The following is a 72,089-nucleotide window of genomic DNA, read 5'->3' as shown; positions in this document are numbered from 1 at the left end:
TTCTGTCTATTCGTGTTTGAAGCCCCGAAAGTTAGATGAAATTTCAGTATCTCATGTACAGATTTGAATACTGCCTTATCAAATCTGTTAATCCCAAGAATAAGTTCAAGATCAAACCCTGCTCAGCATACTTTGGTGATGGAGTTGCACAATCACAGACAGACACAGTCACTGTCACAAGTGACTGTCTGCCATCCTCTCATCAAACAACTTCACCGCTGCAGAGTGATGTGGGGGAACATGCATACATGTCTATTTAACTGTCACATCCCCCCAACATCACTTCTCTCAATTTTCGTGTAGACTTGGTTGTGGACCCCATGGGTTGTCACATGTAATTCGTACCTCAACCTCTGTCTTCGTATTCTGATGATCCTCTAAATTGCACTGTCTTGTGTTCTTTCGTTCTGGACTCTACACCTGTTGTGAATGAGGATCAAGCCATTGACAGAGTTGGTGTTGCACAACCAACCTGCGCTGTCATTCATGAAGAGTATGACTGGGAGCTTGAGCATCAATCCTTAGCAAAGGATGATTCCCTTCTGTACGAGCCTCCTCTGTGTTTTCCTCACATCTTTGGTGATTTTTCCATCTGTTATAGACATATTTGGGCACTTCAACCCCAATCACATATGTCGATAAACCAAGGGCTATTTAACCCCTAAAAGTGTTGTTTCATACCTTAAAGGATCATGGTCAACTGATTACATCATCTCCCAGAAGTTCCACTTGAAAAACCACTCAGAACTGGCCAAAATTGGACCATACTGACTGCTCCATGGTCAAGGTGCGATGCATACTAGCTGCCACAGTAGCCAGGTGTGATGCATATTGAAAGAGCCTTTTGTGGGGTGCAATGAGCGAGAATAGACAAATGGAAGAGACAGTTTTCTAAGTGGATGAGTAGGAAATCTTCTAGAAACTTCTCATATGACACTTGCCTCTCTGAATTCGCCTAGGGATGAGTAAGAGATCAAAGAAATCTCCAAGTGGAACCAAGAACTATCATTGGAATGACACTAATCAAAAACCCAGAGTTGACTCACACCCTTGCAAGACATCTATATGTGGATCCCTCATCTGAGAGATCTGGGAGGCTGGAATGTTGTATTTTGTAAGGAAGTGTTGTTGGTTTATCTTTGAGAAGAGACATTGTATTGTTGGGTGATCTTGCTTTTCATGAGGTGAAGAGGGCTTTGATGCTGGGAGGATGATGCTGGATTAGACAGCTGGGTTGTAATCCTCTCTTCTACTATTAATAATGTTATTTGAGTTTTCCTCCATATAATCGTGTATTTGTGAATCTTGTTATTTGTGAATGCAATTGTATGGTCAATGTATTTTTGATTTTGCATTGTTTATGGTATTATAGATCGAGATGCTTTGATGGTGTTTTGTTGCTTTGCCTCTACAAGTACTCTCTAAAGCGGGACAAGTAGGAGAGGAGTGGCAAGCTCTATCAAGGGAGAGAGGAAACAAGCAAGGAGCCAAGCAGAAGATCCAGGTTGGTTCTCTTTGCTTCTCTCTTATCTATCATACATAAAGGAAATCACAATTTGCTTTGATTGTTTGTTTCTAAGATAGCTACCTGTCTTAGTGGGACTAGCAGATTGAAAAGACACTAGTTTTCCCGGAAACAAAATGGCGACTCCACTGGGGACCGATTAGTTAGTTAGTTAGTTATTGTTGTTTGCTTTATAAACTATAGACAGAGCTTGAAGTTAGTCAGCTAGCCTTCGAATTGCTCTTGCTATGCAATTGCAAAGTAGATGAATGTTGCTTCAGTCAATCTCCGGGTTGGTTTATGAACTGAACATCTGACTTACAAGCATTCTAAGTGCCCTTGTGGTAGCTCAATAACCTCCTAAGATCATACCCCTGTACTTTGTTTTTACTGTCCATCATAGCTTAGCTGAAATAACTGAACTTAGCTGCAAATTTTGAGCAAAAACCAAACTCAGTTTTGCTCCCTGGCCCATCGCACTGTCTGTAACTGGCAACCTATATGCATCGCACCTCCTGTGTGTTGTAGGTGAGATGCATCCTTGTTTCCCTGAAGGACAGGTGCGATGATTGAGTGATACTGTTTCTCTCTTTGGAATTTGGTTTTTTCCTCCTTGTTTTCAGCTCTATTCAGTAGTTTTGCTGCTTATGATCAGTATCTCATTGCTGAAGCCTTCTTCCTTCACATTATTCAGCCTCCATTGATTAGGATTTGTAAATGTTTTTATGTATTTTTCATCATTTAAAGTCCTTCTTTGTCAAAAGTAGATTAAATCAAACTGTCGTTTTTTGATGCAAAAAAGTGTCGTAACTATCATTTTTAGTCAAAAAGAAGGGTGTCGTAAAGTCTTCCTCCTCTAGATAGTTGATTGTACTTTTGTCATTGTATTTGATTTGAATTGTCAATATTTGAAGTGTCGAAAGCAGTTTTTCATTCGAAATCGAAAGTGTCGTTTTTGTCTTCCTTTCATTTTGAAAAGAAATTATTGGAATGTCGCTTTGAAGAAAATAGTTCAGATCTGTACTTAGTTTTCCTTTTGGCATTCTCACATTAAGGAAACGAAAAAACAAATACATGCATTTGCATTTGCATTTATACTGTGTGTGAAAGATGATTTAGGAAAAGTGCATTTAGTGTGTGCTCTTTGTTCTCTATTGAAAGAATCATACTCTTCTTTCTTTAGTAGCTAGGATTTTCATTGCTAAAAGAAATAAACGATTGTTTATCATTTTAGATTGCATATTTAGGAAATTTACATCTACATCACGCTGTGAACCTTGAAAGGAAAACTTCTAAACAAGATCAACTCTAAAATAAATCTCAATGAACATAAAAACACTTTGGAACCTAACGCAACACATCTAGAAGTCTAGGCTAGAGACGTGTTCCGGTGTCATAAAACCTAGTAACTATTGTTTTCATCGAAGGTTGGCTGATTCCTCCTCTTTGATATGACAAGTGCCAGTACGAACTTGTGCTCCTTGTACCGTCATGTATATATTGGGAGACCACAATAGGCTGATATCCTTTATCCTTAGGAAGCCGTGTCTGCTGCCCTATTGATTGCAATGCACTAAACACAACGTTCAGGAAGATTGACTATCGTATGTAAAGTCCTTGGTAGTTTCTTTTAATTTTACCACCAAGGTGTATATTGCAGTTTTGCGATTGGTTTGGTAATCCATCTGTCTAGATTTCCAGAGTAGTCACTTTCATTCCTTTTCGACTCCTTAAAAGAAAAGGTCCATCTGAGCACTTGTCACTTCAGGCTCATTAAAAATTGAAGGTGACTAGAGTCATCTTTAGCTTTTTCTCGACTCTTAAAAATTGAAAAAGCAAAGTTGTGTCAAAGCGTCATAAAATTTATTTAATACGGAATAACATCCCTATTCCTTCATTGATCTTAGGTTGAGATAATGGAGTCCACCAATCAAGGAATCCATCTTGGGGGGAATCCTAGTCCCTTCTCTTCTTGGGGAGATATCGGTGCTCCGTATATGGCTACATTGTCCCTTCCCGGAATCACAATTGGCTGGCCGGTATGGCTGTTCTCGACCTCTGTCATTCAAAACACCATAGTTACTCAACAATTGAATCAGCAACCAGATGATACTAAAGTTGTCCCTTCACCTTCTACTTCACTTGTTTCTCCTTCCCCTTCTTCCTCTTCGCTTGGTGAAACTAGTGATACTAAAAACCAAGTAGCTGAGAAGAAGAAGAAAGGGAAAGAGAAGAAGAAGAAGAAGTCAGTCAAGCAAGGGGGCAACCATGCATCATCCGGTGAAAATCTGCACACCAAACTTTCCAAGCCCAGATCTCCATGCATAATTTGCAAAGGAAACCATTTTCATCGAGATTGTACTTACATTCTGTGGATCTTGAGAGAATGGTCTCCCCACTCACACCATCTGGTGTCATCGACCTCTGGCAATCAGGTTGACAGCACACCATCAACTAGTGAAAATGAAGTCAATGAACAGAAAGGAAAGGTTAGATTTCCATGTAGGTTATGTGAAGGTAATCATACCCTTCACCGTTGTCATTTTTTGGACGAAGCCAAAAGTGTCTTGGATAACCATCCTGCTTCACCACAGCGACTCCCACCTGGATACAAGAAACTCTTACCAAGTCCATCGCTAGTTGAAAATCCAACTGACATAACTCAATCGTTGGTCAAAATTCCTATCATTGAAAGTGAACCTTCTAAGCCCATACCGGACCAAAGACAACAGGTCAAGATGGCAGTCGAACCAGTCTTACCGTCAGAAGGTCCACCTTCAGATGATACAACTTCCAAGGAGAATGAGAACGATAATGTTCAAATTATTTTTGTCGACGTAGATTCAGACGAACTTGGGGGCATTCCACCCGTTCCTTTACAACAGGAGGAAAGTCCCCCAGTTCAAGAGGTTCATCCAGCCATCTATCCAGTACCTTCTCCGAGCAGTCTAGTCGTTTCCTTCAATTGGAATCAACTAGCAAGACCCCACCTTCCGTCTAATGTACCATTTCAGATCATAGTACAAGTGTACAAAATGATCGTGTTTGGCACTATCATAAATGAAGGGGCTTCAGTGAGTATCCTTTCCTCAACTGTTTGGAAAGTGCTTGGTTCGCCATCACTTCTGCCTGAGACACAAAATTTGTCAGGCTTTAACAAAGGAACTAGTCGACCATTATGGATCCTTCCGAAGTTTCCAATAACTTTGAAAAGGAAAACCGTTCACTTGAACGTGATGGTAGTCTAAGGGCCACTAGATTACAATCTACTCCTTGGGTGTGACTATGTTTATAGCATGGAAGCTATTGTTTCCACACTCTTTCGAGTGATGTGTTTCCCGCATGAAGGCAAAATGGTACAACTTATCGACCAACTTTCATTTCCTGGTTCAAACACAGCTACAAGTCAAACATCATCCCTAAATGGTCTCTTTGAGTCAAGAATGTCTCTTCAACCTTCATTCCATCCACTTGATTGTGGTGAGTAATCCGGTGAATGTAATGAAGCTTAGGGGGCATGCACCCTGGTCTGCCGTGGCAGGCAAACCAAGCTGAAAAGATAGGTTTCCTTGCAAGTTATATGATTGGTTCGAAACACCATTTCTGTGTAGGTTATGAGATCGGTCTGAAATAGTTATTTCCTCGGAGGTTATGTGATTGGAAGATCACACCATTCACCTTTGTCTATTTCGATGGGTAGAGCCAAGGAAGTGCTTTTGTCTAGCTGCTGACGGAAACAATCTTGCCTAACCATTGGACTTCCATATGGTAACCTGGAAAATCTCCTTTTCTCAATGCCTGGGGGCAAGCAAACCTTTTGATGCAAGTGAAAGACGACCAATTTCATTTTTTTATCTTTTTAGCATTTTCAGATTTTTAGCTTTTTAGTGTTAACTTCTTTGGTTAGGCAGTGGGTCCTGAAAATTATGCACACCAGACGGACCAAAGGAAGTGTTTTGTATAATCTGCTGATGAAACCATCCTACCTAACCTCAGTGGTTCCTTAGCTTTTAGTGTAGTTAGCTCTGTAGTTTGGTCATTCCTAGCCCATATAAAAAGGTGATGAGCATATGTTATCGTAGAGTTCAAGCTCACTAAAAAATGAACCTACCAATGAGAGACATCTTTAAACGACTGGCCTAAGCAATGTTTCCGCAAGGTTCAAGCTCGTTAAAAAATGAACATGCCATTGAGCATAGTTTCTCCTGATTCAAGCTCATTAAAAAATGAATCTACCTTCAGTAAATGACCTCTGTGATTGCCATACTATCAACCTTTAGAACCTTGGTTGTGTTCTTCCATCACCTCCATTCTTTTGGCCGATCATACGCTTCCACTTGATTGTTTACCATTTTGAGGAACAGCTGTGACGAGTGGTTCTATTAGCCACCCTCTTCACACTACCATGTTTTGAGAAGTTCCAAACTTACCTGGAACCAATTGCTACCCGAAAACACCACTCATTCCTAAAAAACGAGTCTCTTTTAAACTCTTTTTAGACTCGTTAATATAAAAAGATTGTCGATTTATTGGCCCTCCCAGCTTGTTAAAGTAAGGGGAAGCACCATCCTTCTTGTACATTTTAATCTTTTGGAACCTGAGGGATTATCAAACAAAAGTTCAAGCGCTTGTCTTTTTCGGCTCACTAAAGCGATCGAATAGTCATCCCTTTCGTATTATTTTATACTTTTTCAGACTTAAGGGATTATGCTACGAAAAAGGACTGTTGGAGTTTCCTTTTCGTCTCTTTTCAAACTCTCTAAACATGAAAAGGACCGAGTTATCCTTGTCGATAAACTCGTTAAAACAATAGCGACAAACTTGTCCATCCAGACAAGAACGAGTTTCATTGTCATTAGGCTCACTAAAACATAGCGACAGGTTTGCCCGAAGGGCAAATTAGAACAAGCATATGTTATCCTCCTCAAGCTTGACAAAAATAAAGAGGTACTGGTCAGCAATGACTGGGGAAAAAGGGAAGAAAACTTGAAGAATTTTATTGGTAACAGGTCGCTCTTGAACATGACACTTTCACTCCATCGCCATGATTGAGTCGGGTTGGGTTATTCCGTTCACAGTCATATCACCATTGGTCCTCCGTACCATCCATATTTTGGGGCTAATGCTACCAATCCATCTCAGTGTTGCCAACATTTTCAAGAGAAGTCATTCAGATAATTCACCATCTAGCTAACACCACATCCACTGCAATACCTTCACCATCAATTTTTCATGACTGCCATTCCTGAACCTTGTATCATCAGATCGTTTTCAACTCCAAAAAATCATTTGCTTCGTTTCGTGTCGTAGATGTGGGATACATCAAGGCCCTCCTTGTTATAGACATTTTTGGGCACTGCAACCCAAATCATATATGTCCATAAACCAAGGACTCCTAAGTCCCTAAAAGTGTTGGTCCATCCCCTAAAAGAACAAGGTCAGTTGATTACATCATCTTCCAGAAGTTCTCCATGAAAAACTACTCAGAATTGGTCAAAACTGGACCATCTCACCTGCTCCATGGTCAAAGTGCGCTGCATCCAACCTAAATGCACACGGGAGGTGCGATGCATATTAAAAAGCCCTTCTATGGGGTGTGATGGGCGAGAGTGGACAAATGGCAGAGTCAATTTGCGAGGTGGATGATAATGGAATCTTCCAGAAACTTCCCCTGTGACACTTGCCTCTCTGCATTCGCCCAGGGATGAGTAAGAGATCATCAATCTCCAAGTGGAATCAAGAACTATCAGAGAGAGGACACTAATCAAATCTCAGAAGTTGACTCACCTCCCTGCAAACATCTATATATGGATCCCTCATCCTAGAGATCGAGAGGCTGGAATTTTGTATCTTGTAAGGAAGTGCTGCTAGTTTCTTGGTGTAATATCATAGTGTTGGGTGATCTAAGCTTTTCATGAGGTGAAGAAGGGCTTTCTTGCTGAGAGGATGATGCTGGGTCAGAACAATTGGTTGTAATCCTCTTTGCTATTCTTGATATTAATAAAGCTATTCAAGTTTTCCTCCACATTCTTGTATGATTGATGATATATGCATTTGTGTGGTCAATATATATCTGGTCCTATATTGTTTATGATAGTAGATCTCTGTTCTTGGATAGTGTTATGTTGCTTTGATTCCACAGGTACTCTTTGAAGCTGGGTAGATGAGGAAGCGAGTGGCAAAGATCTATCAGAAGGGAGAGGAATCAAACAAGGAACCAAGCGCAAGACAGAGGTTGGTCTCCTTTGTTCCCCTCTTATCTACTTCTCATAAAGGAAAACAAAAGTAGTTTTAGTTTGTTTGTTTCTAAGATAGCTACCAGTCTTAGTGGGACTAGCAGCTCTACATAGACACTAGATTTCCTGATAACACTCCTACGATAGGGTCACTTCTTGTCGACATCAGCTCATTATCCAAGAAGTTGACTTAGAAACAACCCTTTCAGTACTTCAAAGCTTGCATGCCTTAATGGCAAGTTTCTCACTTACGGCGACAGGTTTACATCAATGGCCTTCGACCAAAAGATTTTGCGTGGTGTTCAACATCGACTCATATATTCACACCACGTGAATTGTACTGTAGTACCTTGAGGGTCATTATCATTATCAGTGATTCCTCTCGTGCATGTTAATAGCTTACATCATTGGCTAGTAATCAGGCCATGTCTTTCCATGTTTGACTCAAGAACATCTTTTCACATGGATTGACTTGTACATTGAGCGAAGATTGAATGAGTTTGAAGACCCCGGATCTAGTTTCATCCATCCAGGCTACAATATATTCAGGAAAATAAAGACATCAAATGTACACAAAAGCTGCACAGATGATCATCCATGCTAAAGGATGATGACTCTACACATAAAGAATCACCAGTCTGCAACAACAGATGATTATCTGTCCTATGTACATGAAAATTAATTTATAAAGCTGAGCACGGGAATGCCCGCCTCAGCTAGATCATGAAAATATTATGATGATGATGTATTGTATTGTATCTTATACAGGTCACCTTCCAATTTCAAATACCTCAGATCCTCATGATAAATCATTTCACCTGACATCAAAACATTTATGACCTCATGCTTTAGGGGGCAATTGTTATAGACATATTTGGGCACTTCAACCCCAATCACATATGTCGATAAACCAAGGGCTATTTAACCCCTAAAAGTGTTGTTTCATACCCTAAAGGATCATGGTCAACTGATTACATCATCTCCCAGAAGTTCCACTTGAAAAACCACTCATAACTTGTTGAGATTGCAGCAAGATTATGGAGCTTAGTGAAAAGAGTCACCTTCACTAAGTGGGCCTGCAGGCAAATTATGGCGCAAGTTCTATTTTTGGATCCCAGCAGGGATGATCACAGCAGGAGTGACCACAGCAGGGATGATCACAACAGGAGTGACCACAGCAGGAGTGATCATAGTAGGAGTGACCACAGCAGGAGTGATCACAGCAGGGGTGATCAAAGTCTATTTTTAGACTGGCTGTCCAAAATAGAAAGGTCAAATATTATTGTCTCATAATAATATTTGGACTATAAACTTGATCGTATTCTCTTGGAGGACTTCAGTTTGAGCTACAGATGTGACCCATGCAGCTGTCAGAAGGAAGTACACTTTTCTTATGAGTCAGTTGAGTTGTTGCATGCATGACTTCAGTTAGAACTCAATCAGTTGAGTTTGGTGGAGTTGATTGTGGAGTTGATGGAGTTGTGTTCAGTTTGACTTGGTTAAACTAGTTGTAGTTAGTCTAACTACAAATAGACTAATGATGAGTTTTTAAACTAATTATTAACTCATAATACAACTATAGAATACATCAGTTAACTCAGTTGCATGTCAGTGCATGTTCAGTTCAACAGGGACAGGTGTTAGAGAATTAGATTGCTATCAGTTGTGACTATAGTTGTGCATGAGGATTTGCACAATCAAGGGATTGAGTATGCCAATGAGTTTGCTCATGTATTTGCCCAGTATTATAGCCTCTGCTCATGTCTTACACAGTGTGAGTGATTCTTTGGAGGTGAAATATGAGTTTGGTAAACCATCCTCATTCATTCTTGAGCAGGTATTGAGCAGTGGAGGCAGGCAAGCAGTGGAATAGATTTGGAGATCAGATTTTAGCTGTATTATGTGTAACAAATGGAGCTGGTACTGGATTTCTTGTGATAAGAATTGTACTTTGTAATGTTACATGGTCTCAATCATTAATATTTAGATAGTTGGGGTTTTTAGCGAGATGCTTTCCCCGGGTTACATACTGTGCTAATGTGTGAATGCTCTTGATGTTTGATTGTTATTGATGCTTCTATATTGATGATCAACGTAGAGGAGCTTATGTATTGTGTATGTATTCCACAATAGTACATGATCAGGATAATCTCTGTTGAATATGTGTCATATTATTCAAAATTTCTACATGGTATCGGAGCTGCTTGATTTGTAGAAGAGATTTTTACAGGATATCAAACGAGGATTGATCATCAGATCTACTATTCAGGAAGTGTTTACATTCTATTTCTTCAGGCAGAGTCTGTAATCGGGCCAGGTAGCCTCTGGATTCATCCTTCCTTTGGAAGGTGAGATATCCGGTGAATGCCCATATAGTCAATCTCTGTACGAGAAATATTGTGTGCTCACGAATCTTAGATCGGAAGCGGTTGAGTTTGAGCTGGTGGAAATCGAATTTGCAGTAGTGTTGTTGAAATGTCTTTCAATGGATTGCAAATGTTATTCCAAAGCAAGAGCGACCTGGCGCTCAAGGATAAACTCAGAAACAATAAATGTGAGAATGGAGCTTCGTCAAAGGGAGCTGATGAAGAGAATTGCGCTTTGGCTGCCAAAGCAAAGAAAGGGAAGAGAAAGAAAGCTTCTCAGTCTGGTGTGAAAGGCAAGAAGCAGGATATGTCCAAGGTGAAGTGTTTTCACTGTCACCAACACGGACACTATGCCACTAATTGTCTGCAGAAGAAGAAGAACAAGCAGGCTGCTGGATCTTCAGCAGGAGAGGCTCTAGCCTCGCAGTTTGAGCTTGATTTTTCATTGATTACATGCTTGGTTTCAAGTGTGATGGGATCGGTGTGGTTCTTGGACAGTGGTGTGTCTTTTCACATGACGGGAGATAGAGATTTGTTCTCTTATATGGAGGACAAAGATCTTGGAGTGCACATCGAGATGGGCGATGATGGTAGATACAGTTCGACCAATATCAGTACCATTTCCTTTGAGAGGGAGTCTGGTAAACCCTTCGTATTGAAGGAAGTCATGCATGTTCCAGGATTGAAGAAGAATCTTATCTCAGTGGTGATGTTGGAAGACAAGGGGTATGATGTTGTTTTCAGTGAGGGAAAGGCTTTCCTGCGCAACAAGACAACTGGTGAGACCCGGAAAATAGGGGTTCAAGTGAGGAACCTTTATCAGTTGCATGTAGATGGATGCGCAGCAATGGCAGGCAAGGCAGAAGGATTGGTGAGCCGAGATGATGGCGAGTTGTGGCACAGGAGATTGGGTCACCTTCACCATGGAGCCTTGAAGATATTGCAACAGATCACTACAGGGCTTCCTAAAGGCACACTTGCGCAGTCAGATCAGTGCAAGGGGTGTACTTTGGGGAAGTTTGTGAAACCCACCTTTCACGAGAAGGATAGTCATGCCACGACGATCCTTGAGAGAATTCACACAGACGTGTGTGGACCTTTCTCAGTTGCTTCGATAGCAAAACACAGGTATTATGTGATTTTTGTTGATGATTTCTCTCCTAAGTGTTGGATATTCTTCATGCAGAAGAAGAGCGAGACATATTCAAAGTTCTGTGAATTCAAAGCACTGGTCGAGAAGGAGTCAGGGAAGAAGGTGAAGGCTCTTAGGAGCGATAATGGTGGTGAATACATCTCAGACGAGTTCAAGGATTTCTGCAAGGCAGAAGGGATTCGTAGAGAGCTCATAGCTCCCCATAACCCACAACAGAACGGGCTAGCTGAGCGGAAGAATAGAACGATTGTGGGTGTTGCATGGGCAATGTTGCATGATCAGGGCCTACCCCTTCACTTGTGGGCGGAAGCATGCAATATAGCAGTTTATGTGCAGAACCGTTGTCCTCATAGGATACTTGGCATGAGTACACCCGAGGAGGCTTATTCTGGTAAGAAGCCTGATCTTTCTCATTTGAGGATTTTTGGTGCTAATGTTTACATGCATGTGACAAAGGATGCCAGGAAGAAGTTGGAGCCAACCGCAAAGGTTGGGATATTTGTGGGGTACACTGATACGCCCCACAACTATCGTGTGTATTTGCCAGACAGTGGTAAAACTGTTGTGCGATGGGATATAAAATTTCAGGAGGAGAAAGCCATGAAGTGTTCACTTGAGAGGGAGCTACACTTACATGCAGATGAGGATCTATTAGTTCCTAAGGATGAGATTTAGGATGTGGATCAGCCACAGGACGAGGTTCATGGAGTGGAAGAGACCACTCATGCAGCGCCAACCATCAGAGGGCGAAAGCGCTTTACAGAAGCTGAGCGACTGGCTCAAGATGCAGAGAAAGTTGTAGGACCACCTACAGCTCAACGCAGGCAGAGACAGTCACCTGATCGGTACACTGGATACATGGCTCTTATGAGCAAGTGTGTTGTGACTGAGCCATCCTCTTTTGAGGAAGCTGTGGAGGATCCCGCATGGGTAGATGCCATGGTGGAAGAGTATGATTCTATTGTCAGAAACAGTGCATGGGAGATTGTTCCTAGACCAGAAGGGAAATCAGTGGTGGGTTCGAGATGGATCTACAAAGTTAAGAAGGCAGCTGACGGGAGTGTAGAGAAGTACAAGGCAAGATTTGTTGCTCAAGGCTTTTCACAGATAGAGGGGATTGATTATGAGGAGACCTTTGCACCTGTCGCAAGGTATTCTTCCATACGGACGATTCTTGCTCTCTTAGCGCAGATGGGATGGCACATTCATCAGATGGATGTGAAGACTGCGTTCCTCAATAGAGTCATTGAGGAGGAGGTGTACATTGAGCAGCCCGAAGGCTTTGAGGTCTTCAGTAGCGAGTCACATGTGTGCAGGCTCAAGAGAGCACTGTATGGGTTGAAGCAAGCACCACGTGCTTGGTACACATGGATAGACAGCTATTTCACAGGACTTGGATTCTCCAAGAGCGAGGCGGATCCTAACCTATACCAGATTGTGGTGGAGGGTAAGTTGCTTATCATTGTACTGTATGTTGATGATTTGATTCTAATGGGTGATGAGCTGTTGATACTGTCATGCAAGAAGGATGTTGCTACAAAGTTTGAGATGAAGGATTTGGGCCTCCTTCACTATTTCCTAGGATTGGAAATATGGCAGCGCAGTGGTTGACTGTTTGTTTCTCAGGGCAAGTATGCTCGGGAGATACTGGAGAAGTTCAACATGCATGGCTACAAGCCTATTGATACTCCTCTTCCTGGAGGTTGGAGGAAGGAGGATGCCACTTCGGGAGAAGAAGTGGATGCCACTGTTTATCGACAGTTGGTGGGGTCGCTGATGTATTTGGTCAATACACGACCTTATATATGCTATGCAGTTAACCAGCTTTCACAAGCTATGGTTAAGCCTACCAAGCTCTTCTGGAAGGCAGGCAAGCATGTATTGCGCTACTTGAGAGGCACATCGGGATATGGATCTTGGTACAGACAGGAGGATGCAGATTGGGCAGGGAGCTTAGGAGGCTGGGTATATGGCAGCAAGGACATCAGGTACCATCATATCAGAGATTGTGTGCAGCGGAGGATCATGTTGCTTTCATACATTCCAACGGAGGATCAGGATGCTGATATTCTGACGAAGGCTCTCACCAGGAGAAAATTCGAATACCACCGAGGCAGGATAGGGGTTGATGATAATCCATATCTTGTCGAGAGGGAGTGTTGAGATTGCAACAAGATGATGGAGCTTAGTGAAAAGAGTCACCTTCACTAAGTGGGCCTGCAGGCAAATTATGGCGCAAGTTCTATTTTTTGATCCTAGCAGGGATGATCACAGTAGGAGTGACCACAGCAGGGATGATCACAGCAGGAGTGACCACAGCAGGAGTGATCACAGTAGGAGTGACCACAGCAGGAGTGATCACAGCAGGGGTGATCAAAGTCTATTTTTAGACTGGCTGTCCAAAATACAAAGGTCAAATATTATTGTCTCATAATAATATTTGGACTATAAACTTGATCTTATTCTCTTGGAGCACTTCAGTTTGAGCTACAGATGTGGCCCATGAAGCTGTCACAAGGAAGTATGCTTTTCTTATGAGTCAGTTGAGTTGTTGCATGCATGACTTCAGTTAGAACTCAATCAGTTGAGTTTGGTGGAGTTGATTGTGGAGTTGATGGAGTTGTGTTCAGTTTGACTTGGTTAAACTAGTTGTAGTTAGTCTAACTACAAATAGACTAATGATGAGTTGTTAAACTAATTATTAACTCATAATACAACTATAGAATACATCAGTTAACTCAGTTGCATGTCAGTGCATGTTCAGTTCAACAGGGACAGGTGTTAGAGAATCAGATTGCTATCAGTTGTGACTATAGTTGTGCATGAGGATTTTCACAATCAAGGGATTGAGTATGCCAATGAGTTTGCTCATGTATTTGCCCAGTATTATAGCCTCTGCTCACGTCTTACACAGTGTGAGTGATTCCTTGGAGGTGAAATACGAGTTTGGTAAAGCATTCTCATTCATTCTTGAGCAGGTATTGAGCAGTGGAGGTAGGCAAGCAGTGGAATAGATTTGGAGATCAAATCTTAGCTGTATTGTGTGTAACAGGTGGAGCTGGTACTGGATTACTTGTGATAAGCATTGTACTTTGTAATGTTACATGGTATCAATCATTAATGTACAGATAGTTGGGGTTTTTAGCGAGATGCTTTCCTCGGGTTACATACTGTGTTAATGTGTGAATGCTCTTGATGTTTTATTGTTATTGATGCTGCTATATTGATGATCAACGTAGAGGAGCTTATGTATTGTGTATGTATTCCACAATAGTACATGATTAGGACAATCTCTGTTGAATATGTGTCATATTATTCAAAATTTCTACATAACTGGCCAAAATTGGACCATACTGACTGCTCCGTGGTCAAGGTGCGATGTATATTGGCTGCCACACTAGCCAGATGCTATGCATACTGAAAGAGCCTTCTGTGGGGTGCGATGAGCAAGAATAGACAAATGGCAAAGACAGTTTGCTAAGTGGATGAGAAAGGAATCTTCTAGAAACTTCTCATATGACACTTGCCTCTCTGAATTTGCCTAGGGATGAGTAAGAGATCAAAGAAATCTCCAAGTGGAACCAAGAACTATCAGTGGAATGACAGTAATAAAAAACCCAGAGCTGACTCACACCCTTGCAAGACATCTATATATGGATCCCTCATCTGAGAGATCTGGGAGGCTGGAATTTTGTATTTTGTAAGGAAGTGCTATTGGTTTATCTTTGAGAAGAGACATTGTATTGTTGGGTGATCTTGCTTTTCATGAGGTGAAGAGGGCTTTGATGCTGGGAGGATGATGTTGGATTAGACAGCTAGGTTGTAATCCTCTCTTCTACTATTAATAAAGTTATTTGAGTTTTTCTCCATATAATCGTGTATTTGTGAATCTTGTTATTTGTGAATGCAATTGTATGGTCAATGCATTTTTGATTCTGCATTGTTTATGGAATTATAGATCAAGATGCTTTGATGGTGTTTTGTTGCTTTGCCTCTACAGGTACTCTCTAAAGCGGGACAAGTAGGAGAGGAGTGGCAAGCTCTATCAAGGGAGAGAGGAAATAAGAAAGGAGCCAAGCGGAAGATCCAGGTTGGTTCACTTTGCTTCTCTCTTATCTATCATACATAAAGGAAATTGCAATTTGCTTTGATTGTTTGTTTCTAAGATAGCTACCCATCTTAGTGGGACTAGCAGATCGAAAAGACACTAGTTTTCCCAGAAAAACGAGCCTTGATTTTTGTTAGAAAATTATATATTACAGAGAAATGGAACACATAAAATATATTGCATAAATATAAACACAAAAAACACATAAAATAAGAGAGACACAGATATACATGGTTCACCCAATTTGGGATACGTCCACGGAGAAACAACCAGTCCTTCCTTTTATATTATCCAGCAAACTAAAGAGTTACAACCTACAACAGATCCGCTATAATTCCCTCTTCGCTCTCACATAATCTCCTCTCCCTTTCTCACTCAGAATACAGATCTACATAGACGCAATACAATTCCCTCGTATATAGCGAGGGGTTGCCTTCTAGGGAAAAAAACCCTAAATTAAACATAACTTCTACCGTCAGATCTCCACCTAATGAATGGACCAGACCTCTTGCCACCACATTATCTCTGAATAAAGAAGATAATCAAGCTCCACACCCAACAATCTCCCACTTGGAGATTGATTATAGAAACTCCACCGCTGCTTCATTTGTTGGACGATGACTCCACTTTGGACATGGTTGTTTCTCATCTTCTTCATCATACTTGAAGACCAATTGAAACTGAGCAGAATCTTAGTTTCTTCCTGGTTACAACTTTTGTTAACATATCTGCAAGATTCTGGCTAGTGTGTATCTTTTCCAGCTTCAACTATCCATCTTCCAATGCTGACCATATGAAACGGTACTTGAGCTGTATATGTTTAGTCTTGGAATGAAATGCAGAGTTCTTTAGAAGATATATGGCACTCTGGCTGTCACTGTATAACTTGACCAACTCCTGATTCTTACCTAATTCATCCAGAAACCTTTGTAACCAAATAATTTCTTTACTAGCCTCTGTAGCAACAACATACTCTTCTTCCGTTGTTGAGAGTGCAAAAACACTTTGCAATTTTGAAACCCAACTGAAAGTTGTTCCACCTACAGTAATCACATATCTTATTGTGCTCCTCCTATTATCTCTACCACCCACCATGTCTACATCAACATATCCCTGTAGAGCAATGTTTGAACCACCAAAGCATAATGCTTGATTTGTGGTACCTATCAAATACCTGAGAATCCACTTCACTGCCATCCAATGTTCTTTTCCTGGATCGTTCATGTACCTGCTTATAACTCCCACTACATGTGCAATATCAGGCCTTGTGCAGACCATTGCATACATTAAGCTTCCAATTGTTGATGCATATGGAACTTTAGACATATAAGCCATTTCTTCCTGAGTCTTGGGACACAACTCCTTACTTAGTTTGAAATGGCTAGCCAGAGGTATACTAATTGGTTTTTCATTTTGCATATTAAATATTTTCAACACCTTTTCTATGTACTCACTCTGAGACAATGTTAATTTTCAATTCTTCCTGTCTCTAGTTATTCTCATGCCAAGGATTTGTTTTGCAGCACCCAAATCCTTCATTGCAAATGAGTTTGACAATTTTCTTTTGAGCACATTTATTTCCTGCATGTTAGAACCTACAACAAGCATGTCATCTACATACAATAACAATATAATATAGCTGCCATAATTTTGCCTTTTGAGATGAACACAATGATCAACGTGACATCTAGTATAACCTTGTTCAGACATAAACCTATCAAATTTTAGATACCACTGACTTGGAACCTGTTTTAAGCCATACAAGCTCTTCTTCAACCTACACACTAGTTTCTCCTTCCCTTTTACCTTATATCCTTGTGGCTGCTGCATATATATCTCTTCCTCCAAATCCCCATGGAGAAAGGCTGTCTTTACATCTCACTACTCAAGATGCAAATCTTCAGCTGCTACTAGAGTTAAAATAGTTTTGATTGAAGTCATTTTAACAACAGGAGAAAATATCTCATCAAAATCTATACCCTTTTTCTGTGCAAAACCCTTCACCACAAGTCTACATTTATACCTTTTTCTATGTCCATCTTCTTCCTTCAACCTGTAAACCCATTTATTCTACAATGTTGTTTTACTTGCAGGCAACTTGACTAAGTCCCAAGTATGGTTATGTGCTAAGGAGTCCATCTCTTCTTTCATGGCTTGCTCCCACTTCTTCTTGGTTTCCACCTGCACTGCTTCTTCATAACATTCTGGTTCACCAGGATCAGTCAACAATACATAATATAATGAAGGAGAGTATCGTTCAGGGGGTCTACTTATCCTGGTAGATCTTTTAACACCACTTTTAGGTGTTTGAGGTGCTTGTTGCTGTTGTTGTTTTGGCTGTTGATCATTATGATTTTCAAGCACCTTCACTTTTTCTGTGATGTCATCAAGGACTGTGTATTCTCTGTTTTCTTTTTCTTGTTTCTTTTCCTGCATCTGATCCTTATACAAAACCTTTTCATTGAATATGACATCTCCGCTCCTAATGATTTTGTATTTTTCATAATCATAAAAATGATAACCAAAATCATTAACACCATATCCAATAAAAGTACATTTCTTTGATTTTTCCTCAAGCTTTGTTCTATTTTCTTTATTAATGTGGACAAAGGCTTCATAACGAAAAGTCTTTAAAAATGAGTAGTTTACCTTTTTACCTTTCCATGCCTCCTCTGGAATACCACCATCCAAGGAACTTGAAGGCCCTCTATTTATTAGATAAACAAAAGTATCTATAGCATCTGCCCAAAATTGTAAAGGCAATCATGCATGCAATCTCATGCACCTTGCACGCTCTGTGATTGTCCTGTTCATCCTTTCTGACACACTATTTTCTTGTGGTGTTCCTGGAACTGTCTTCTCTCTATGAATTCCATTCTCTGAACAATACCTATCAAACTCTTTGCTGCAATATTCACCTCCATTGTTTGATTTGAGACACTTCAACCTTTTTCCTGTCTCATTTTCAACCAAATCTTTCCATTTCTTGAAAGTATCAAATACATCAGATTTATTTCGAATACAATAAATCCAGGTTTTTCTAGTTGCATCATCAATAAAAGTAACATAATAATGAGAGCCACCGAGAGATGATACCTGAGCAGGTCCCCATACATCTATCTGCACAAGCTCTAATTTTTTTCTCTTCTTTTCTTTCCCAACTCTGAGGAATCTGGCTCTCTTCTGTTTTCCATAAACACAATTCTCACAGGATTTTAAATCAACATGCTTCAAACCTGGCAACAAATTTCTTGAGTGAAGAATCTGCATCCCTTTCTCACTCATGTGCCCAAGCCTATGATGCCACTCCTGTAGAGGTTAAAGCATTAATAGAATTAGAAATACCATTGTATAAATACAATGTACCAACCTTTTCTCCTTTTGCTATTACTAGGGATCCTTTAGTGACCTTCCAATTTTTATCTGTAAAAGTAGTCACACAAACTTCACCTCCCAACTACCCTGTTGAAATTAGATTTTTCTTTAGATCTGGAACATGCCTTACCTCCTTAAATATCCATTGATTTCCATTCTGCTATTTTATGAAAATTGTACCCATTCCAATGATTTTACAAGGTTTATAGTCACCCAATTGAACCTATCTAAAATCTCCTTGAACATAATCATGAAAATATTTCCTATTAGGTGTGGCATGGATGAGGCCCCTGAATCTACCACCCAGGGATCAATAATATTTTCTAATGAAAGAATCAAAGAATCTTGCAACAAATCACCTATCACATTCGCTTCAGGACTATTTTCTTGCTGCGTGTTTCCTTCATTTCCCTTCCGAGACTTGCAGTCTTTCTTCAGGTGTCCTTTCTTCCCACATTTCCAGCACACTATCCCCGATCTCAAATTGGATCTTCTTTTCCTTGACTTACTGTGATATCCTAAGCTCTTTCCTCTTTCCATTTTTCTTCCCCTAGTCTCTGCAGTCAAAGCATTACCTGATGTCTCACTGGAGATTTTCCGTCGCATTTCCTCGCTAAGTATTGCACTGACAACATCATCAAACTTTAAAGTACTAGATCCAGAGACAGAGTTACTTGTTGATCTAAAGATGATTTGAGGTTGTCATTGATGTCAACCCAAGTAGCACCAGGGGCTACCTTGATATTTCAAGGGAATTTTGACTTGAAAAATTACTTTATTTTGAGTCGAGGATCTTGTAGATGGATTCTACTCGTCAAGATGTTTTCGTTGATAGATGGCACGCCAAGTAATTCTTCACAGTTTGAGAGATATTCATGTTTGAAGTTAGTAACCCCAGTTAGTGGGCTAAAAACCTATGGGGTTGTTGCATGGCACTCATAATTGGTTTTAGTCATTGAATAGTCAATAATAAATAATTTTTTAAGCTCCTAAAATCCTTCCAACATTCTCTATAGAAGCTCCTCTCAACTCTATAAAAATAAATCTCATATATCCTCCAAATCAAGTGATCGTGGAATTTTTGCTATAACATAATTTCTGTGAAGTCTTCGATTCTGAAATGAAAACCCATTTGATTTTCAATCTTGATGAACGTCGTGACCAAATTTTAGATCTTGGTTTGCTATATTTTCAGATATATGATCTTTGGAAGTTAGGGTTTTTGCAGGCTCCCGAATTTCATCTCAAAGAAGTGACCTTGGGAAAATCGTCATAACTCTCTCTCTGAGAAGAGGATTGGAATTTTGTAAAAAGTAGTAGATAGTGCATGGAATGTAGTTTTCTATGTATCGATTTTAGAGCTGAAGGAGGAAACAGTGACACATGGCACGCCCTACAAGTTCGCTCTACTGAACTAGTCCATAATTAGGTCATTGTGAGATATCGGGCATAACTTTGTCTTGAAGAGTCCAAATCGGGTTAGACCTATGGAATTGGAAAGAAGAATCAGAAGCATAATACAGGACCAAAGATCACATATTAGGGATCTAAAATCATAGAGATAAATCAGATTAAATATTGTGCTCCTAGAAGAAGAGAAAAACTAGATCAAGTGCTGTCAAGGGGTGAAAAGGACCAGACTTTCTAGGGCAGTAAAGAGCAAGGTGCAACAAAATGATGCAGCAGAGGTAAGCTATAGGTAAGTATCTTCTGTATATGCATGTTCATTTCTTAATTGTATTAGGTTCTTTATATTCTAATTTGTTGTTTTTATTTAGCACCCTCCTATGCTCTGCAGGATGAGGTAAGTTTTGCTATTATCATGTCATGGGTATTTCCTTGAAGAATTTTTGCAGGTATTATATATTCATTAAGAGAAGACTCAATGCATAATCTAATGTTATGAAGAGTGAGAAAGGGTAGCATGACAAGAGCAGAAATCAAGGTGCAGAACAACAACAAGAAGTTCACCATATGAAGTCTTCAAGTGGGAAGCACTGCATACAATCATTGTAAAAGTATCATTGTACAAAGTCATTGTAAAAGAATCATTGTAAAAGCTGTACACATGTCTATCTTCCAAGAGTTGAAGAGTAAGTGTTGGGAGGTCTAGCATCATCATTAGGTGGTTGTGTCATAGTTGGGGGTTATGGTCTAGTGTGTCTTATTCTTCTTCTACATCATTCTATATCATTGTAAAGTGGACCATTTTCCCTGGTACAAGAGTCCATTCTTCTTTTATTCTTATATAGGGTGGTAGGGTGGTGCTAGGCTGGTGCATGAAGTCACCAATAGGTTCAAGCCTATGAAAACTTCAGGGTGGTCGGGTGATGCTAGGGTGAGTTGTAGCTCATTAGGTGTTGGAGCATCCGTTCAGTTAACTACTAAAGAATCTCGGGCGTTGGAGCATCCATCCAGTGGGAGCTGGAGAAGAATGCTTTTTCTAGAATTCTAGGAAGTTGTTGCTTTCATTTCAGTTGGTGGTGAATATTAAAGAATTTATTAGAAAAGCATTCGGTGGTTTTTGACCCAGAGGGGGTTTTCCACCTAAACTATTTGTGCCTCCCGTGTTGTTTTATTTACTATTATTACTGCATAAATGTTAGTAATAATTGAAGATTAACTAATGCTCTAAAAATATTTAAAAGTGCTAACTGTAAGAAATACTGATTCACCCCCCACTCAGTATTTTCCAACAATTGGTGTCAAAGCTTAGTTCCTTCAATAGTAGTTTAACAACTGGAAGGAGATCATGGATCATACCGAGAATGGTGTACCTCTATTCAATGAAAATAATTATGCACTCTGGAAAGGAAGAATGGAGGTCTATCTCTTGGCACAAGGTTATGAAGTATGGGACACTATTCAAAATGGCTTTACACCAATTGCGGATGAACAAGGTAAGAAGAATTTGGTAAATGATGCAAAAGCAAAGAATATTATTATTAGTGGACTTATTAAATCTACTTATCATAAGGTGTTGGGTTGTAAAATCGCCAAAAATGTATGCAACAATCTTGAGAATATATATGCAGGTGACTCAAATGTCAAAGATGCAAAGCTTCAAATCTACAAAGCAAAATTTGAGAAACTTAGAATGAAAAAAGATGACAACATTGTTGCATACTTCCAACACGTTGACGAAATAACCAACACTCTGGAAGGATTAGGAGAGCCTGTTGACAAGAATACTATTATACGAAAGATTCTTAGAACATTACCAGGAAGATTCAACCCAAAGGTATCGGTCTTAGAATATGGTGCAAATCTAGACAAACTCAGCAAAGAGGAATTACATGGAGTTCTCATAGCATATTAAATGAGACTTGATGAATAAGAGGGTACTTCACATCTAGAAACTGCATTTGCTGCATCTAAGAAAACCAATAAGGACAAACAACCTTCAAAGGCAAAGACCTGCACCTGCACCTACAAGTGTGAAGAAAAGGAAGATGATGAAGAAGGTTTTTCGAATGGAGAATATGCTTACTTTACGAGAAAACTAAAAATTGGTAAGGGAAAATTCAAAGGTAAACTTCCATTGATATGTTTCGGTTGTGGTGAGGTTGGGCATTTCACAGCAAAATGTCTAAACAGAAGTGATGGAAACTCAAAAGGAAATAAAGCCTTTAAGAAATTCAACAAGCAAGGCAAGAAGAAAGGATTCAAAAGGAACTTTCTCTCTAAAGAAGATATCTCATCATCCGATGAAGACAATGACAATGAAGAAGAAGCCAATGAGAGAGTACTATTTATGGCCAAGCACAGTAAACAAGAGGTATCAAACAATGATGAAGAAGGGTTGACGATAGAAGAATTTTCTAAGGAGAAAATCAAGCTTATAAAAGAGCTCAAGGCTGAGGAGATCCATTCCAATACTCTTGAAGAACAAGTTCAAGGTCTCAAAATTGAAGTTGAAGAACACAAATGTATTGAAGAGTCACTTCAAAATAAGTTGGAAGAAATCAATAATATAGTGGCACAAGACCTCAAGAGAGAAGTCCAACAGAAGAAACAAGAACTTGACACACCATTTGCAAAGATTAGCGAGAACACACAACAGATGCAGGAAGCAAAAATTGAAAGGAAGGAATCTGATCAAAGATACATATCCATCATTGACCAAAAGCAAAAGGAATTAGAAACATCTTCAATAGAAATAAGAAGGCTCATGATTGAAAATGAGAAGTAGAAGGAATAGATACAACTTCTCAATAGAGAAGTAGAGAAGACCACTCTTCTCAAGCTATAGGTTGAGGAGGCAGAAAACAGAAGGAATATCTTGAAAAGATGGTTTCAAGAAGATCTTGCTCAAAAGCAAGAATAACTTGATGCAACTCGTGATGAGATCAACAAACTCAAGGGAACAAAAAGAATACTTACAAGATAAGATACATGAAGATGCAAAAATGAAGGCAATTAAAGATAGTAAATCTCCAATTGATGAAGGTAGAAGCTCCACAGCTTCACAGGATTATTCTAAGAAGGAAGTTGATCAAAGTGAAAAGCCAAAGAAGAATGTTGTTTCTCAAAAGAACAAGACCAAAGCAATCAAGAACAAAGGACCACAAGAAACTACAACACCGCCTCCAAAGAAGAATGAAAAATCTTCCAGGTATGTTCGTTTATTTAATGGTTATTGCTTTTTATGTGCTAACTATGGACATATGGCTAGGGATTGTGAAGTTTTTGACAGGTACAATCATTATCTGCAAAACCTTAGAAGCAAGTTTGCAGGATCACGAGACAAGTTCCATGATGATTTTGTCAGAAGAGAATACGTGCTAGATGGGCCAAATATTGAATGTTTCAAATGCCATAACTATGGCCATAGCGCTCGTGGTTGCAGATATCAGATGGAATCACCTATGGACAACATTGAATGCTTCAAGTGTCATAACTATGGGCACATGGCTTGAGATTGCAGGAATAAGAAGGTCTGGAAAAGGAAACAGGTACATGAAGACAAAGCAGATAACAAGGTTTCAACAGTTATGCTTTCAGGATTTGTAAAAGCAAAAGGTCATGAGGAATTAGAAGTTGCTTCAAATAATGACTCAAGTCAAGATGGCCCGTTAGGTGAATCACTATTTTGAAAAATATGGATTGTTGACTCCTTAATGTTTGTACAAGAGGAGTCTATGTAGTAGTATATCGCACAAGTCTACAATTGATAGGAAGGTAGTTTGAACAATATGGTAGTTTCATTAAAGGTTCAGGGGAGCAAAATAGTTGAAGGATTACAGGTTACCAGGAACAAGACAAGATTTGTCTACAAAGGATATGCACAAGTGGAAGGAATTGATTTCGATGAAATTGTCAGGCCAGGGTAACTCCACATTGAACGAGAGACAAAACTGATTTATTTATTCATTAGGTAACTCATGCATATATACAAAAATGAAAACGGATCAGTTCATCTTCTAGATGACTGTCCAGTTCACCCATCCGTTTCGGATTAGGTGTCAACATTCCCCCCCTTAATCTGAAGGGATGTTGGTGAGTCCAAGCATCGTTCTGAATCTTTCAAGCTTTTCTCTTCCAAGCGCTTTGGTGAAGATGTCTGCAATTTGCTTGTTTGTGGAACAATGACAAAGATGGATTGTTTTGGCCTCAACATGATGTCGGATCAGATGATATTTAGTATTGATGTGCTTAGTACGATCATGGAACTTTGGATTCTTGGCCAACTTTATTGCAGATGTGTTATCAATCATGAGTGGAGTAGATTGTATTTGTTTTACTTGCAAATCTTCAAGAATTTTCCTGAGCCACACAATTTCTTTCGTTGCTTCAGCTGCTGCCACGTATTCTGCTTCTGTTGTGGAATCTGCTGGTACTGATTGTTTGCGTGATCTCCAGGAGACAGCTCCTGATCCAAGACTCATAGCATATCCTGAAGTAGATACCCCAGTTTCTTTGTCTCCATCGAAGTCTGAATCAGAGTATCCAATCAAGTTGAAGTCGTCCACCTGTGTATACTTGATTCCAAGGTCTTGAGTTCCCTTCAAGTACCTTAGAACTCTTTTTGCAGTAGACCAATGTCCCTCACAAGGCTTTTGCATAAACCTGGAGAGTATTCCAACAGCAAATGAAATGTCTGGTCTGGTAGTAGTGAGGTAGATGAGACTTCCTACAAGCTGTCTATACCTTGTTGCATCCTCAAATTCCTTTCCTTCAATAGATGTGAGCTTCAAGTTTTGTTCCATTGGAGTAGAAAGGGGATTGCACTCTGTCATGCCAAATCTGTTTAACAAATCTCCAATGTATTTCTTTTGAGAAAGAAATATGGACTTTGGATGTTGGGTTACTTCAATGCCAAGATAGTAATGAACATAGCCCAAATCAGTCATTTCTAAAAATTTTCCTAATTCTTTCTTTATGGATGCAATATAGCTTTCATTGTTCCCTGTCATTAAAAGATCATCTACATATACCACAAGATATACAACTGTTTTGCCAACTTTCTTGACAAATAAAGTTGCATCATCAAGATCAAAATGTTTGAAGTTGAGTTTCAGAAGATGCTCAGTTAGTTTTTCATACCAGGCTCGTGGTGCTTGTTTGAGGCCATACAAGGACTTCACAAGTTTGCATACTTTGTGTTCATGTCCTTTCACAGCAAATCCTTCAGGCTAGGACATAAAAACATTCTCTTTTAGATCTCCATTCAAGAATGCAGTTTTTACATCCATTTGATGGACTTTCCAACCGTTCTGAGCAGCTAGTGCAAAGAGTGTCCGGATGGTGGCCCATTTTGCTGTGGGAACAAAAGTTTCCTCATAATCGACCCCTTCCTTCTGTGCAAAACCTTTTGCCACAAGCCTAGCTTTGTGCTTGTCAAGTGAGCCATCAGCTTTGTACTTGTTCTTGTAGACCCACTTGCAGCCAATTGGTTTGGTTCCAAATGGAGGATCAACCAGCTTCCAAGTGCCATTCTTTATGAGGGCATCATACTCCTTCTGCATCGCTTCTTTCCATTCATCATGAGAAGCAGCTTCTTTGAAGGAAGTTGGTTCAAAATCTGTAGACAAATTCAATTCACAATCATAAGTAACATCCATATCAACAGGTGAATTAGAGTTATCTACATCACCTCCATCTTGTCGGTTTGTATTTCTGGTTCCTGTTTTTCCAATTTCATCAGGATGAACACTTTCAAGTGTCTTTGTCAGCCACTTTGGGGGACCTTTCTGAGATGGTCCAGGCTGTTCTGTTGATTGAGTTGGGTCTGAATCAAGATTGAGTCTCCCAATTCTATCAATTACATCACTTAAAGCATCATCCGTTGTTGGAGTGTCATGCAGGGGAGATTGTTCTTCAGAAGGAGATTCCACATGTTGATCTAGTATAGGAATCCCCCCTTCAAGATGTGGAATCTGATTATCAAACTCTTGGAATGATTTCGGTTTTGTGAATCTATCCAAGCGATCAAGTTGCCGCTCAAAAACACTGTCAGATTTGGATGATTCAAGAAAAATGACATCTCTAGATAAAACAAACTTTTTATTTACTTCATCATAAAGGCGGTATGCTTTAGATGTGTTTGAATACCCCAGGAAGATACACTTACGACTTCTAGCACCAAGTTTGTTTCTATGTACCTTTGGTATTAAAGCATAACAGGTGGAACCAAATATCCTGAGATGTTTTACCGAAGGAACATGTCCATACCACAATTCATAAGGAGTCTTGTTTCTTATAGCACTAGATGGACATCTATTCTTTATATATGCAGCACATAGAACAGCATCAGCCCAAAACATTGTCTTTACATTTTTGAAGAAAAGCATGGATCGTACCATATTCAAAATTGTTCTGTTCATTCTTTCAGCTACACCATTCTGTTGAGGATTATAAGGCACAGTTGTTTGATGTTTAATCCCATGTTGGCGAAGATAGTGTTCAAATTCATTTGATGTATATTCTTTTCCATTATCAGTACGAATAGACCCAATATGAGATTGTGCATCATTTTCAATCCACTTATGAAAATTCTTGAATGTTTGAAAAGCATCAGATTTGTTCTTCAAAAAATAAACCCAACACATTCTGGTGTAATCATCAATAAATGTCATGATATACTTATTTCCATTTGCAGAAGGAACAGGCATTGGACCACATAAATCTGAATGAATAAGTTCAAGCTTCCTATGTGCTCTTGAATGTGAATCATGAAAAGACTGTTTGCTATGCTTTCCTAGAATGCAAGCATCACATTGTTTATGTTTTCTAGGAATTGTAGGCAAACCAGCAACACCATTTTTCTTGAACAAGCGGAGGCTATCATAGTTTAAATGTCCAAATCTAGCATGCCATAATAAACTTGATGGAAGTGTACCTTCATCATGATGAGAAATATATGAAAAATGCTGTGCATGAGCAGAGGTTCCTTGCAGTTTAAGAAGTCTTTCTTCTTCTATACCCCTCATGACAAGTGAATGGTCAGATGCCTTTCTTACCTCAAGCTTTCCATCAAACATATGAATGGAGTGACCTTGCTGGCGGATGTGGACCAGGGACAACAAGTTTCTCTTGAGCTGTGGGAGATATAGAACATGATCCAGAAGAAAGTCTGGAAGACCAGGCAGTTTAAGCCTGATTGTGCCAAGCCTTGATGGCTTGATTTTTGACTGATCTGCAAAGTATACTGCTCCATCAACATTATCAGTGAAATCTTCAAAAAAATCTTTCCTATGAGTCATATGACAGGTTGCTCCTGAATCAAGCAACAAGTCATTTTTCGAAGAAGTAAGTGAAGCATTAAACAGATCTTCATTTACTCCAATGTTACATTGTGCCTCAATATAGTGAGCGGATTCAGGTGCTTTACCTTTGTCTGTGTCATCAATTTTACCTTTCTGCTGATTTCTTCTCTGCTCAATCTTTTCCCATGGTAGCTTGCATGTAGAAGCATCATGAGATCCATTTTGTTTGCAGCGAATGCAATGTAAGTCTGCCTTTTCTTCTTGAGGGTGTCTGCCCCCCCTGCCTCTGAAATATCTTCTTCTTTCTCTTGAATGCATACTGTAACAAAATATCTCTGCTGATAAAAAAAACTTCTGTTGATAGAAAAAATTTATGCTGGAAAAAAATTCTTATGCCACAACAAGACTTCTGCTGGAAAAAAATCTTATATCATAGCCTTATGCATTTTATTTTCTTCTAACATTTGCATCAGCATCACCATTTCTTATATCACTGCCACACTACTATGTTTTGAGAGAAAAAAAGGCGCTAAGGGATCTCTTCAACATATATCACTTCAATATATATCAATGCATATCATGTAGTACTACAGATGCTTTAGACCCAAAACTGCTCAACCACAAACTGCTATCATCACATAAAACTGCTCAATCAAAAAAAACGTTGTGGAATATTTAAAGGCTGGTGCTGCCAAATCAACAACTCATAAAAAAACTTCAACGCTTACATATACTGATGACAATACTCTGCTTATGTCACAGCAATTCCATGGAAAACGCAGTGATACCAATAGATACACAAGCAGCGCTTCAATAGAATCTTATAAAAAAATGCAGCGATACCACAGCGCAGTCGCAATGAAGAAATATACAGTTGAACAACCACACCACCAATTCATTGCCGTTCTATGATGTCATTATACAGTAAAAAAAATTGTTCTTCAGTTTTATATGATTGCCAGACATTCAAAATCCAATAGATAAAGTATGGTATACCATCAATATTCTACCATCAGTATTCTAATTTCCAGAATCTTTGTTAGTCCTCCGCTCTGCCAACTGAGCTCAGGTCGGACCAGCGACCTAAGGATGTCGACAAAGGATTTTATATCCTACTACAGTCCTCATTACAAACTCAGACTTCAATAAAAACGCAGCTTCAATAAAAAACGCAGACTTCAATAAAAAACGCAGTCACCATCAGTCTTCAACGCAGTTGCAATTTGAATCATTGTGCATAAGGCTGTGGAACGCAGAGAACTTAAGGCCTCTTCAACGCAGTCACCATCAGTCTTCATTAAACTAAGAAGGCAGCCACCAAAAACGCAAAATCTTGAACGCATACCACAGTCACCATTAAAAAAACGATACCTCAGCTCTCAGTTCAACAGCATCAACGCATAGGTAACGGAGCACAACGCAGCTTCAATACAATACCACAGTTCAACAGCATCAACGCATAGGTAACGGAGCTCAACGCAGCGTTCCAGGGAATGAACGCATCAACTCAGGGCGCAGTACTCAAGGTCTGAGGGCGCAGTCTCCAGAGGCGCAGTCTCTGGCAGTCAGAGAGCGCAGCGAATTCAGGCAAAGGCAGAGGCAGAGCCAGGGAATCAAGCCAGAGCAGCTCTCAAGACAGGAGTTACTACTATTTTAGGGACTGGGACCTGGGCTCTGATACCATGTCAGGCCAGGGTAACTCCACATTGAACGAGAGACAAAACTGATTTATTTATTCATTAGGTAACTCATGCATATATACAAAAATGAAAACGGATCAGTTCATCTTCTAGATGACTGTCCAGTTCACCCATCCGTTTCGGATTAGGTGTCAACAGAAACATTTGCACTAGTTGCCAGAATGGAAGCCATCTGGATGTTTCTTGCCTATGCATGTTCAAGAAAAATAAAAGTCGACCAAATGGATGTTAAGTCAGCATTTTTGAATGGAGAATTAGAAGAAGAAGTTTACATCGAACAACCTGAAGGTTTTCTACTATCAGAAAAATAAGACTATGTTTGCAGGTTAAATAAGGCTCTTTATGGTCTCAAGCAGCATCCCAGAGCATGGTAGGTTCATCTTGATGGATATCTATGTCAACAAGGGTTCAAGAAAGGTACCATTGATAGCAATATTTACGTACAAATAGATAAAGATAATTTAACAATCATTGAGGTATATCTGGATGATATAATCGTTGGTAGCAATGATGATTTACTAAGTAAGAACTTTGCTACAAAGATGCAAAGTGAGTTCGAGATGTCTTTACTTGGTGAGTTGACATAATTCTTAGGGCTTCAAATATCTTAGCAAGAGAAAGGAATATTTATATGTCAAGCCAAGTACATCAAGGAAATTCTCAAGAAATTCAAAATGGAAGATTGCAAACCTGTCCTTACTCCGATGGTAACAGGATGCAAATTGAGCATAGACGATGCATCTAAGGATGTGAATCAGAGGTTGTACAGATCTATGATTGGTAGTCTTCTATATGTAATAGCCTCCTCGCCAGATGTTATGCAAGCAATTATACAAGTAGCAGGATTCCAAGCAGCACCAAAAGAATCACATATTATTGTCATCAAAAGAATTCTTCGATATCTAAAGGGCATAACAGAATATGGCTTGTGGTATCCCAAGGGAAACAATCTCATTATTCAAGCCTTTATAGATGTAGATTGGGCAGGAAGCATTGATGATTGTAAGGGTACTAGTGGAGCAACATTCTATCTAGGTGGTTGTATCATATCATGGTTGAGCAAAAAGCAAACCTCAATCTCGTTATCCACAACAGAAGTAGAATATATCGCGGAAACAGCTTGTTGTACTCAAGTTCTCTGGATGAAGAAAACTTTTCAAGATCTTCAGGTCAAGTTTGATGAGCCTATTCCCATATTTTGCGATAACACCAGTGCCATCAATATCTCCAAGAATCCTGTGATGCATTCCAAAATGAAGCACATTCCGATTAAATATCATTTCGTTAGAGAGTATATTGCCGAAAAAAATATCAAGCTTGAATATGTTGGTACAAAAGAAAAAATTGCTGATATCTTCACTAAACCTTTACCTCATGAAGCATTTGAATATCTTCGCCAGAAGCTTGGGATACTCCCAAGTTCTCATTAGATTTTCCTTATTCAGAAAATAAAGGGGGAGTGGACGTGTGTACAGGTCCGCATGATGTTTGTGTGTCAGGGGGAGTTACCCTTTGCCACTGATGTCAAAGGGGGAGAGAAGGCAGTAGGAAGAGGTGCCCTGATCATAGGGGGAGTACTTGTGTTTCCATTAATGCCAAAGGGGGAGATTGTTGATCTAAAGATGATATGAGGTTGTCATTGATGTCAACACAAGCAGCACTAGGGGCTACCCTGATCTTGCAAGGGAATTTTGACTTTACAACTTACTCTATTTTTAGTCAAGGATATTCTAGATGGATTCTACTTGTCGAGATGTTTTCGTTGATATATGACATGCCGAGTAATTCTTCACCGTTTGATAGATATTCATGTTTGAAGTTAGTAACCCTAGTTAGTGGGCTAAAACCCTATAGGGTTGTGGAATGGCACTCATAATTGGTTTTGGTCATTGAATAATCAATAATTAATAATTTTTTAAGCTCCTAAAATCCCTCCAACATTCTCTATAGAAGCCCCTCTCAACTCTATAAAAAGAAATCTCATATATCCTCCAAATGAAGTGATCGTGGAATTTTCACTATAACTTCATTTCTGCGAAGTCTTAGATTCTAAAATGAAAACCCATTTGATTCACAATCCTGATGAATGTCGTGACCGAATTTCAAATCTTGGTTCACTATATGTTTGGAGATATGATCTGTGGAAGTTAGGGTTTTTGCAAGCTCCCGAATTTCATCTCAAAGAAGTGACCTTGGGAAAATCGTCATAACTCTCTCTCTATGAAGAGGATTGAAATTTTGTAAAAAGTGGCAGATAGTGCATGGACTATAGTTTTATGTATATCAATTTCAGAGCCAAAGGAGGAAAACAGTGACACGTGGCATGCCGTACAAGTCCGCTCTACTGAATTAGTCCATAATTAGGTCATTGTGAGAGATTGGGCATAAATTTTCCTTGAAGAGTCCAAATCGGGTTAGACCTATGGTATTAGAAAGAAGAGTCCAAATTCATTTTTTGAAAATCTTATCGGAGATGGGTTTCTGTGAAAAACTACTCTGCAACTCCTCTAGGGTTCCTGCTGGAGCTTTGCTACCGCTGTGTGCGGCGCATTGGGCTGCTGTCGTGGCACATCAGGTGCGCGTGGCACTTAGGTCTGCCCTCCCGTGAGTTTTCTTGCTCTGGTGCGGTGCTCTGGCTGGCCGTGGTGCGTTGGGTCGATTGCACGACGCTTAGGGCCGGGCCTTTTTCTGCTAGGTTTTTTTTCTATCAAAGGTTTCCTGGCACTGTGTCCTCGCATGGGGGCTCCGCTTGTGGCCTAGCTGCGGTTGGTTGGTCCCATTTTTTCGTGGGTGACCTTCTTCGCCATGGATCTTGGCGGCGGCTCTGAAGATTCTCCCCCTCCTCCTCCTGAGCTTGAAGCGTTCAGGTCTCTTGTCGCAGCTGCTGGGAAACGACAGTCCTCTGGTCCTCAGCTCAGGTTCGTTAAAAAACTGGGAAGCATTCCAACGGTGTCTCTGCCGGTGGAAGATACTTGTAGAACAGCGCTGAATCTTGCCGAAAGAGGCCTTATTGGTCAGTTTACAGGGTTATGGCCTTCCCCGAAAGCTGTCGAAGATTGGGTAAAGCGTAACTGGACTCCCCTGGTCAAAGAAGGAATAAAAAGTCATTTCGTGGGCAAAGGTTTTTTTGTGTTCGTGTTCGAAAATGCGGAAGATAGAAGCCTGATCTTCAGAAATGGGCCATATTTCATGGGCCCTCAAGGACTCTACTTGAATAAATGGTCCCCCGACTTTGATCCAGCTCAAGATGTGCCCACGGCGGTGCCGGTTTGGGTGCGCCTTCCTCATCTTCCCCTTCACTGCTGGAGTCAGAACTCATTGCAGTCCATCGGAAATGCACTCGGAAGATATATAGATCAGGCACCAAGGAAGGATCAATACTCTTGTGCTCGAATCTGCGTAGAGGTTGACCTTGAAATTGGGCTACCTGAAGCCATTAAACTCTTGGTGGCCGACTGGACTCACATCCAAGAGCTCGATTATGAGCAACTTCCTTTCAAATGCCGACACTGCCACGAATACGGGCACTTCGCAAGATATTGTAAGAAGAAAAATGAGGAAACCACAGAGAAAGAAAAAGGAGAGCAATGGAAGCAAGTAAAGAAAACAACAAATAACAGGCAGAACAACAAAAACAAAGGCAAGGAGACAGGGAACAAATCAGGGCAAGAAAATGAAAGCCTTCAAAATGCCGGAAACAAGGAAGCAATCAGCACAGTGGAGGACAAAAATCCCTTCAAATCTCTCACTCCTCCCTCAGATCCTCCGGAGACAGAACAGGAAGATCCTCCCCAGCCAAACAACATCGACTTTCAAGATCCAGGTAACACACCAAATCCGAATCTAAGTAATAATTCTTCCCCTTCATATGCTGATATAATCAAACATAAGAAGAAGAAGGTAGAAAATGTGGGCTCCTCGGATGATGAGACCCTTGAAAGGCCATCCAAGTGAGTTGGAAGGAGATCAAACAAGGAAACTAGGGAAGAAGAATCAGAAAGGCAAAAAACCCTTGGAAGTCAAGCCACTATTGAAATGACTCTTGGGAGGAATACCAGACCAAGGGCTCCCAAGGGAGGTGGACCCACCCCAACAAGTTGTAAATGATGAAGCTGGTCTCTTGGAATTGCAGGGGTTTGGGGAATCCCATTAAGGCAGAGGCCATCAAAGATTTAATGAAAATGGAACCCATAGACATACTCATGCTCCAAGAGACAAAAATAGAAGGGGAGATCCTTCTTAACACCAGTAATACAAAATGGAAATTTGATTCAGGAAAGGTAGTCAGTGCTAGAGGCTCGGCTGGAGGAATAGGCACATTCTGGTCTAAGAATTCCTTCACTCTAGACAGATCCTATGAGACCCAACATTGGATATATACAGAACTACGTCATATAGCAAGTAATACTAAACTAGCCTTGTTTAATATGTATGTCCCGGTGCATTATGATGAAAAAAAAGAGTGCTGGAAGACACTCTCAGATTACTTAGAGCATCTCAACCCTACGAATATTGTCATAGGAGGAGACCTGAACATAATCCTAGACCCCAAAGAAAAGAGAGGTGGATCCTCTACAAGAGACCCCTTCCTCTCCACAGTGGAAAACCTCATTCAGCTATGGGATTTAGTAGACTTTAAGCCTGTGAAAGGAGCATACACTTGGACAAATAACAGAACAGGGGAACATCATATTTCAGCAAGGCTGGACAGATTCCTCACCAGCAGCTCTATCATGATGGACAACAGAATTGTTTTCTCCAAGATCCTTCCTAAACTAACTTCGGATCACAAACCAATCCTATTGTGCTTAAAGGAAGAAGAAGACCTCGGTCCTCTTCCTTTTAGATTCAGCCCTCTCTGGGTCGAAAGGGAAGGGTTCCTTGAAACTGTTCAAACAGCATGGAAAACAGATGTCTCAGGCTCCCCAAGCTTTGTATGGGAGCAAAAAATGAAAAACACTAAGAAGGCACTAAAAGAATGGATAAAGAAAGCCACTAACACCCCCACCAGCCAGAGGAAAAAAGCAGTAAATCAGTTGGAAGAACTTCAATTTGGTTTGGAAGAGAAAGATATTTCACCCACGGATTTAGACAAAGAAAAATCCGCCCAAAGGAAAACATACAGCTCCTTCAGAAACGAGGAAGAATACTGGCGATTAAAGTCCCGCAGTTTGTGGCTCAAAGCAGGGGACAGAAATACTACATATTTCCATAGACAATACAGGGCTCGCCTTTCGCGAAACCACATTGTAGAAATCACTACATCTAGTGGTCAGGTATGCAGAGGATTTGAACAAATTAAGGAAGCCGCTGTGAAGCACTTCCAAAACCTCCTTAGCGCTGGAAAAGATGGGAGCGAGGAGGATATCATAGAATTCCTCACAAACATTCCTCATCTAGTCAGTTCAGACGACAATGATACTCTCCTAAGCCCAGTTTCGGAAGAAGAAATATCAAATATTGTCTGGTCCATGGAGCCAGACAAAGCCCCCGGGCCTGATGGATTCTCAATCCACTTTTATAGAATATGCTGGGAGCTAATTAAACCTGATCTTCTTAGAATGGTTCAAGGTTTCATGAGGAAGGCAAAGGTCGGAGGCGGCATAAATTCCACCTTCCTCGCCTTAATTCCAAAGGAAGCAAGCCCAGGTTCATTCGATAGATACAGGCCTATCTCATTGTGTAATTCATCCTATAAGATTGTGGCCAAGCTGCTGGCAAACAGAATCAAACCTCTTCTACAAAAATTAATTTCTCCTGCCCAAGGGGGTTTTGTGAAAGGGCGACACATTCTGGATAATGTCATTCAAGTACAGGAAGCTCTGCACTCCAGTCATTCACGAAAAGAACAAGGTATGCTCATTAAACTGGATATGTGTAATGCCTTTGACAGAGTTAATCACTCTTTCTTGTACAGGGTTCTATCATCTTTTGGTTTCAGCCAGGACTTCATCAATCTAATCAAAGCTTGCCTGGAGAAGATATGGATAGCACCAATGATAAATGGTAGACCTGCAAACTTCTTCTTAGCCACCAGGGGTTTGAGGCAGGGTTGTCCTCTTTCACCTTTTCTCTACATCCTGATGGCAGATTCCTTAAGCAGAAAGTTGACTTTGGAAAAACAAATTGGCAGTATACCAGGGATCAGAATCGTGAAAGGTATAGAACCAGTGAATCATGCACTTTTCGCCGATGACTCTCTTTTGCTGGGGGGGGCCTCTTCAAGAATAGCAAATACCTTCAGAACCATTCTCCAGAAATTCTGTAGCATCTCGGGAGCACTGGTAAGTGAGAGGAAAAGCGCGGTGTACGGTTGGAATACAGACCAACACACAATTGAGAAAATTGCAGAAGATCTGGGATATACAGGGCACGCAGAATGGGAAAAAATCAAATACTTGGGTCTCCCTATAACGTTGGGCTCCAACAGAAATCATCTGTGGGAGGAAGTAATCTCAAAATTCAAAAAGAAGATAGTAGCATGGGGAGGCTTTTGGCTATCTACAGGTGGCAAACTTACGCTCATCAAATCTGTCCTCTCGGCTTTGCCCACATTCCAAGCTTCTCTCATGATGGCTCCAAAATTCATCTCAGATCAAATCTCCAGACTCATGCGCAATTTTCTGTGGAACGGAGGGCGCGGGAATACCAATAGATTTCATTTAATGGGAAACTGTGAAACGACCGATGGTGGAAGGAGGACTTCAAATACGTGATCCTGTGCATGCAAACTTAGCTCTGGGTTGCAAGTTGTTATGGCAGCTCTGCGCTGAGCCTAACCACCCAGTCAGCCAGATCTTCAAGCAGAAATATCTCAAAAATCAGTCTATCAAGACCTTCAAGCTGGAGAAATCCCCAAAAGGCACGCAGGCCTGGAAACTGTGCAACAGAGGCATCGAGTTTTTCAGAACCCACCTGTATCGTATTCCTGGGAATGGTAAAAAAACAAAGCTATGGAAAGACTGTGTCATGGGACACCGCCCTCTTGTTGAAAACAATGAGATTTCTGAGATTAGAGATTGGCTTCGAGCAAAAGGCATTCGGAAAATCGAGGATATCTCAGAATGGGATAGTAAAGGAAATTGGCAGAGATGGAATTTCCCCAGAATCCCAGAGCAATTTAACGCTCAGTTGGCTGCCCTTAATGACACAATCTCTGACTTTGCTCCAGTTCACACTGATGACGAAGACGCTTGGGGCTGGGGCAAGAATGGAGTGTACACAGCAAGCCAAGGATACTATCAAATGCAAAGCAAACAAGACTCGCCATACCCGGAAACTGTGTGGAAGCAGATTTGGGACAGCTTCAGCATCCCCAAAATCAATTTCTTCTTCTGGGCCTTATTTCACAACAAAATTCTGACTGGAGAAAATTTGTGCAAAAGGAATATAGCAGGGCCACACAGATGCGTCCTCTGCAAAAGAGATCTGGAAACTGCAAATCATCTGTTCATAGTGTGTGATTTTGCGAAGGAGGTATGGTCCATCTTCTTCACCGGGCTGAATGTGAGTCCCCCAACTCAAAGCACGATAGCCACCATGTTCACCTCCTGGAACTGTCAGTAAATCAATTTGGCACAAAGTGTGGATAGCTGCTCCAAAATATGTTTGCTGGAAAATCTGGTTAGCCCGGAATGAGATTATTTTCAATAACACTGAGTTGTCCACAGCAAAAGTGGCGGAACAGGCAAAGAACCTCCTCTTAGAAACTCTTATCCACTCTTCAGTTAAGGAAGACAACTCCCTTAGAAGCGAAGAAAGGGCGTGGTTGGAAGATTATACAGGAAAGGCCAGACACTCAGCAAATACGCGCCCAATTCACAAGGAAAGATGGCAGATCCGTGAATCAGAGGACAACTTCCATCAGTGGTGGAAATCCCAGGACAAGTGCACTATTTTCTTTGATGGAGCCTCAAAAGGCAACCCAGGGAGGTCAGGAGCAGGAGGTGTGATCTTCTTTCAGAATGGGAAAAAAGACGAATTCAGCTGGGGTCTTGGACTGAAAACCAACAACCAAGCTGAAATTCTCAGTCTCTTGAAAGCCTGCCAAATGGCCAGAAAAGAAAACCCAAACGAAATTCTAATCATAGGTGATTCAGAATTGCTGATAAAAACAATGGTAAAAAAGAAAAGGCTCAAGGATCCGGCACTGAATAAACAGCTAGCAAGAGTAAACAGAACTCTGAAAGACTTCCCCTCGGTTCAAATCTGCCACATTCTCAGAGGATTAAACAAGAACGCGGACAGATTGGCAAATATTGGATGCTCTCTACAAGAAGGAATGATTAGCATAAATGCAGAAACACCGACCAAGGCAACTATTCCTTAAGTGGAAAGAGTGCTTTCGTCATTTTTGGAAATTATAATGGTCGTTTAGGCTTTGCCCGACCTGCTTTCTATCAATAAATCTTAACCGTTCCAGTTAAAAAAAAAGAAATAAGAAGACTCAGAGGGATATTACAGGACCGAAGGTCACATATTGGGGATTTGAAATCATAGAGATGCATCAGATTAAATATCGTCCTCTGAGAAGGCGAGAAAAACTAGATCAAGTGCTGTCAAGGGGTGCAAAGGACTAGACTTTCTAGGGCAGCAAAGAGCAAGGTGCAGTGAAATGATGCAGCAGAGGTAAAATACAGGTAAGTATCTTCTGTATATGCATGTTCATTTCTTAATTGCATTAGGTTCTTTGTATTCTAATTTGTTTTTTTTGTTTAGCATTGACATATGCTCTGCAGGATGAGGTAAGTTTTGCTATTATCATGTCATGGATATTTCCTTGAAGAATTTTTGTGGGTATTATATATTCATCAAGAGAAGAATCAATGCATAATCTAATGTTCTGAAGAGTGAGAAAGGGTAGCATGACAAGAGCAGCAATCAAGGTGCATAACAGTAGCAAGAAGTTCACCATATGAAGTCTTCAAGTGGGAAGCACTACATACAATCATTGTAAAAGTATCATTGTACAGAGTCATTGTGAAAGTTGTACAAGGTCCTATCTGCCAAGAGTTGAAGAGGTAGTGTTGGGAGGTCTAGGAACATCATTAGGTGGTTGTGTCATAGTTGGGGTTATGGTTTAGTGTGTCTTATTCTTCTACATCATTCTATATCATTGTAAAGTGGACCATTTCCCCTGGTATGGGAGTCCATTCTTCTTTTATTCTTATATAGGGTGGTAGGGTGGTGCTAGGCTAGTGCATGAAGTCACCAATAGGTTCAAGCCTCTGAAAACTTCAGGGTGGTAGGGTGGTGCTAGGGTGAGTTGTTTCTTTCATTTCAGTTGGGGCTGAAGATTAAAGAATTTATTAGAAAAGCATTCGGTGGTTTTTGACCCGGAGGGGGTTTTCCACCTAAAATATTTGTGCCTCTTGTGTTCGTTTATTTACTGTTATCATTTCATAAATGTTAATAATAATTGAAGATTAACTGATGCTCTGAAAAGATTTAAAAGTGATAATTGTAAGAAATACTGATTCACCCCCCACCTCTTAGTATTTTCCAACATTAATAATGGCCATAACTAAACCATTCCAACTTTCTGGCAATGAGCATAGAAATAATAGAGCCCTAGCTTCATCATCAAAAGTTACCCCTATAGAACATAACTCACTGGTAACTATATTAAATTCATTTAAATGATTAGCAACAGATCCACCTTCTGACATCTTCATATTAAATAAACGCTTCATAAGAAATACCTTATTTGAGGCCGATGAATTTTCATATAGTTTGGCCAATGCCTTCATTAAACCCTCTGTTTTCGTTTCCTTTGAAATATTAAATGCTACCGATGCCGCTAGGAATAGCCATATTGTTCCAAGTGCCTTTTTATCGAGAATATCACATTCTATGTCTGTCATACTTGTCGACTTCTTTTCCTTTCCACTCAATGGTTGGTATAGATATTTATGGTACAAATAATCTTCCATCCGCATCTTCCACAGCTGGTAGTTTTAGCCATTAAATTTTTTGACACTAAACTTACCATCTTCCGCCATTTCTCCCACTCGAACTAGGAACCCTTCTCTCCTGTGAGTTTATCAGACAAATAGACCTTTGACTTTGATACCAGTTGTTAGAAAATTATATATTACAGAGAAATGAAACACATAAAATATATTGCAGAAATATAAACACAGAAAACACATAAAACAAGAGGGACACGTATATACATGGTTCACCCAATTTGGGCTACTTCCACGGAGAAACAGCCAGTGCTTCCTTTTATATTATCCAGCAAACTAAAGAGAGACAACCTACAAAGATCCACTGTAATTCCCTATTCGCTCTCACATAATCTCCTCTATCTTTCTCACTCAGAATATAGATCTACATAGACGTAATACAATTCCCTCATATATAGTGAGGGGTTGCCTTCTAAGGCAAAAAACCTTAAATTAAACATAACTTATACCTCTTTGCCTAATGAATGGCCTAGATTGACTACAAAATTACAACATTTTACAAGTCAATTTTACATCTATGTTTAGATTCAGGGTTGCTGCCCCTGAACCCCCACCCAGGGGGGGCTCACAATGATCGTAGTCGCCCCCCCTGGACCCCTCTTGCAACGCAAATATTATGGGTGGTGTTGCCACCACATTACAAACTGGGGCCCAATGTGGTGATACCTCTGAATAAAGAAGATAAACAGGCTCTACACCCAACAATTTTTCATGTGTATCTCCGTCTATAGATGCACCTATTGTTGATCATTCATAAAACATAATGGATGTCAATCCATCATCTGAAAACAGAGAGGAAAAATCATTCCTTGAAAACCCACTTGATTCTTCATCTGATTTTTCCAGAAACACAAAGGGTGAAAATTATTGCTTCTCATCTACCCCTCTGTGTGATTCATCAAATCATGAGGATGCTGACAAACATCCTGAATTTTCTGATCTTAGTTTTCATGATCTCTCTACTTCTTCATCCGATCATGATGTTGATTCAATTGTTGTTAATATGTCTAAGACATTGGTGTATGATGATCTATCTTTCGATGAAGTCGAAATCGCGCAGACTGTCGAGGCACTTCAGCCCGAGCTAATGGTTATGTCAGGTCCTCGTTGTCCTGAGGTTGGTTTCACTTCCAATCAGGAAATTGTTCAAACACCCAAGGCTCCTCATCACTCATATGTATGCACTGAAGATCAATCTAACACTTAGATTTCACTTCCTCCACTCGAACTACACGATCCCATCGCTCATGCATTGGAGGAATCTTATACAGCAAGCACACTTATGCAACGTAAGTGGTCTACATTTCTCACGTTTGCTTGCATGTCACAGTGAGGAGAATGTTTATGCTTAACATCTGCACGTAGTATAGCACAACACCATGGCAAGTCCACAGAGTACATGTCATGCACTTTCACTCACTTCTTTTCTGTGGACACACTTAAGCCTGGAGTGTGTTTGTCTTCATTGTTATATCTTTCATGTTTGCTAGTTCGCATAGCTGTGTTGTTTTCAAACCATGCCTTCACCAACATGGGTCAGCCAATGTGCCAATGGATGCATTGGAAGTATCACTTTACATAAGAATACCCATGCGCCGTTAGCTTATGAGTAGGAGTAGTGTTTTCTTTTGGTTTGTTTGCTTTCATGCGTGTTTTCTTCTTACTCTACATGTTTGTTTGGTTGCCTGCTTATTTGCTTACTCGCTCTGCTTACACATTTGCTTCTTCTTTTGCTTTTCTTTATTGTTTGTTTGCTTGTTTATGTTTGTAGTTTCGCATGAGACGGTGTGCAACTCTTGGAACAAGATGGGTAAAGTACAAAAGGACTTGTGCAGTTATCAATACATGGTTATCTGTCATCCTACCTTTGTATGAAGAACTTGTTGTCTTCAGTCCATGATACATCAATGGAAAGTACGTCCTGTTCGAAGTGAGCCTCAGTGAAAACAAAATGCTTGAGCGCTAACTAGTGTCACCTACTCTAGTCGGTTGTTTTTGGGTTAATCCGTGTCAGCTCAGTCAAGTAGAGTAAGGTGAGGGGGAAAACCTTAACAAGCACGTTAGAGGTACATACAAACTACTTCTTTGAAGGAACAACTTCTTCTTCTCTTAATAAGTTGGGATCTGTCTTCTGCCTCTGAAATGAATAAGTTCTATGCACAGTTATGAAAATGAAAATGTGAAAATTTTCAAAAAAAATTGAAAAATGAATAAGGTGAAAGAAGAGAAAGGCTTCCTGTGTAGAGAGGTGATACAAGTAACTCCATCGGGGTACTGACCGAGCTTGCTGGTAGCAAAGCGATGCTTCTGTTCCTGCGTGACTCCACCGGGGTACTGTCTAGGCTAGCTGGCAGCGGAGAAACACTAGAGATGAAACTAAAACTTTGATGACCATAAGGCTTGTGCACCAATATACCCCTCATCACCAATTGAAACAACTGTGTTGACTTGGCTTGGAATGTGTGATGACTGGCCAAGAGCTTGGTAGACACTACATGTTATAATCAAGCAAGTGTGGAAACTAAGACGAACAGAGAATTGAACAATAATTCTGGAGGTGTTAGACTTGCTTTTCACAAACAAGGTCCATTCAAAGAGATGGAGTTCTACCAGTGTGTCACCAAGTGTTGTAGCGGCTGCAACCACCCTCCAAAATTTTGCCTTAGCTTCATTTTGGAGCCTCCCTACTAGCCATCCTTAGCATCATGTCTTGCATTTTCAAGTACATAAGATTCAGCTGAGTTTCAGTGGCTTGTTGCCCTGTGCATGTCATCTTGTTTGTCTCCCTCCCAAAGGCTAGAATTCCAGACTTAGACTAGTTGCTGGTTGAGATACTCCCCTATAAAATTACGCAATTCTGGAGGGGAACCATCATTCCCTCTAGAAATTGCACAAATCAGCTAGGCATCCTATTGGCCTCCAAAATTGTGTAGAGCAGTCACGCAGTCCACCTTCAAAAAATTACGCAATCTGACCCGGCACTGGGCCTCAGCCCAAAAATTGTGCAATTCTGGGAGGCAGTGACCTGCTCAGCCTAGAAATTTCACAATTCCTAGCAGACAACCAAGTCTAATTAACCTAGGAATTGCGTAAATCTCCTGGGTAGCCTACTGAGCTCCAAAATTGTGCAGAACAGTCAGACAAACTTCATTGAGAAAACTGCACAATCTGGCCCGGTACTATAGCTCAGGCCAGAAATTGGGCAATTTAGGAAGAAATTCACCTGCTGACCCCAGAAATTGTGCGATCCCTCAGGGACAGCCAACCAAGCTCAGCCCATAAACTGCGCAAATTTCCATCCCAGGCTAGCAGGTTGTTGCATGTGCCTTTAGGTTGACCGATTCCCTCCAGGACCGAGCAAAACTAATTTGCATGCATAGGCTTCTCTTCCTGAAATAGAAAAAGGAAGCATGAAAAAGCCATCCCTAGATCTAGGGATCTATTTTTAGAAGCTAGAGGTTACATGCAAAGGTCATTTTAGAAACCTCTCTCCAAGTGTCATTTTTTCGTAGATTTGTGGCATGCATGTCATAACCTCGATCTTATCAAAACTCATGAATCGGATGCTGCACAGCTCATTCCTCACATCAACCTTGCAGCTCTGACATCCCACATTGCATTGAGGAGTCTTCGGCACTTTCAACTTAGCTATTTCAGGGTAAGTCTGCTTCTCATGGCTTGTGCTGCATTTCTGTCACTTTTTATGTTTCTCTTTCTATAAGTGTTGTCTTCTTGATTTCAATGAGCGTTTGCTGTCGTTTTGATGTATGTTAGCTTGTCAAAGAATCGTTTTAGTTTTTGTTCGCATCTCACTTCTGTCGCATGCATGACACTTTTTTGCATCGACAGTCGCCGTTGCAGCGACCCATTTCATACACATGCATGTTTTCCCAGTTTCTAAATCTTGCAATTGTTGTTTGCATAAATGATCATTCACTCTCGTTTACACTCAGTTTCACCATGCACTCAGACTTCTCATGTTTTCAGTCACCCGTTGACGGGTCTGGGCTTCCTTAGCCCATACCTTTCCTTGCCTGGATAATATTGCACATTTATGGAAGTGAAGGCTTTTCCTTCCCTCCAAAAATTGCACAAGTCTGACCCAACACTGACCTCTGGGCTTGCATTGCACAATTCTAGGAGGTAATGCCTTGTTGGCCGCAGAAAATGCGTAATGCAGTTTACTAGTTTGCATGTTGCTGCTGACTGAAATTGCACATTTCTCTGTTTCATTCCTCAACAGGCTAGGCTGGACTATGCATTCCACAGTTCCAGTAGTCAGTCAGCCTCCTGACAGCCTGGAATGTGCCTTGCGCAGTTTTGGTAGTCAGTCTCCCAGCCTTTCGGTAAAAATTGCGCAATCTTCATAGATAGTCACACAGGTATGTTGCATGTCAGTCCTCCATTTTGTTTTGGTTTTTGACTGACATATTTCTTGTCATGAGTGTTTCTTGGCAACAAGAATATTCCAATTTAATTTGTCCTTGAATTAAAATTGAATTTAGTCTTAACAGCTACTTGGAAATAATTAATTAAGTTATTTTGACTTAATTAGTTGGAGAAATTCAAGTTAGAAGTCTTTCTGAAGTCATGCAAGAGTTATCCCTTAAATTAAGGAGATAAGATTGAGTTATATTTGAGTTGTAATTAGTTAACTCAGTTTACTGAGTTAAGTCCAGTTAAATTAGTTCCAAACTGTTTGAGGAACTAATGGAGAGTTAACAGTCAGTTGATGCATGCATGCACACAACAAGTGTACTCTAGTTAACTAAAGATTCCCTCATCAGTAACTCATGCATGTCTATTATGAGAATGACCGAGTTGAGATTAAAGTCAAGGACAATGTACTATCAGTTGCATGTGTTTTCTTATAAAGAGAACTCATGCATGCAGAAGGAATAATTCCTTGAGGATTGCGCAGTTCTGACAGTGTGTGAGATTAGGAGATCATCCACTGGGTAGAAGATGTTTTCCACTTGGTTGAAGGAGAATCATCCCAGAGGAATAGTGAAAGGAAATAGGAGCTTGGAGGGCAGAGAGGAATGCTTGAGAGAAGCCAGGATTTCCTGTGAGCATCTGTGAGGATTGTACTGAGAGCTGGCTAGCTATGAGAGCTAAGGCTTTGTATAATTCCTATGTATTTCCACCTTGTATGATAATAAATATAATGGGGTTTCTAGCTGAGGCTTTCCCCAAAGTATTTTCATGTGTATCATGCATTGACTCTTCTTCTTCTGGTTATATTGTTAAGCTTGATCTTTAAGCTTCCGAAAATTGATAGTAGAAGTAGGTTATAGTATTCTGCTTTGATTTATATTGCATTATCGGGTTAACCTACAGACATATTTTCTACATGGTATCAGGCGAGAGTTGTAGAAATTTTCTACATGGTATCAGAGCTATGAACAGTATACGGAGAAGAGAATTCGAAGTTTGAAGTTCAGGGTTGCAGGTGCAAATCGAATTCTTATCATACTTCAAGGTTGGCCAATGGCATTCTATGGCTTGAGACTCAAGTATGCCTTGGAAGGTAGATCGAATTACATAGCATGGAAATATAGAATGGAGATTGTATTAGAAGACAATGGCTTAAAGGATTTCATTGATTAAGAAATCCCAAAGCCAACTTCAACTAATGCACAAGAGTTGGCTGAGTGGAAGAAGTGTGTAGCGAAGGCGAGACGGATCATCCTTGAGGGAGTTCGAGACCATATTTTCTCAAGTCTCCATGGGAAGGATACTCCATTATCAATGTGGAATACATTGAAGGACCTCTACCAGAATAGTAGCAACCAGAGGAAATTGGCACTCAAGGATAAGCTTCGAAGAATCAAAATGGAGAAGGGCGATACTATTTACACATATCTGAACAAGCTCACCACTTGCAGAGATGAGCTTGGTAGTGTGGGAATAACTATTGTTGATGATGATATGGTGAGCCTCGCTCTCCCTGGCCTTCCAAAGAGTTGGAATAGCTACCAAGACTCTGTGAATGGAAGAGAGAAACTATCGAATTGGGAACAACTGTGGTCGAATCTGATGCAGGAGGAGATCAGGAGGAGTAGACGAGATGGTTCTTCATCCAAGGATGATGATGAAGAAAATCTGGCCTTAGCAGGTCAGGCAAGGAAAGGGAAGGGGAAGGCTTTCCATTCCAAATTGAATTATTCTCATCGAGGGAAGAAGGGTGACATGTCTAAAGTGAGATGATTTAATTTTCACAAGATGGGACATTATGCGACTAATTGCCCATCGAAGAAGTCCAAGAAGGGATCCTCAGAAGGATCGAAGGGTGAGGCATTAGCCTCTCAATTCGAAATAGACTTTACCCTCATCGCATGCATGGTGTCATCGATGATGGGTTGTGTTTGGTATCTTGACAATGGAGCCTCTTTCCACATGATCGGTGATAAAAAGTTATTTAGTGCCTTGGAGGAAAAATACCTCAAGATGCACATAGAGATGGGTGATGATGGAAAGTATAGTGTTTCAGCAGTGGGCATGGTTTCTTTTCAGAGGGATCGTGGAGCTTCTATCACCTTGATAGATGTGAAGTATGTGCCTGGACTGAAGAAGAACTTGGTATCAGTCGCGATGTTGGAGGAAAAAGGCTACGATGTTATCTTCAGTAAAGGAAAGGTGTTCCTAAGACACATAGCCATGAGTCAGACCAAGAGGATAGGGATTTGGGTGAAGAGTCTCTATAAACTAGAGGTATATGATTATGCATCATTGAGTACGAAATCAGAACTGGTGCAAAGCCAAGACATTGGTGAGTTGTGGCACATGCGGTTAGGCCATTTGCATCATGGGGCTTTGAAGATAATGTAACAGATATATATAGGACTTCCCAAAGGTAAACTTGAGCAAGTTGACACATGCAAAGGTTGTACCTTGGGAAAGTACACCAAGTATTCCTTTCATGATTGAGACAGTCGAGCAAAGGCTATCTTAGAGTGAGTTCATACTAATGTGTGTGTACCATTCTCGATAGAATCCATAGCGAAGCAAATGTATTATGTGATTTTCATTGATGACTGTTCTTGTAAATGCTGGATTTATTTCATGTAGAAGAAGGACCAAACTTTCACAAAGTTTTGTGAGTTCAAAGCTTTGGTCGAGAAAGAGTCAGGGAAGAAGATCAAGGCCTTGAGAAGCAACAACGGTGGAGAATATGTCTCTCAAGAGTTTAAGGACTTCCGTGCAACGGAAGGAATTCAATGGGAGTTGACAACACCTCATAACTCACAACAAAATGGGGTGGCTGAGAGGAAGAACAGAACTATTGTAGGGGCAGCACGGGCAATGCTGCATGACCAAGGCCTACCACTTCACTTGTGGGCTGAGGCATGCAACACAACAGTCTATTTGCAAAATAGAAGCCTACATCGCATACTTGGGATGAAGACACCAGAGGAAGTTTTCTCTGGTAAGAGACCAGATGTGGGTCACTTCAGGATCTTTGGCTCACCGGTATATTTCCATGTGACAAAGGATGCATGGAAGAAGGTTGAGCCGATAATAGAGTTGGGGATACTTGTGGGGTACACTGATACACCTCACAACTATTGGGTGTACTTGCCTACCATTCAGAGGAAAGTGTTTCACAGAGATCTCAAGTTTGATGAGCAGAAGGCCATGCGAGTTTCCCTTGAGAGGGAGCTCCAACTATAGGCTATGGAGGAATAGTTGGTTCCTAAGGAGGAGCCTCAGACTGATGTGGAGCAGCCACATGCAGCGGTTCTAGGGGTGGAGACATCCACTCAAGCAGAGTTTTCCAGAGATGGATGGAAGCGCACAAGAGAAGCTGACAGATTGTTGAAGGATGAAAGAGAGAATGTGGGAGCACCATTTTCTCAGCACAGACAGAGGAGGTTACTTGAGAGGTACACTAATCACATGGCCCTTGCTGGGGAATGTGTTGAGACCGAGCCATCTTCCTTTGAGGAAGAAGTGTAGCAGCTGATTTGGGTTGATGCTATGGTGGAGGAGTATGACTCCATAGTTCGTAACAGTGTTTGGGACGTGGTTCCGAGACCAGAGAACAAGTTAGTTGTGAGTTCCCGTTGGCTTTACAAGGTAAAGCAAGCTACTGATGATGGGAGGATCATGTTGCTGCAGTATATTTTGACAGAGGAGCAAGATGCTGACATTTTGACAAAGGCATTGTCAAAGTGTAAATTCGAGTTCCATAGAGACAGGATCAGGGTGGCAGATAATCCCTTTCTTGTTGAGAGGGAGTGTTGAAATGTGGCAACAAGAATATTCCAATTTGATTTGTCCTTGAATTAAATTGTGAATTAGAATCAAATTTACTCTTAATAGCTACTTGGAAATTATTAATTAAGTTATTTTGACATAATTAGCTGGAGAAATTCAAGTTAGAAGTCTTTCTGAAGTCATGCAAGAGTTATCCCTTAAATTAAGGAGATAAGCCTTAAATTAAGGAGATAAGATTGAGTTATATTTGAGTTGTAGTTAGTTAACTCAGTTTACTGAGTTAAGTCTAGTTAAATTAGTTCCAAACTATTTGAGGAACTAATGGAGAGTTAACAGTCTGTTGATGCATGCATGCACTCAACATGTATACTCCAGTTAACTGAAGATTCCCTCATTAGTAACTCATGCATGTCTATTCTGAGAAAGACCCAGTTGAGATTAAATTCAAGGACAATGTACTATCAGTTACATGTGTTTTGTTATAAAGAAAACTCATGCATGGAGAAGGAATAATTCCTTGAGGATTGCACAGTTCTGAGAGTGTGTGAGATCAGGAGATCATCCACTGGGTAGAAGAGGTTTTCCACTTGGTTGAAGGAGAATCATCCCAGAGGAACAATGCAAGGAAATAAGAGCTTGGAGGGTAGAGAGGAAGGCTTGAGAGAAGCCAGGATTGCCTGTGAGCATCTGTGAGGATTGTACTGAGAGTTGGCTAGTTGTGAGAGCTAAGGATTTGTATAATTCCTATGTATTTCCACCTTGTATGATAATATAGATAGTGGGGTTTTTAGCTGAGGCTTTCCCCAAAGTATTTTCATGTGTATTGTGCATTGATTCTATTTCTTCTAGTTATATTTTTCAGCTTGATATTTAAGCTTCCACAAATTGATAGTAGAAGTAGGTTATAGTATTCTGCTTTGATTTATATTGCATTATCGGGTTAACCTACAGACAGTTTTTCTACATGGTATTGGAGTGAGATTTGTAGAAATTTTCTACAGTATCACAGGTGTTTCTCTATGTCTCAGCAGCATAGGTACAATGGATTCCAGGAGAGCAGAGTTGAAGACACCATTCAGAGCACAACTGAGGATGTAGTCGATAAAGTGTCTATGAACTTGCTTATCTATGAAGACATCAAGTTGTTCATGGACAAGGATATCAAGATGAAATGGCAGCAGCGTCACAACGAGCAACACCATCAACAATAGTAGAAGGTAGAAGACCTGCATGTGACAAATGTAAGATTAAGGTTGTTGACAGAGCAGACACAAAACAAAGTTGCAATCTCAACCATATCCACTCATGATGAAAGCAACTTTGGAGATTGACGCTATGAGGCGATGGTGTGACAAGAGGATCATCAGAAGGCAAAGAGAGAACACAGAAGGAGTTACAGGTGCTGAAGAGGCAACTCAAGGAAGAATAGGAGCTACATAGACAACAGAAGGAGTTGCAGTGGGAACAGGCACAACCAGAGGTGGAACATGCAAAGATTGATGAAACTGTGCCCATACAGGTTATGGACCCATCCAACAGCTGGCATGGAGCAGACAGGGTGAGAAGTGCTATCAGTTACATGCAAGGGTATTTAGGAGCATTGGATGTCATTGTGCGCACGCATGCAATCCCACCCATTTGGCACACTCACCAAAGTGAAGACAAGAAGCAAGTCCAACTAGAGTTGAACATGTATTTCGACCAGTTGATGCACATGGTCACTAGCACACACTTCGAGATCAACACAAACACTATGCATCAATATGTTGCTGGTTTAGCTGCACTCAATACAATGATGAACATGTTATTAGATGAGTTGGACAAAGGATCCATATCAGTGTACCGGGATGCAATGGTGGCAAGTGTTTGCTTTCAGAAGGATGTCACCATTGAGCGCACAGACACCATCATAGATGACCAAGCTTGGCATCAATTCGCCATTGTCGACCATTGTGAGGATGTCGAAGAGTTGGTATTCCCACAACTATTCGAGTGTTAGTGGTATCTTTCATGGCTTGCTCAAGCCTATTTTCTCTCACACGAGTACATGTGCAAATTGTATGTAACATCTTGTAAAGTGGAAGTCCAAGTGTTGATAGTTGAATGTAACAGTCATAGAGTAGTTGAAGAGTCATGAGGGTAGGTGAATAGTCACAAAGGGGAATGTCAAGGGTCATCCCGCCCTTTTATATATATAGAACCTCATAACTCTTTGTAGAGGCTTTTGGTCAGCCAAGCTTCTGATAGGAGTATCTTAGAGAAATCTCAAAGAGTATTGTAATGAGCCTTGGCTTCTACACAGTACAGAGCTAGTACATCTCTTTGGAGGAGTAGGTGCCAGTGACTGTAATGTTCCGCTATCGGGACTAGTGGTTGGTCATGGTTGTACTGTATGATTGGAAATTTCACTTTTTAATATAAAAGAGCCAACACGTTTCATGCATATGTTGTTATTGCATCTCAACTATCTTGGTTACTCTAATGATATATGTATTGTTTTCTTATGCATGCATGTATGGAATCTTTCTATATAAGTATGTATGAATCTTACTGAGATGTGTTTTTCATTTAACCATTACTTTGGATTGTTAGCTTACTTACTTTCCAATTTGTGATGCATCTTTTCTCATGTGTTCCCTTGTTAGCCGCGTGATATCACAGGTTTCTAAGGGGTGCACTCACCCTACTTTCCCTATGTTAGAACCGTTCATGCACCTTCCTTCACTTGCTATGCATGTCACACCCTTTCTATCAAGAGGGACATCTTACTTGACTCTACATGTAACCACGGTCAAGGCAATACCGTACGACCCACTGTTGGGACTCCTACACCAAACGATCTGAGGTCTAGTTGGGACTTCTTACCAGGGAGATCCCCTAACATGTTGGCGGGTCCAGCACCGTCAACACTTTCTTTCGCCGCCCAGGATGTTTGGAGCATTTCCCCTTGATTAACTTGTTGTAGATGGGGACCTCCTTGATAGCTTAGAGGAGTGTTATTTTAACACACAACTTTTTCAGTTCACCTAGAAGTTTAGTCTCTTCTGGGGTGTGCTAGATAGGATGGATAATCTCTCAGGAAAAGGAGGTGGATTGGCTTCAGGAACACTCTCCTCCTTTTCCTCTTCAAGCTCCTTAGGTGGAGATGGAGGTCGATTATCTGGAAGCACTTTTCCAGAACTATGGTTGATTTCTTGAATTTCCACAACATAGGCAGGGTAAGATGTTTCCCCACTATAGACCTGTTGTGCCTATTTGTTGTTTGGGTTCAGATTTGGTTAAGCAGGAATCTGAGGTTTCTTAAGTGTAGCAAGGTGAAGGAGTTGTAGTTGAGATGGACGTGGAGGCAGTAAGGCTGGAGATTGGTTGTACGGGGTCCTCCAGCCCTGGGATGGTGTATTCCACTAAGGTTGTTGGGTAGCATATGGATGAAATGATTGATTGGAAAGTTGGGAATGGTATTGAGGTACAAAAGGCCAAGGAGAAGGTGTGGACCATGAAGGTTGAGTAGGAGGAAGCCAAGGGGGAATGTATGCATTATGGTTAGGGTTTTAATATGAATAAGATTCCCCTTGCATGCCTTACTGGTATGGTCAAGGTCCCTGAGGCCTCCTTTGGTTGATATAGAAGAGTTGTTCAGTCACACCTGCAATTCCTTGATACACAACTTTCAATCCAGATAGAGAAGGGAACTTGTCTGTGGAGTGGTTATCCTCACAGATCGAGCACATCTCTATAAGATTCAACGTAAATTCATTTCTAGGGTGCCTTCTGGTGCATCTAGGGTAAAAGATAGCTAATGCTCTTTCTGCTTCCTCCTACTTCCTCTTGATCTGCATGGTGTCCATTTGCAGAGAAAAGGTATGCAACATTTCACTCTTGAAGTCTTCCAACATGTTCCTAATTTCACTTTTGATGAATGTGTTGGAGGAGGGTGAACTGGCCAAAGCTTGACTAATCCTACCCTTCTTTCTGGCTGCCCTATAATGATTTTTGAAAATTGTCTTGATATCATCATAGGATAACTAGTAGATGTCCCCTCCCAACAACATGTTTAGGGTTTATAGGAGATCTTCCTTGATCCCTCTAATAAGTACTAGCTTGAGTGATTCAGGATCGAGGGTGCATTTGGCCCTTTTGTAGCTGAGTTGGAACCTTTCCTCATAATATTCCAAAGACTTATCATGTCCCAAGGTCATTTTAAATATTTCCTCTTTGGTATCTTTGGACCTGAAATAATCCCTGTACTTATTATTGAAGGCTTGTTGCATTTGAGCCCAGGTAGTGATGTTGTCCCCAGGTAAATCCATGAACCAGTGCAAGGCTGCATCTTTAAGGGTGGATGGGAAAAATTTCTACTTCTAGTCGTCAGAGGTATAATCATAAGTTCTGCATATGAAAGAAAACTCAAAGAAAAGGGTATCAGGGTCCTCTGCGGTTAAGCCATGGAAGTGAGGAAGGGAAGAAGGGCTTATGTTTTTCATCCTAGCATCTCCATTAGCTTCTTTGATGGGAAAAACACCATTAGTTCTGTTTTCAGCTCCATTTCTGTTTTCAATCCCATTTCTATTTTCAACCATGGTGTAGGTTGGTGAAATGGTTTCTTCTTCTTCTTCCCCAATAGGCTCTTCAGAGATCTCTGGTTGTTCGCCTAATGGGTCCTCTAGCTCACAGCCATTGAAGAAGAGGGAAGGTTGGCTGTTAGATGCAGTTGGGGTATTTGGAAATTTTTTTTCCTAAGTTGTCTCTACTCCTACGATGCATGCACGGAATTTGTTTTTTTCTTTTTTTGGGTTTTTTTTTTCAGAACTACTTGCAGAATGGAAAGAAAGCATGATTTACAACTATTTGTTGAATGGAACTACTTGCTGAATGAAAAGAAAGAAAATATTGCAACTATATGTTGAGTGCAAAACAAAAAGGAAAGTAGGAATTGCATCTATTTACTTAATGTTAAATGGAAAGGAAAGCAGAAATCACATCTACTTAGACACCTCTTCGAAAATGATGCCAAAAATTGATGATCTCTAGTATTTCAGTAATAATGTTGCAACTCCTAGGGCTACCAACTTTACTTCATCAACTTGGGGTTCGTACAAACTTGGAGGTGATAGTTTTGTATACATAATAGATGTAATGGTGTACTCTTGTCACTTTTTGACTAGGGTGATAGACCACTAGGGTTTTTCAAACTGACCTTCTATTTACTAGAAGGAGTCTGACTATTAACAAAAAATGGAAAAATATCTATGATGCAGAAAGGAAATGTTGCCTATTCTAGGAAATGAAAATGCTGAATGGGAAAGTGCTGTGAAGTGACCTGAAATTATCTAGCTAAGAATTCACACATTATTTGCAAAAGAGACCTAATTTGACCTTGCATTCTAACATCTAGTTATTAATACTAAGTAAGCATGGAAATGAACCTCAAACTACTCTCACTGTTGTATGCATGTACTAACTAGAAATTCTAGAAAATAACCTTTTTTGATTTTCAATTTTATAAATGTAAATGCTAAGTGAACCAATCTAATATTGTGTAGGGGAGAAAGGCATGGGGAAACAGGTCCAGAATGGTGCTGAGGGTATGGAAGCAAAGTGGAGGCCTAACCTAATCTCAACTAATCATTTCTACTTAATTCAAGCTTAAAATAGGTTGCTACAACATTTCCTGTAGTACTATAGGATGTCCTTGCTTTACTACAGGATGTCCTAGTTTACTACAAGAAATAGGCTAAAAGTTATAGGAGGGTAGGAGAGGTGGAATAAAGTGTGGTAAAGGTGTTTGATGGTGGGATAAGGAATATAGGACGTGTATACTACCCAAGGCTCAACCGAACTCTTCAAGATGGTTGGATTTGCTCAAGGGAGATGTCCACTTTGCTACAAAACAAAAATTCGGATTAGGGGTTGGTAGACTTGGGTAGTATGGGTGAAGAAAACTTGGATGAGGATGGTGAAATGAGTTCTCCCTGTAGATCAGAAACTCCTGCAACAACATACATTCTTTTCTTCATTTATGCATAACTTCATTTACATATGGAAAAGATGAGTTGAATTTAGGAAAAACAGAGTTATTGATGGCTAATGGTGAAATCTGTGATATGCGATGCTTTATAAACTACAAAAACTTCAAAAACCTAAATGACAATTGCAATTGCTTCTAAGGAGTAATAAATAGTAATCTACTCAATCAAGAACTCTAGCCATGCAATGATCTAAAGAGACAAATATGTTTTTGGGCTGTGAGAATGGGGCCCTCAAACCATGATCCAATGAGGAAGATGAGGAAGAGGCCACTGTCACAATATTTTATGAAGTATTCACTTTCACTATTGTACCACTGATTTACCTTTTCAACTAATGGGAGAAAAACTAAACAATTATTCAAGTACTTGCAAATGGGATAAAACAGAAATAAATGCAACAGCTAACTATGAATGTAATCTAAGCATACATATACAAAAACAAGAGGAACTTATGCTGTTAGGGTTGGGCCCTAACCTAAGAGCTTCATCCCTCTAAGTCAACTCGGTGCTGGATCAAAGAAACCCTTTACATTATCACCAAAATGTCAAAAATAACATGAGAATAATAGTCACAATCTTATGCTCAAAATTTCCTCTTGGCTATATTAAAAGGTAGAATCCTAATGAGGCCCTAGGTCTTCTTATTTATACAACTGAAGCTACCAAAAAATTCCTTAAAATTAGGGAGGCTTAGCTCCCAAACTCGAGATTAACTTGTCTTCAACTATCACTGGCTTGGCTGCCAATGAACTCGGTGGGCTTGGTTGCTTGTAACTCCGAGTTGATGAGATCTGGTGGAGGAATATTCGAGTGATTTAGGAGTTAAGGAGGGAGATACAATCTCATAAAATCCTTCTTTCTTGTCTACTTCGATTTCCTACACTTAAATTAGCCAAAAACTGCTCCAAATTCTACAATTAGTTTACATTAGGCCACATGAGGTAACATTTCACCTTTACCCTTCTCACTAAGCAAAATATAATAAAATATGTAAATAAATGTGAGAAAAGTTGATTTTAATAAGCTGGAGAGTGACATTAAGGCCCATATAATTTACCTATTGATGAGCCTCATCATTTAGCACTCAAATCACTTCCCAAAAAAAGGTCCCTCATCCCACAAAAAAAAGCCTTATTGCTATTTAACTTGACCATAACTTTAAAATTGAATTATTATTATTATTAATATTATTATTATTTTAATAATTAAAATTTACAATTTTAATATTTTAAACTAAATTTCCAACCAAATTAATCCAACAATGTATTAAAAAAAAACTAAAAATATTTATAATAAATTAAAGAAAATAAAAAACACTAAAAACATTTATAATAATATATATATATTTTTTATATGCAAATGTAATAGGAAAAAGTCCAACCCATCTTCTTAAAAACATTCGAAAATTTAGAGTTTAATAAGTCAAAAGGAAATGTATAGAGTAAGTCATGGGATCAATTGAATTGTGGAAGGTATATGAAATTGATTTTGGTCAAATGAAGTGAATTATTAGATTCTAATATAATAATTGAGTAATAAAAATTTAGTGTTCTATTCTTAATCCATTGTGTATTCAGATAGTTTTACGTAAAATTCTCAACATTATATATTTATATCGATATGCGTTCTTGTGGTGAGGTTCTTCTTATCAATACTGTACAGATTTGTAGTTCGTCATTGTACAGATTCAGATGACATCATTCAAGTCAAATTCTTCCTGACTCTGATGTGTTAAGTAAGATTGGCTAGAGAGGATTGGAAATTTGTCATATTTGAATAAATTGTTGCGCTTTAGAAATCAACTATCCAGACCCATTCCTTTGCAACTCGACTGACTTTGATAACTTTAGGACTTGCTTTCACAGAATCTTGGATTGAATTCGAAGCTCGTCGGGGTATGTTCCTTTATCCATGACGTGAATAGAACTACCAGTAGAACCCTCTTAATGGGGTTCACACTTGTGCAAGGTTTTTACTCTGTTAATTTTTATTTTAGAATTGTTCATGGATACTTCCCCAATGAGCAAACAAAGTAGAAGGGAACCCAAAGTTCCTAGAAAATTGTTGCCTCTTTTGGAATGCTTAAGGTCCATCACTTCTCACAATTTTGGATCCCTCTTCAAGCATAAACTTGAGAGCTAGGCCGGTTTACTTTTCTCTCCTGTTTTCCCTTTTCTATTTACCATTTGATTGATTTCATGGACTTTTTATTGGTTTGAAATTGTTGTTGCTGATAGTTAAGGTGGGTTTCGTGATTGTGCAGAATAAGCAACAATACAGGAACATTATCAGGAGGAACATGGATTTAGGAATGATAAGGGCAAGATTGGAGGAAGGGTCTTACTCTGGAAACTTGGAGTTCTTCTAGGTTTTGATTTTGGTTTTCAATAATGCACTTATATTCTATCCCCCTCTCAGGAGCACAAAGTTGTAGTGGTGCTTAAAGAATTAGCAAAAAATGAGATGATGAAGATATTCCAGACAAAAGATTTGCTAAAATAGGAAGGTCCATCCAATAGAAAAAGGGATGCTAAGGCCATCTTTGGCCCCCTACCAATGCCAACAAATTCAATCCAAATAACAAAAAGAGAAACACAAGGCCATTATTAGGTGGGGCAAGAGTTGTTGCGAGATCCAAAACCACCAGCAGATTGAACACTAAGGAAGAATAATACAACTCCTAGGAACCACCCAAGGAAGCAACTGAGGTATCGTCCTATATAGGTTTAAAACCTGATATTGAACTAGAAGAGAGTTTTGAAGCTGAAGCACCAAATACATCAAATATTCCCAAGGTTGGAGATGATAGAAAAACCTTTGGGAGAAGAATTAAACCTAAGAAAGGCTTTGGTTTTCATAAATATCGCAAGAAGAACTCCAACACTCAAACCAAAATACCACGATCAACAACACCCCACGAGTTGAGTCGTGTAACAATTCTTAGACCCACAAGATAAACATGCACAACCACCACAACAACAACAATGGCCACGACACAGAGAAACTTTTAGGCAAAGTTGCAACAATGAAGGAAGAGAAGGGTAGTAACCCTCCTCATCCCACTCACAAGAAATGAGCAGTAAATCAAGACTAACTCACTCCCTTGAAAAGAGTACTTGGAAGGCCACCTAAGCATGCCAAAAGAGCATCAAGATCCTGTGATCAACCACCATCAAATGCCACGGGGGACCTAGAATTCAACTTTGGTTCCTGTGTTTTACCAAGAAAACCTAGTTTAATGTCAAGGAAGCATACTTGCTATCTTTTTAGGTTTTCAACTATCTTTTGTATAGGAATATAGGTAGAAAGGTTTTACAAATATCAAGGTAAGTGTAACGATATTTGTGTCATATGTTCATGGTTTTGCAGACACAATTTTTTTTCCTTTTTATTTTTAACTTTCAATATGCAAATATTTGGGAAGATTTTCACATATTACTTGCCCTTTATTACTACTCAAATTTGATGGAAAACAAATCCCAGCACCAATTGTCTATGCTGCGATGGATGTTTCTATTGCAAAAGATATTTAGAAGTATGGGAGTTGAAGGAAAGAGGAGCCCAATGCGAGTTTGGTGCTTTTTTCCCATCACTTTGTATTCTCACTTTAACAATTAACGATGCACGACCAATGAAAAATGACTCTTTAGGATTTCTGAAGGAAATTCACCAAGGTTGCCGAAGGAAATTTACCAAATTTATACATGCATGTGCCATCTCTTTGATCTGCAGAAAATGAAATTCCTGTTGGTGTACCAACATGATTAGGAAGTGAGGAGACTAGTTTTGGTTATCATGCATCTTTGGGCTACTTTTAAGGACAACCTGGACCCCTAGAGATTTCTTTCAACATTAGGATATGTGATTGTTGCTCTTGAACAAAAGGGATCCCATTTTCCTTACCGAAATACCAAGCTCACACAACTGCTTTAGGATTCTTAAGGTAATAAATTCAAACTTTTCCTTAATGAATAATTATGGAAGGAAACTATTGCTTTTATCCATTCAAGCAGTAATGATGTTGGACTTTGTTCTCAAAGTGGACATGCAAAAACTCTCATGTTTGTGCACATAAGTCCTAAATTAGAAGCACATGGTGAGACAATCATCACTCTAAAATTTGCAGAGAGGGTTTCAACTATTGAACTTGGTGTTACACATTCCAATAAGGAAAATGGTGATGTTAGGGACCTGAAAGAACATGTTTGTGTTAAAATGATTCTTGAAAAATATGTTTCTTTTTGAATGATAGTCTTATTTGTTCTCCATGGATCAATCAAACTAAAAACAAGGGATATTTTGGTTTATTTGCTTGAGGACCTATGAGTAGTTGAAGAATTTTGATAATGAATGTTGTCCTCTAGAGCATTCATAGGTATCCTAATCTTTGATGTTGAAGATTACTAGCTTGAAGAATGCACTTGCAAAGAAGGAATAAAAAGTTGAGTAGAGAATGAGGATTGGTGTCTCTGTTTTGTAAAAATAATATTGCAGGTTTTGTTGAATTCAATGATGTCACTTTACATTTATTTTTTCCCCTGTCATTGCAACTGAATGTCTACTTCGCGTATATTTTATCTGTAAATAGGGCATATTGCAAATGTTGTTTCTTTTAACTATATAATAGAAACTATATTTCTAGGCATGCTCATGCTAGAGTTTTTTGTAGCATTTATTGTATTTGATACCATTTCTACTCTCATATTTATCTACATGCAGTTATTTCAGTTGTGTTTGTTTATTTTTGTTTTCTTAGTTTATTATACCATATTTTTCTTATGAATATATGCATTATATGGATAGAACAATTTCGAGTACTTGTGATTAAATGATGAAGAAATTACATGTGAAATTTTATCATTATGAAGTTGTTAAAGAATATGTGTTGGATGATGTGAAAAGTGCATTACTTTTTTGGCCCCTGCATATCTTTCTCTTATTCATATGTGCAATAAATGGATGGAAATTTTCAAGTATTTCTGATTAAATGATGAAGAAGTGACCTATGCAATTTTACCATTATGAAATTTCCAAAGTTCATGTGTTAGATGATATGTGAAATGCACTTTTATCCTACATTGTTACAAACTCCAAACCCTTATTATGAAATCCGAGAAGAGAATGTGACCCAATGTGGGGAAAATGTGCTTTTTATTTTTTTTAAAACAAAGATGATTCTAAAGCAATTTATGCAGATCTTATTATTGTCAGGTTGTGGAAGATTACAAATAGGATAATTTGGCAGAATAATTTTAGTTTTTAGGGCTACGAAGTATAATTTGCTTCAAGGAATCTTACAAATTTGATTTACAATTGGTTACTCTATTGTTGTTGGTGGTCCATATGCTTGGGTTTGTGCTAAAAATAAGAAATGAGTCTGACCTAGCTGTTATCGAGAAATCTAGTGTCTATGCAGAGCTGCTAGTCCCACTAAGATGGGTAGCTATCTTAGAGACAAACAGATTAAAGTTACTTTCGTTTTCCTTTATGAGAAGTAGATAGGAGAGGATCAAAGAATACCAACCTCTATCTTTTGCTTGGTTCTTTGCTTGCTCCTTCTTCTCACCGACAGGTCGTTGCCGCTTCTCCCTTGACTGCTCCGCTTCAAAGAGTACCTGTAAAGTCAAAGCAACATAATACCTTCAAAGTGCAGAGATCTACAATCATAAGCAATATAGGACCAGATATATATTGACCACACAAATGCATATACTATCAGACATACAAGAATGTGGAGGAAAACTTGAATAGCTTTATTGATATAAAGATTAGAAGAGAGGATTACAACCCATTGATTTGACCCAGCGTCATCCTCCCAGCATGAAATCCCTTCTTCACCTCATGAAAATCTTAGATCACCCAACACTATGATGTTCCACTAGGAAACCAACAACACTTCCTTACAAGACACAAAATTCCAGCCTCTGGATCTCTGGGATGAGGGATCCATATATAGATGATTGCAGGGAGGTGAGTCAGCTTCTGGGATTTTGATTAGTGTCTTCTCTCTGATAGTTCTTGATTCCACTTGGAGATTGATGATCTCTTACTCATCCCTGGGCAAATTCAGAGAGGCAAGTGGCACAGGAGAAGTTTCTAGAAGATTCCATGGTCATCCATCTCGCAAATTGTCTCTACCATTTGTCCATTCTCGCCCATCGTACCCTACAGAAGGGATTTCCAGTATGCATTGCAACTTTTACACTGGGCAGGTGAGATGCATCGCACCCTTAGCACTGAGCAACCTATATGGTCCATCTTTGACCAGTTCTGAGCAGTTTCCTGTGGAGAACTTCTGGGAGATGATGTAATCAGTTGACCTTGTTCCTTTAGGGCATGAAACAACACTTTTAGGGATTCAGAAGCCCTTGGTTTATGAACATATATGATTGGGGTGGTAGTGCCCAAAAATGTCTATAACAGTTGCCCCCTAAAGCATGAGGTCGTTAATCGTTTGATGTCGGGTGAAATGCTTTATCATGAGGATCCAAGGTTTTTTCAAACTAGAAGGAGACCTGTAATAAGATACAATACAATACATTATCTTCATAATATTTTCATGATCCAGTTGAGGCGGGCATTCCCATGCTCAGCTTTATAAATTCATTTTCATGTACATAGGATAGACAACCGTCTGTGTGGCAGACTGATGATTCTGATAGAGCCATCATCCTTTGATTCGGATGATCATCTATGCAGCAATGATGTACATTTGATGTCTTTATTTTCCTGAATATATCGCAGCCCGAATGGATAATAGATCCAGGGTCTTCAAACTCGTCCAATCTTCGCCCGAAGTACAAGTCGATCCATGTGAAAAATGTTCTGGAGTCGAACATGGAAAGACATCGCCTAATTACTGTTAGAAATAATACTGAGAGGGGGGGGGGCTGAATCAGTATTATCATATCAATATAACATTTTCTCTTTCCATATTGAGATTCATATGTGATGCAACAAGTATATATCCATTAAACATATGATTCAGTTAGCTGATATCTAATGAGTGCATCAGAACATTATTAACCATATGAGCAGTAAACCGGAGCAGTAAAATAGAACAGATCATCACACACAAGAAGCACACATGAACACCATGATGTAAGGTGGAAACCCAATGTGGGTGAAAACCACCTGCTGCAAGTCATCTCAATCTTCTTTAATAAGAAATACCTTTTACAATAGTTCTATACTGGTGCAGACTTATACCAGTACACAGGCTTCTACTTGTAGAAGGCTACAACCTTCTCTCATTCTCTGGACTCTCCTGGAAGGGAGCTACAACCCCCTTTGCGCAGGCTGCTACCTGCTGAGATGCTCCAACCTTTAATTGTTTTCCAGCTGCTACTAGAAGGGAGATACCACCCCCTTGTCTCTTGTACTAGCTGATGTACTAGTATGTAGGTGCCGACCTATCGAAGGCTACAACCTTCTCTTTCTTCCTCCAGGTACGACGTTTCATAAATTTTCAGACTGGATCCATGAACATCAATCAATCATCAAGTATACAAAAAATCTCCTTTTCCCCAATTAGCACTGAATCAAGTAAACACTTCTATGACAGTTGTACCCAGAACACAGTAACAGTAACCACACACCAAATTTTGAACCCAGAATACTGCAACAATAAACAGAGGCAGCTAGATCATAATTTAAAAGATATACGCTATTTCAACAACCTGAAACCTGCGTGCATACGCTCCTGTGTTTGGACCAACCTGCGTATACGCCGTTTTCATTCACTGAACCAACGTGTATACGCTCTTTCACTTTACTGAACCTGCGTACAGATCTATAAAGAATAATTCATTCTTTCAAATATTCAGACACTAATTAACCCAGATTGTCAGATTTATAGATCAAGCATGCGCCTCATATAACAGATCAAAATCATACAAAGATACTATTATTCAAGCTTAAAGATTATGACCCATCAATAGAACTTATCCTTCTTTATGCGCTAAGGTTCCTCCTTCATTCAGATCCAGATCTGCACCATAACCCCAATCACAAATATTTCAGATCTAGCACTTATTAGATATTCAATTCATTCAGATTGATTGCCTTGCCAAATGATCTCCTTCCTCTTTTATAGTCTTAGGCCTTTCACAATACCACGGTCCAAAACCATAATAACACAATACCATGAACCCAATACTTGGGATCAACACTTTTGGATGCAATACCACAGACCAAAACCATAGGATCAAAAACTGTCGGACTAATACCATGAGCCAACCATGAAAGTGCGTGAACTTTTCTCTTCATGAAAGGAACTTTTCTCTGCATGAAAGTGCGTGAACTTTTCTCTATATGAAAGAAACTTTTCTCTGCATGAAAGTGCATGAACTTTTCTCTACATGAAAGAAACTTTTCTCTGCATGAAAGTGCGTGAACTTTTCTTTACATGAAAGAACCTTTTATCTTCATGAAAGTGCGTGAACTTTTCTCTACATGAAAGAAACTTTTATCTTCATGAAAGTGCGTGAACTTTTCTCTACATGAAAGAAACTTTTATCTTCATGAAAGTGCGTGAACTTTGCTGCACTATAATTTATCATCGGAGATGAGTGGGTTGCCATCAAGTACAACATATGTATCATAATGCCAACAATCTCCCGCTTTGGACTTGATGGCAAAAACAACCAATCACTCTCCCCCTTTGTCATCAAGGGCAAAGGGTAGACCAAGATAATCCCTTTCCTAGATAAACTTTCCGCTGCCCATACTCCCCCTGAGTACCTGCTGAAATCTTTGAATGAGCTCCCCCTTTGTATATGCCAAGGTGTACCAATCTGTCCATGCTCCCCTTGAGTACATGTTGAGTCTCTACACTGCTGAAGTGTGCTGTTCATGCTCCCCCTGACTGTAAGCAAGATCTGCAAAAAGATGTTCTACAAGAAGAACATGACTCTATCTTAAATGGACTTCCTATCACCAAAGACTCATACATACATCCATCTCTCAACCAAGTGAGGATATAAAAATATTGAATCATCCACCCATCCAAGTGGGCTTACACCAGAAGTTTACTCATGATAAACAAGTACATTACATCATTCATCCAGGAATAGTGGGGAAACCAAAAAGGGCCGTTACATGACCTTGATAACAAAAGACATATATGACATAGAGACGAAATATCTAGAGCAAGACTATGAAAGTTATCAATAACTAATATCAGCAGCATTTGTCAATCACTATTCAGATCAGCAACCTGTAAATGTCTTGTAGCAAGGTATGTCTGCCTATAGATATTAACTCATCCTCTTGAAAGACATCATAGCCATCTCAACAACATCAAGATATGCATGATCTTATATATCATCCATGTATCATCAATCGAGGACATCTATATCAATCAACATATGTAAGTATCAATCTGTCATTTTATCATCATCATGTCTCCAACAATGCAATTTTGAGTAATCATTCATGTATCCAGCATACTGTATATAGTACTATGCATCTTTAGCTCAAGATCATCAACTGCAGCAATCCTCATCCACATGAGAGCCAAGAACTATAGGAGACTTGAATCAACTATATTATATGATCTTTATGCATAGGACAACAACAACATATGATAGACTCATCATCAAGTAATGAAGATGTGTATACAAGCTTTGTACTTTTCCTTATCCTTATAAAGATCACCATGTAAGAACTATATCAAAGAATCAACCACAAATCTGATCTGATCATCAACTATGTAACCCCAAACATCATATGAGATTTTGTCATGGACAACTCATAATCATATCATAGCAAGATGTATCCTAAGCATCATCACCAAGGACCACTAACCATAATGCCAACAATGCATTATTAAAAGTATCTACTCCCCCTGAACCTGTGCCATCAGTTTACTGTCAAATCTGATCACGCATATATCAACAAGAAGTATCAAGACATCATCATTGTCAAGTTAGGATCACGACATTTCCACACATCATTAACAGATTGTAACCATTATCAAACATGTTAAATAATGGAACGAATCATATCAAACCCTCTTTCCTGAGCCTGTCCCTACTGCTTTTCCTTAAACAATCATATACGCGACTGTGAAGTGACCAACTCGCGTATATACGCGACTTTCCTTTATGAAACTTGCGTATGAAATTCAGGATACTGAAGTTTCACACTTTCAGCTCCTTCTGAGTTTGTTGTGCCTGTACATTGTGCTGTGCCACATTTTTCTGACTGTACTTCCTTTTTCTTCCATATCTTCAAGTGTGATGATGTTTTCTCCTTTTGGTGTGGTGCCCGTACCTTGTTCCTGCATTCCTTGGCTATATGTCCAAGCTTGTTGCATGCATAACATCTTACATGTTTCATATTCCTTCTGTAGCAATCAGTAACTTTATGACCAAACATATTGCAAGAAAAGAAATATCCATTAAAGTACATGGAATGTGATGATCTTTCTGTGTGATGACCTTGAATCATTCTTCTTCTGCATCTAGCTGCAACATGTCCAAGATTATGACATTCATAACATTCAATATTATTCATTTGAGTAAATGGACGACTATTACTTCCATAGTTAGGAGTAAAAGATTTTCTTTGAAGAATCTCTTTCCTTGATTGTTGATGGGGTTGACCTCTCCTCTCCTTGTTGATCATTTTAGATTTCTCTTTAGAGTCCCTTGCCTCACCTTGTGAACTAGATTCACCTTCAACAGATTCATGAAAACCAAGACCAGTTTTGATAGCAGGAGACCTTTGACTACTAAGAATATCATCCAAGACTTTAGTACTATCTTGAAATCGTAACAGTTTATCCTTTTCTTCTTTTAAGATATTTACCTCAATCTGAAGTTGTTCTTCCTTTTCTAGACATTGCTTCTTCAAAATTTCTTCATACTTTCTTCCTTTTTCCATTTGTTGCCTTAGTTTGAGAATCTCCTTTTCTTGTTCTTCATTCAGATCTTGCTGCATTTGACGAATTCTGAAGGCACATTCCAGCTGAGATTTTAAGCTGATAACTTCATTTTCCTATTTTTCAATAGCTTGGAGTAGATCTTTATTCTGCTTCTTTGATTCTTTAAGATCTTCTTTTAGTGCGAGGATCGTAGCTTCAAGCCTTTCATAATAACTGGATCTATCTCTGAGTTTCTTGATTGTTGTGCTCTTTTCATTGACTTCATTTCTTAGTGATGTTACTTCATCCTGCAACTTTTGATATTTGTCCTTGAATAACTTCCTTACCTTGCTTCCTTCCTCTTGTTGAGCCTTTAGTCTGGTAGCTACTTCTTTGAAGGCACCATCCTTTATGTTCAATAGATCTTCTTGATCTCTACTTTTGTCTGTCAGCCTCTTAAATTTTTCCTCTATTTGATATCCTTCTTGCTCACCCATAAGAGCACATTCAGTTGTTTCGTTATCACTTACATCACCTTCAAATGGATAGATAGCTGGAACATCAGAGGATAACAAATTCATACCTGATAGTTCATCTTCATTTTGAAATGATTCTGAATCTGAACTGCTTCTTCCACATAATCCCCGATCGATTCTCCCACTGTCATAGTTCTTCTGAGATGTCTTCCTCTGCTTAGGTGCTTTCTTCTTAAGCTTCTTTCCCATTGTTCCACGGATCTCCTTCAAGCGATCAAGCTTCTACCAAAGGACCTGCTCTGATACCAATTGTTGGAAATAATACTGGGGGGGGGGGTGAATCAGTATTATCAGATCAATATAACTTTTTCTCTTTCCATATTAAGATTCATATGTGATGCAACAAGTATATATCCATTAAACATATGATTCAGTTAGTTGATCTCTAATGAGTGCATCAGAACATTATTAACCATATGAGCAGTAAACCGGAGTAGTAAAATAGAACAGATCATCACACACAAGAAGCACACATGAACACCATGATGTAAGGTGGAAACCCAATGTGGGTGAAAACCACCTGCTGCAAGTCATCTCAATCTTCTTTAATAAGAAATACCTTTTACAATAGTTTTGTACTAGTGCAGACTTATACCAGTACACAGGCTTCTACCTGCAGAAGGCTACAACCTTCTCTCATTCTCCAGACTCTCCTGGAAGGGAGCTACAACCCCCTTTGCGCAGGCTGCTACCTGCTGAGATGCTCCAACCTTTAATTGTTTTCTAGCTACTACTAGAAGGGAGCTACCACCCCCTTGGCTCTTGTACTAGCTGATGTACTAGTACATAGGTGCAGACCTACCGAAGGCTACAACCTTCTCTTTCTTCCTCCAGGTACGACGTTTCATAAATTTTCAGACTGGATCCATGAACATCAATCAATCATCAAGTATACAAACAATCTCCTTTTCCCCAATTAGCATTGAATCAAGTAAACACTTCTCTGACAGCTGTACCCAGAACATAGTAACAATAACCACACACCAAATTTTGAACCCAGAATACTATAGCAATAAACAGAGGTAGCTAGATCATAATTTAAAAGATATATGCTATTTCAACAACCTGAAAACTGCGTGCATACGCTCCTGTGTTTGGACCAACCTGCGTATATGCCGTTTTCATTCACTGAACCAGCGTGTATACGCTCTTTAACTTCACTGAACCTACGTACAGATCTATAAAGAATAATTCATTCTTTCAAATATTCAGACACTAATTAACCCAGATTGTCAGATTTATAGATCAAGCATGCGCCTCATATAACAGATCAAAATCATACAAAGACACTATTATTCAAGCTTAAAGATTATGACCCATCAATAGAACTTATCCTTCTTTATGCGCTAAGGTTCCTCCTTCATTCAAATCCAGATCTGCACCATAACCCCAATCACAAATATTTCAGATCTAGCACTTATTAGATATTCAATTCATTCACATTGATTTCCTTGCCAAATGATCTCCTTCCTCTTTTATAGTCTTAGGCCTTTCACAATACCACGGTCCAAAACCATAATAACACAATACCATGAACCCAATACTTGGGATCAACACTTTTGGATGCAATACCATGGACCAAAACCATAGGATCAAAAACTGTCGGACTAATACCATGAGCCAACCATGAAAGTGCGTGAACTTTTCTCTTCATGAAAGGAACTTTTCTCTGCATGAAAGTGCGTGAACTTTTCTCTATATGAAAGAAAATTTTCTCTGCATGAAAGTGCGTGAACTTTTCTCTACATGAAAGAAACTTTTCTCTGCATGAAAGTGCGTGAACTTTTCTTTACATGAAAGAAACTTTTATCTTCATGAAAGTGCGTGAACTTTTCTCTACATGAAAGAAACTTTTATCTTCATGAAAGTGCGTGAACGTTTCTATACATGAAATAAACTTTTATCTTCATGAAAGTGCGTGAACTTTGCTGCACTATAATTTATCATCTGAGATGAGTGGGTTGCCATCAAGTACAACATATGTATCATAATGCCAACAATTACCAGCCAATGATGTAAGTTATTAACAGGCGCGAGAGGAATCATCAATAATTATGAGGACCCTCAAGGTACGATAGTACAATTCGCGTGGTGTGAAAATGGGACTTGGCGTCAACACCACGCAAAATCTCTCGGTCGAAGGCCATTGACGTAAACCTGTCACCGAAAGCGAGAAACTTGCCATTGAGGCATGCAAGCTTCAAAGTACTGAAAGGGTTGTTCCTAGGTCGACTTCTTGGATAATGAGCTGATGTTGACAAGAAGTGACCCATCGTAGGAGGGCCTTAATGAATCCCAAATCTATGACATGGAATGGATCAAATGACTTTTGGAGGTGAAAACGATCCGATGATACAGGGTTCAGGGTGGCGGTCATGAAAGAATGAGGAATAAAGGTATTGCAGCGGATGAGACACAAGATGGGTTGGTGAATTCTCTGATCGACTTCTCTTGAACATATCGGAGACACTTGAAATGGATTGGTAGCGTTAACCCCAAAGATGGATGGTACGGTGGACCAATGGTAATATGATCGGTGAACGGAATAACCCAACCCGACTTAGACATGGAGTGAAAGTATCATGTTCAAGAGCAACTTCGCTACTAATAATGTTTCTTCAAGTTTTCTTCCCAATTTTCCCCAGTCATTGCTGACTAGTACCTCTTTATTTTTATCAAGCTTGAGGAGGATAACATATGCTTGTTCTATAATTTTCCCTTTGGGAAAACCCATCGCTATGTTTTAACGAGCCTAGCGGCAGTGAAACTCGTTCTTGTCTATATGGACAAGTTTGTCACTATTGGTTTTAACGAGTTTAACGACAAAGATAACTTGGTCCTTTTCAATTTTAGAGAGTTTGAAAGGGATGTAAAGGAAACTCCAATAATCCTTTTTCGTCATATAATACCTTAATTCTGAAAAAGTATAAAACAATACGAAAGGGATGAATTTTCGATAATTTTAACGAGCTGAACAAAACAAGCGCTCGATCTTTTTGTGTAATAATCCCTCAGGTCCAAAAAGATTAAAATCTAGAGGAGGGATAGCACTCCCGGTAGCTTTAATGAGCTGGAGAGGCCAATTTCTCGGCAATCTTTTCATATTTTACGAGTCAGATGAAAAGAGCTTAAAGGAGACTCATTTTTTGAGGAACGAGTGATAGTTTCAGGTGGCAGCTGATTCCAAGTAAGGTTTGGAATTTTCCAATCACGACCATGTCACAAGGATGGCTAATAGGATCACTCTTCGTAGTTGTTCCTCAAAAGGGGTAAACAATCAAATGGAGGCGTATGATCGGCTAAAACAGAGTGGAGGTGATGATGAGAACACGACCAAGGCTCAAAAGCTGATGATAATGCATTCATAATCGTTATTTACTGGAAATTGGTTCATTTTTTTAATGAGCTTAAACTCTGGGGGGAAACATTTGCGCATTGCTTAGGTTTAATTTTTAACGAGCTTGAACTTCACATAAATTTTGCTCGTGCCAGTCGTATAATAAGGATGTCTCATCGATAGATTCCATTTTTATGGAGCTTGCACCTTTCGAAGCTTTGCTCCGTATCCTTCCTTTATGTAAGCTAGGAACGATCAATCCTACGAGTTTAAAGGGTTTGAGAATCTACAAACTAAGAAAATAAATGGTTGTTCTTCACTTGCATGCAAAAAGGTTTGCATGCCCCCAGGTATAGTGAAGTAGAGTTTCGAGGTTACCCCTCAATTTGCAAACAAAACATTTTCTTTGTCAGGAAAGGCCTACCTTATACAGGTTACCCCTCAATTTGCAAACAAAACATTTGTTCTATCAGGAAAGGCATACCTTCTAATGGAGGTATCTTATCCGGTCTAATCCCATTTTCCTATATGGACGGGTGTCAGACTAGTCATATATCCTTTGCAGAAACCTACCCTATACCCAGAGTTTTCCTGTCGAAGCAGACCAGGGTGCATGCCCCTTGGGTTTCCGTCACGACCCCCTGAATTACTCCCGAATTGTTCACGTTCTTCAGGTGGATAGACTGGAGATTGATGAGACATTCCTTGCATGAAAAGACCATTTAGGGATGGTATTTGACTATTTTCCATGTGTGAGCCGGGGAACGAAAGCTGGTCTACGAGCTGGACCACTCTGCCTTCATGCGGAAAACACATTACTCGAAAGAGTGAGGAGACAATGGCTCCCATGCAATAAATATAGTCATGTCCAAGGAGTAGATTATAATCTAAAGGCCCTTAGACTACCATTACGTTCATATACACAATTTTCCTTCTCAAAGTTATAGGCACATTTGGAAGGATCCCTAACGGTCAACTGGTTCCTTTGTCGAAGCCTGTCAGATTTCTCATCTCAGGCATAAGCGATGGCGAACCAAGTGCTTTCCAAGCAGTCAAGGAAAGGATACTCACATAAGCCCCTTCATCTATGATAGTACCAACCATGACCATTCTGTAAGCTTGTACAATGATTCAGAATGGTACATTAGACGGTAGACAGGGTCTGCCTAGTAGATTCCAATCGAAGGAAACCACTAGGTTGCTTAGAGGTGGGACCGAATAGACGGTCGGATATGACTCTGGCAAACTTCCTTCCTGTGGTAAAGAAATGGGTAGATTGCCCCCATGTTCATCAGAGTCTGTGTTTACGAAAAGAATTTGCACATGCCTATGTAAAATTTACTGGAAAGATTTGCTTTTGAGTAGTTGTATTTTCTCCTTTGTAGAAGTTTATAGCTCAACTTTGCTGAGCTACAAAAAATAATATTCATTCTACTCTCTCAATTTGTTATTTATTGAAGGCAAAGATTAAAGTTGAGGTATTGAAGAATTAACCATGGTAATCTGTAGATGCCAGAATGTCGATGAATGAATATCTTGAAACACAAGTTTTCTTTTCAAAATTGTACTATCTTTCTCAACCGTGCAAATGATAAAATTGGGCCAACTTATTAAACTGTTTAGCTGTAAAATTAGGGTTGTAATTTAGGAAGCCAATATAAATTTTGTGATGGCAGGAAGATTTTGTGCCTTAAATTTCTGACATGTCATGATTTTTACCAATCATGCTTTGAATTATGTTTGTAAGAAACAAAATTGTATTTTTGTAAGCACAAACCTCTAGTCTGTGAAGATTGTATTTTCCTTCCTGAACATAGCACTTATGAGGCACAATAACTTTTACTCAAGTAACGTTGTTTTCTCTTAGAGGTAGGTAGTTAGTGCACTTAATGTTTAAGATTCCATTGATTCATAATTTTAATCACTATTGTGAAAGACATGCCTATTATATAAAAACTCAATAGAAAGAGGAGATAGATGTGCTTGGGTTCTATTGTAGTGGCTACAACCACCCTTCAAAATTTTTCCTATGCTTCGATTTTGGAGCCTCCATTCTTAACCTCAACAACTCATCTCATACTGATCCATGCATTCATGCTTCAATTGAGAATTATCTTTTAAGTTTTGCTTGTGTTTGTTAACATAGCTGATTCTTCGAAGTCACAAGATAATCTCCCAACTTGGTCTCACAGTAGTTCTGGGCTTGCCTTCAGAAATTGCACAATCCTTGAGGGAAAGAAACCTTGATGATGGAAATTGCGCAGTCCTAACTGCTAGTGAGCCTTGAGCTCACAAATTGTGTAGTTATGGGAGGCATCCTAGCACTGAGGTCAGAAATTGTTCAACCCTCACTGAGCTCAGAAATTGCACTGTGCACTGAACCAAAAAGTTGCCCAGTTCCCAAAATTGTGCAGTCTTTCCTGATAGTGTGCATGGAAAGTGTCCCCAGAAAAACAAAAAAAATAAAAAAGAAAAAAAAACATCACAAAAAATAGGGATCTATTTTTAGTATCCCAAAGGAGGAACTTGCACTATTTTTAGAAACTTCTGCCAAGCGTTGCTTTTTCCTTTATTTTATGCATGCGTGTCATAAACCCTAATTTGTTCAAATCTATTTAATTGATGCTTCTAGATCTCATTTGAATATTCGATCTTGGAGCTATAGCATTCCTGAGGAGATCAAGGAACCTTTGGTGTGATCGTTGTCACTTTTCCGAGTGGGTTTTTCTTTTTTAATCTTTTGTCACTTTTTCTGTTGCTTTCTGTCACTTGGCTTGTGTGAGTGTTGTTTCGCTTGTTTCTCTTCATGGTTTCTGGTGTTTTGACCTGTTTTAACTTGTAGAAGTGTTGTTTTAAGTTTTATATTGCCTTTCCCAAGTGTTGCATTAGTTTTTCTATTTTGCACCAACAGTCGTCATTGTGGCGACTCTCCTCACTTACTTCGTTTTCCTTCCATTTGATTAATTGCTGCACTTGATTCACATGCATTTATCTACACTTAGTCATATATGCACTCATCTTTGCACTATCTCTCAGATCTTCTTGTTTTCACACTTCCCTTAGGAAGATATAGGTTTCCTTTGGTTGTTTTCACTTTTCCCAGCTAGCACTACGCAATCCCAAGGCTCAAGTCACAAGCTTGGCCTCTAGAATTTCATAGTGCACAATCCAAGCTGGCTCTAACTTCATACTACGTAGTTCTAGGAGCCAACCTATTATCTTGGTCATTAAGACTTTGCAATGTGTAGTCTCTCCTAGACTTGTACCTAGGTTGAATTGTGCATTGCGTAGTTTCAACCATCAGGCTTCCACCTTGGCTTCTAGGACTATGCAGTGCACCATTCCCATAGGAGCTCAGTCCCTCTAGTCAAGAAAAATTGTACAATCCTTCCCATCTAGTGTATGGTTTGCTACTTGAACTTGCCTTGAAAGTTGTTTTGCTTAAAGCTAACATTTGCTTGCCACGAGTGTCCTTTCTGTCCCACAGGTACAACACTTATTGAGCATCTTTCTAGTAGTCACTATTAGCATGGAATCTAAGAGAGTTCCATCAAAGGAAACCACTAAAATTAGTACTGGGGAAGTAGTTGAGCAAACATAAATTTATTTGCAAGTGTATGAAAATACTTAGTTATTTATAGATAATGGATCATCACTAACATGGAAACAAATTAAAGACACTTTTGCAAAGGACTTTGATGCAGACTTAGAGGACTACAAGTTTATCTCAACATTTGGAAGTTAGGGATATATAAGGTTGTATGTAGGTATATCACCTTCTCATCAATTGGATTGTCCCACACATGGATGAGAAGACCATGACATTGAGCAGTGCCAATAGGCATAAGCTTGCCACCTTCTGGGCATAATATTTTCAGCATATGTATCACTTAACAGAGACAATAAAGTGCATGGACTCACTCCTCTATGCCACCCACAACTATGTGAACACAAGGGACATTTTGAAACACTGGGTGAAAGA

Source organism: Pinus tabuliformis, chromosome 6 (genome assembly GCF_031772625.1).
Source record: "Pinus tabuliformis cultivar Carrire ecotype Pingquan chromosome 6, CPIR1, whole genome shotgun sequence".
NCBI classification, from domain to species: domain Eukaryota; kingdom Viridiplantae; phylum Streptophyta; class Pinopsida; order Pinales; family Pinaceae; genus Pinus; species Pinus tabuliformis.
Note: the sequence above shows the minus strand (reverse complement) of the source record.